This window comes from Grampus griseus (assembly GCF_964374135.1).
Source record: "Grampus griseus genome assembly, chromosome: 4".
Classification (NCBI taxonomy): Eukaryota; Metazoa; Chordata; class Mammalia; order Artiodactyla; family Delphinidae; genus Grampus; species Grampus griseus.
This window is the reverse complement of record NC_138997.1, coordinates 40,511,374-40,583,462: the sequence shown is the minus strand read 5'-3', so window position 1 is coordinate 40,583,462 and position 72,089 is coordinate 40,511,374. Positions and strand designations below refer to the sequence as shown.

Genomic DNA, 72,089 nt, shown 5'->3' with positions numbered 1-72,089 from the left:
ACAGCGAGCGGGGGCTACTCTTCGTTGTGGTGCACGGACTTCTCATTGCAGTGGCTTCTCCTGTTGTGGAGCACAAGCTCTAGGCACGCAGGCTCCAGTAGTTGTGGTGCATGAGCTCAGTAGTTGTGGCTCACGGGCTCTAGAGCACAGGCTCAGTAGTTGTGGCGCATGGGCTTAGTAGCTCCGTGGCATGTGGGATCTTCCAGGACCAGGGCTTGAACCCGTGTCCTCTTCGTTGGCAGGCGAATTCTTAACCACTGCACCACCAGGGAAGCACCCCCCTCACCCTTTTGAGTTGGAATGTCTTTCCAGTTGTTGCCATTACAAATTACGTAATGATAACACTTTCCAAGTTTTGTAATTTTTTTAACAGAGTCACAGAATCAGGATCCAAGGACTTGTTATCTAATCTTCCCAGCTTCCACAGTTCTGTGGAAGAGTTCCTCTCCTCCTTCTGGCAGAGTGGCCAACAGCATCAGGAAACCACCTTTGTGCCTCAGTCTTAACTGAGGTCATTGACTTCCCTTACTCTCCAAGCTAAAATCTTCATACTCAGTAGAGGGGAGAGAGAAGGAGGGAGCCCCTTCCCAGGGGGGCCTGTACTCTTATTTAGTCATTCAACAAACTTTTAAGAGAAGCTACTGAATATTGTGCTCTGACAGTGTCTCTTTGACCACAGAATATTAGCACTCTTCTAGAAAGTATATAGGATTTCATGGCACACCTTTTGTGTGTTAACATCTGTCCTCATCCCGTCTTTCTTTCCTACCTTTTTTTATGTTTTATGTTGCATCATTTTTTACCTATTTCAAATTTCTTTAATCACACTGTATCGTGGGTGCCTTAAATTCTTCCTGGGACAAAGAAGAGAAAAGGTGAATTAAGAATACTTCTGTATACTTATGACTGCAGTTAACAGAATGCCCAACTTAGAGTGATTTGAACTCTAAAGACACACATAATCCTCTCAAGTAATAAGTCTGAAGACATACAGTTCAAGAATTGGTCCAGCAGTTCAGTGACCATACAGCTCACAGGCTCTTTCCATCCTTTTGCTCTGATATTCTCAACACATTGGATTTTCATCCTCTGGTTGGTTGTCTCACAGTATTAAGATGGCTAAAACTACTCCAAATATCATGTCCTCACACCATAGTGCACAACACCAGAAGAGGAAAAAAATGACCTCACACAAATCTAACAGGGAGAAATCTTTCCCAACTGCATCCCATCAGACTTCTCTTACATCTCATTGACCAGAACTGGGTCATACCTATACCATTAGCTGTAAACACATTAAGAAAAGGAGAATCTGGCATTCTTAGCTTCATTCAGGAGAGGTGGGCTTTTCTAGATGGGAAGAGGTGGTAGAAAATATGTATTGAGTAGACAACCAAGAGACAGCTATAGATACAGGATGTATAGATGGGGCTGGTGGTGGGTAGAGGGGTGCATACATGTTTACATATCTGCATAAAGATGAAGCCTTTTTTAAAAAACTTTGAGGCCCTAAGTTTTGCCTTCAAGGCCCACGTGTCACAACATAAGGCTCATGACACTCTCACACATTCTATCTCCCTTGCCATGCTCACTCCCCTGTCTCCTCACATGCAAGAAGCCTCCAACCAACCTCTTGCAACATACTTTCTAATATTTTCATTTCAACACTGTCAGTGATGCAATACCTATTCGTTTTTTGTTTGGAATGGTTGACATTACCCAGACATATTTACATTTCCTCTCTAGGTGATAGACTCTTCTGCTTAATAACAACGAAACTTGTCTGGAAGTCTAAGGAGTCACTATGAATAAGTTACTATACGTAATTCAGTAATTCAGGAAAAAAACTCCAATAAGAACCTTATATTCAAATAGAATTATAAAATACCTATTTATTCATATATAATACTCGACCATCTACTAAATACTCTCATATTCATTATCTTATTAATCCTTACTGTGCTGTAAGATTAATATCATTATTAGCATTTTACAGATGAAGAAACAACTACTCATTAGAATTAAGTGATCTTGGCCAGTCACAGACACTAAGTGACAGACTAGGGCTTTAAGTCACTTCAGGAGACATTATACCAATTACTTTTAGGTTCTACAAAGCAGGAAAGAATACAGTGATTTCTCATATTTTACTCTATAACTATATTTTTTAAGGATTATGAGACTTTAGGCATGTCACTTAAACTCTCTGTGTCCTTAGTATTTTGGTCTATAAAGTTAGGGCCTTAAATAGATTAAAGTTCCCATGTACCACTGTAACAACAAGAAAAGATGATCTAGTAAATCTCTGAGCCTTACCCAAGTAATATCTGAACAATTATCACTGCCACAATTCCTTTTCTTCCAAGCCTTAACCCCAACATGATTCTACTCATTCATACATTCATTCAGGAAACATTTATGAAGCAACTGCCATGAGCCAGAAAATTTCAGTAGAAAAGATAAAGCAACAGAAACAGCGTTCTTCCCTAATGCCTGGGTTTTCACTGTCAATAACTTTATACCCCTGCCTAGGATCATCAAAATTTTATGGAAAGATTAAAAGCGGTCAATTTCTGAGGTTTCTTTGTGTTCTGAGAGGCTGTGAATCTATGACTTCAGACATGAGAAATCAAATTAAGAGAGTGATTATAAGAAAAAAGAATCTCTAGGGAGAGAAATAATCAGTGAAAGGAAAAGATGAGATATAACAGCTTGGTCTTTTCCCATTAACATTTCCTCAAATAAAACATAGCATTTGGGTGGGGCCCAGATAGAACCCGCACTTCCAGAGACCCAAACATGCCCCCCCATGTCAGCCACATCTCCCCACGGGCCCACTGTTTCCTGCTCATGAGATTAATTCCAGAGCTTGATGATCAGATCACAGTTTGTATTGCAGTACCTACCTGGGACACTGGGCGTAGACCTTCCCTGTGCTTTTGAAATCCCAGATTTCCTAGTGGCAAAGATGGGTGGTGATGGATGTTTCTGACTCCAGAGGGCCACTGTGAAGATTAATGACTTATGTTTTGCAAAGTGTTTTTAAATCCCTAGATGAGAAGTGTTCATACAGCTGGCTGCTGCATGATTAGCATTTGCTTGCTTTAAATTGGTTACTGCCTCCGTATTTCAAGACCCCAAAAAAAGACCCAGATTAAAGACAATGCCCAGGAGTCCACTGATGGCTTTTAGATTGCACTTCCCCAGAGGCTGATGAGCTGACAGAGATAGAACACTCCCGTTCAGCACCACCTTTACAGAGACATGTTGCATCTTTACTTTCAGATGTGGGATCAACAGCATAAAAGTCACATTTGAACCAACATCTGATGTCTCCCTTGAGGCCATGCTGCAGACTGCCACCACACTGTTCTGTTTTTGGAACATTTCCAGGCTAATAGTAAAATGATTTCTTATGGGACAATCAGAGGCGGGGAAGACTGAGTGCAGATTTGTTTTGCTATTTAGAAAAATAATTAGTAAATAAGTTTGAGTGATAATCACAGAAAGTCCAAACTGGTTTAATATGTGTGACTCCTAATGATGTGCAAACTGATTAGAAACTATATTTACAATCTGATTATCCTTAGAAAAACTAGAGCAAAGGCCAGTTTTGGAACTGTTGTTTCATTTCAGGACTGAGTTTTTGGGGGGTCAGCAATTTGAGCAACTTAGTTTTTAAAAGATAAAAATAAATTGCATTGATCTGATAAAGAGAAAATAAAATTCCTATATTGGTTTTCCCCTGTGAAGCATTTTCCCTGGCCTTTCAAGGTTTTTTGAAGAATATTAAAAGCATCAAAATGAGCAAAAGGTATAATTTGTAATTACATGACCCATACAAGACTCTAAAAGGTTTCCATAATACCACTAGAAAAGATTTGGAAGCCAACGTTGAAGTAGTTACAAGTGCAGTGAAAATCTGTATTTGAAAAGTTCTAATGGCTTGTAGAGTTAGTTTTCACAAAAATAGACAGAGTAAACTCTTGTCCTACAGATAAATTAGATTTTAGATGAATAGCTAGTAATAATGCATGAAGCAGTCACATGAATATTATCAGACATTATCGACTGTATGTACCAAATGCAGAGGGACATTGGGAAAAACGGGGACTTCATCATGGTTTATTTTGAATTTTCAACTTTCTAATTTGGTTACAGATGAAAAAATCAAAGTTCAAAAAATTAAGTCATAGGGGCTTCCCTGGTGGCGCAGTGGTTGAGAATCTGCCTGCCAATGCAGGGGACACGGGTTCGAGTCCTGCTCCGGGAAGATTCCACATGCCGCAGAGCAACTAGGCCCGTGAGCCACACTACTGAGCCTGCGTGTCTGGAGCCTGTGCTCCGCAACAAGAGAGGCCGCGACAGTGAGAGGCCCGCGCACCGCGATGAAGAGTGGTCCACGCTCGCCGCAACTAGAGAAAGCCCTCGCGCAGAAACAAAGACCCAACACAGCCAAAAATAAATTAATTAATTAATTTTAAAAAAAAATTAAGTCATTTGCCCAAGTTCATGTAAGTTAGTGCAGTGCAGAAAAAGTATAGTTCAAACACAGCTACTCTGACATCCAAGTCCATGTACCAGATTTCCTCACAAACCCAGTTAACCTGAATTACAGAGCTACAAACACATCTTTATGCATCCTATGTATTTAAATACTTGGCTCTGTGTTATGTGCACAATCTTCAGAAACAAAAACAGAAATCATATAAAATGGTAACCATATATTACACAGTACATATTGAGAGCTCTCACCTGAGAAATCATTTTTGTGTCACTTTCCAGGTGTGATAATCTGCATGACACAACAGAGAAGATCAAGAATAGTATGACTAAACCAATCATGGGCAAAGGATGCTGGATCATCATGACTGGCTTAGATCAGTGATTCTCAAAGCATGGTCCTTGGACCGTCAGCATAAGTATCACCTCAAAACTTGTTAGGAATGCCCCACCCCAGACCTACTGAATCAGATACTGGGGGTGTAGCTCAGCGATCAGTGGTCTAAGAAGCCCCCCAGGTGAAGGTGATCATGCTAAAGTTGGAGAACACTGGCTTAGGCTTTCACAAATTCTGATTCAACCTCTGAAGCTAGAGCATGACTATACCCCTGAGGTCGCAGGAGGGAAAGTAAACACCTGAACAAATTTGGGGCTCTGACAGCAAGAAAGATGTCTGCCAAAGCCTCTGTGTAAAATGCTTCAGGAGATCAGAGGAGGGTTAGAGGCCTCAAGGGAAGTGACATGTGACTCGGTTGGCAGGATGGGAGGGTTTCATAGGGCCAAAAAGGGCATTTTAAAAAGTGGAAACAAAATGAGCAAAGGAAGTTGTTATAGTTCCCTTAGCCCAGAGCCACGTAACTGATTGGGATTCAGTTGTTGAAGATGAAGTAAAAATTCATTTCCCCAAATGCCAATCTAATACATATGAAAACCCCCAACTCCTTCTTTTTCAATTATAAATATGCCTAAAGGGGAATTGTAATTTTAAAGGACCTCAATGTGAACAAAGAAACTAATTCCCTTGAGGTTACTTTTCATATTTAGATGAACTTCGTGAGACCTTGTATTACCCACATCATAGTTCCTCTGTACGCCTAAATTATTATCACTGCTTTTTTCAAATGGCCAGTACAAATTTTAGCAACAATATCTTGGGTCATATTTTTTAAATACTGCTTTGGGGTTTTCTAATATGAACAAGAAATGTGGCAAATAAATAAGTTAAAGACAAGTAATAGACTAGGGGGATATTTCTAACAGATAGAATAGGAAAGAAGTTAATATTCATAATACATAAAAAAAGCTCCTACCAATAAAATAGAAAACACAGTAGAAAAATGAGCAAAGAAAGCAAGCATGTCATTCATTCATTCATTCAATAACTATTCACTTTTATTTTTAGTTTCAGTATCATTCGCATCCTGGCTCCACCTTTTCTAGTTGTGTGACCTTGAGCAGTTTATTTAATCTTTCTATGATTCAGTTTTCCCACCAACCATGGGCAGATGATAATAGTATCTACTTCATAGGGTCTTTGTAAGTATTAAAATATATATGTAAAGTACAAGAAAGCTCAGAAAATGCTGTATGTTTCTAGTATTATGTTATGTATTATAAGACAAGCACTCTACTAGGCACTTGTAATTCTCGAAAGAAGAAAACTAAATGGCAAAAAATTAATAAAAGATGCTTACTATCAACGATATTCACAGGTTTGTGGGGAATTAGCATTCTCATACTTTGTCAGTGTAAACTGCAGACAAATATTGTGAAGCAGGTGAATAGTATCAACTTTAAATGCAATACCCTTTGATGTCAGAATTCCACCACTAGGAATTTACCTGAGGGTACCCACAAAAGTATGAAAATGTTCACCACAACATTCTTGTAATGGAATAAAAAGTGGAAATATTCTGAATATCCGTATATGGAGACTGATTTAAAGAAATAGGATACATTCAAATAATGAAAAATCCATTAAATAGAATAAGATAGAGGGCTTCCTTGGTGGCACAGTGGTTAAGAATCCACCTGCCACTGCAGGGGACACGGGTTCGATCCCTGGTCCGGGAAGATCCCACATGCCGTGGGGCAACTAAGCCCCAGAGCTACAACTACTGAAGCCCGGCGCCTAGAGCCCATGCTCTGCAACAAGAGAAGCCACTGAAATGAGAAGCCTGCGCACTGCAATGAAGAGTAGCCCCCGCTCGCCGCAACTAGAGAAAGCCCGCACGCAGCAACAAAGACCCAAGGCGGCCATAAATAAATAACTTTATTAAAAAAAGAAAAGAATAAGATAGATGTGTATGTACTGATAGGAAGGCATCTTCAAGGTATACTAAGTTTTTCAAGTGTGTAATACGATTTTTTTTTTTTTTTTTTTTTTTTTTTTTTTTGCGGTACGCGGGCCTCTCACTGCCGTGGCCTCTCCCATTGCGGAGCACAGGCTCCGGACGTGCAGGCCCGGCGGCCATGGCTCACGGGCCCAGTCGCTCCGCAGCATGCGGGATCCTCCCGGACCGGGGCACGAACCCGCATCCCCTGCATCGGCAGGCGGACGCTCAACCACTGTGCCACCGGGGAAGCCCTGTAATACGATTTTTTAATGAACATCTTAAAAGGATTTTAAGATGAAAATTGCATATGCATGAAAATTTTGTGGAAGAGTAACCTGGTCACCTTGGGATGAAGAACTAAAGATCAGGGTGACTAATGCTAACCAAACTTACTGTGGCAATCATTTCACAATAGATACATATATCAAATCGTTTTGTTGCATACCTTGGATATGTCAATTATATCTAAATAAAACTGGGGGGAAGGTAGAGATCAGGGAAGGGAGAAAGAGTTTTAATTTCTTCTTTCTATACTGTTGGAATAGATATTATCCTTTTTCATGCGATTGTGGATTGTCTTTTTTTTCTTCATTTTTCAGTACTTTTTTAAAACCTAACTTTTTTTTTAAAAGAGCAAGTATTTATTGTCTCAGTTTCTGAGGGTTAGAAATGCAAGCATAGCTTATTGAGGTGGTTCTAGCTCAGGGTCTCTCATGAGGTTGCAGTCAAGATGTGGGCTTGGGCTAAAGGATCTGATCGCAAGGTCACTGACACATCTCTTGGCCAGGGGCCTCAATTCTTCCCTCTATGGACCTCTTCATCATTCTGCTCACAGTATGGCAGCTGGCTTCCCCAAAGCAGGTGATTTAAGAGAGAGAACAAGAGAACAAGCAGGAGGTTGCAGTCCCCCTTTTTTTTAAAAATCAGTTTCTTTTTTTTTTCTTTTTTTTTTTAAATATTTATTTATTTGGCTGCGCCGGGTTTTAGTTGTGGCACACAGGATCTTTGTGGCCGCGTGCGGGATCTTTATTTTATTTTATTTTTTTAATGTGTCAAACCAACACATTGTGTACCTTAAGCTTATACAATGTTATATTAATATGTCAATTATATCTCAATTTGAAATTTTTTTTTAATTTTTTACCTTGGCTGTGTTGGGTCTTTGTTCCTGCGCACTGGCTTCCTCTAGTTGGAGCGAGCAGGGGCTACTCTTCGCTGCAGTGCGTGGGCTTCTCATTTCAGTGTCTTCTCTTGGTGTGGAACACGGGCTCTAGGTGAGCGAGCTTCCATAGTTGCAGCACACAGGCTCAGTAGTTGTGGCTCATGGGCTTAGTTGCTCCGCGGCATGTGGGATCTTCCCGAACTAGGGATGGAATCCATGTCCCCTGCATTGGCAGGGGGATTCTTAACCACTGCACCACCAGGGAAGTCTGAGTGTGGGATCCTTAGCTGCAGCATGTGGGATTACAGTCCCTTTTATGGCATGGCCTCTGAAATCACACACTATCACTCTGCTTTATTCTAATTCATTAGAAGTAAACCAGTCCAAATTCACGGGGAGGGAGCTGAAGCTCCCCTTCTTAAAAAGAGGAGTACTAATGAATTTGTAGACATTTCAAAGTCACAACAGAATGGGGAATAATTCAGAGGCAAATTTAGGTGGAGAGTGAAACAGGAATCAGCATATTGAAGTATATATATGGAAAGAACACTGGCCTTGAACCAGGAGAACTGGGGTTTATTTCCTGACATACAGCCAGCACATAATAAATGTTTTTTTAAATGAATGCATGAATAACAACTTTTCTGAGATTGTTTTCAAGTCTTTGCTCACGGGCATAAGAGCAATCGCCACATTGCAGGGCTCTCCTGAGGGTTGAGTGGGAAAATGGGTATCAGAGCTCTTTGTAAAAGGAACACTTGTAGCCAATCATGCCTGGAGGGGACCATGGTTTGGGACAAGGGGTGGGGCCTCCAGCATACCAGAGTCCTTGCCCATGCCAGGTACCTTCTCTACCTGTCTGGGTCCTGGGGCAATACTCTGATTCCAGCTCTCCATCTCAGCTCTCTATCTCAGCCCCAGTCCAGACTCCTTGCCACTTCTTACCTCCAGTCTGTGTTAACAACCTGACACATTTTATTTTATGAAACACTACCAAGCTCCTCTATATTCCGCATCTCAATAAATAGCAACTCCCAAAAACTTAGAGCCATTCTCAACATCTCTGTCTCTCTCACTCCTCACATCCAATTCATAAGCAAATCCTTCTAACTATATCCAGAATCCAGCTGCTTCTCACCACTTCTATCACTAGTACCCCCCACCAAACAGGTCACCTAATACGCCAACACGATTTCTTTATATGATTGCAAAAACTTTTCCCAACAAGCCATTTGCCTGGATCTAACATCCAACTCTGGATACAATTTTTTTGCCCTGCCCCCAGCATCATTTTGCAACATTTTCCACCGGTTATATAATACAATATTATATAATGACTAGGCATGATGCATGCCTAGTGGCACTATATTGCAATCAAGTCATGATGGCCAGTCTGTGAGCATCATTTGTCTCCTGCAACACAAGGCACATGCCTGACCAAGGTCTACCATGACATGTGACATCTGGAACTACTAAGCTATTCATGACAAGGAGGGGAGACACTGCCAAACACTGAGAAAAATAAAGCATACATGGTCCTCTATGACATTGCTGTAACATTGAATTAACCAGTCCTTGAAATGCCAGGCTTGTCATGTCAGATAATAAAGCCCTTATTGCTTAAACCATCCTAAAATGATTTCAGAAACCCAGTAGAGGAATAGGATAGAGGATGCTACCAAAAATCTGAGATCAGGTAGACATTAGCATTAAATTTAAAGTTCCTAACTATAAAAAAAAAAAAAGAAAAAGAAAAAGCACACTATTTTAAAAAAATATTTATTGGAGTACTGTTGATTTACAATGCTGTGTTAGTTTCTGCTGTACAGCAAAGTGAATCAGTTATACATATACATATATGCACTGTTTTTTAGATTCTTTTGCCATATAGGTCATTACAGAGTATTGAGAAGAGTTCCCTGTGCTATACAATAGGTCTTTATTTGTTAACTATTTTATATATAGTAGTGTGTATATGTCAATTCCAATCTCCCAATTTATCCCTCTGCTCTCTTTCCCCTGGTAACCACAAGTTTGTTTTCTACATCTGTGACTCTATTTCTGTTTTGTAAATAAGTTCATTTGTACCATTTTTTTAGATTCCACATATAAGTGATATCATATGATATTTGTCTTTCTCTGTCTGACTTACTTCACTTAGTATGATCATCTCCAGGTCCACCCATGTTGCTGCAAATGGCATTATTTTGTTCTTTTTTATGGCTGAATAATATTCTATTGTATATATGTACCACATCTTCTTTATCCATTCCTCTGTTGATGGATATTTAGGTTGCTTCAATATCTTGGCTATTGTAAACAGTGCTGTAGTGAACACTGGGGTGCATGTATCCTTTCAGATTATGGTTTTCTCCGGATTTATGCCCAGGAGTGGAATTGCTGGATCATATGGTATTTCTATTTTAGTTTTTTAAGGAAACTCCATACTGTTCTCCAGAGTGGCTGTACCAATTTACATTCCCACCAACAGTGTAGGAAGGTTCCCTTTTCTCTACACTTTCTCCAGCATTTATTGTTTGCAGACTTTTTGATGATGTCCATTCTGACTGGTGTAGGTGATACCTCATTGTAGATTTAATTTGCATTTCTCTGATAATTAGTGATGTTGAGCATCTTTTCATGTGCTTTTTGGCCATCTGTATGTTTTATTTGGAGCAATGTCTACTTAGATCTTCTGCCCATTTTCTGATTGGGTTGTTTTGGTTTTGTTTGGTTTTTTTTTTTTTTTTTTGACATAGAGCTGCATTAACTGTTTGTATATTTTGGAGATTAATCCCTTGTTGGTCACTTCACTTGCAAATATTGTCTCCCATTCTGTGGGTTGTCTTTTCATTTTGTTTATGGTTTCCTTTGCTTCTTTCCTTTGCAGAAGCTTTTAAGTTTAATTAGGTCCCATTTGTTTATTTTTGGTTTCTTTTTCTTTACTCTAGGAGGTAAAGCACACTCTTTAGAAAAGGAAAATTTTTTCCTGATACTAATTGTATGAGAAATTTATCATGAGAAGATAAAGGACACAGAATAACATAATGGAGGCAATATGTCTATGGCAAGATTGCTAATGCCCCCCAAAACTCCATGTGCTCCTCACCATTTCCCAGCTCCCAGGAAGCCTACTGGTATCATGTCACTAATTCTTAACAACAGAATGTGAGTTAAAGTGATGTGTCACTTATTTTTATATAAATTTATTTATTTTATTTCTTTTTGGCTGCATTGGGTCTTCATTGCTGTGCGCGGGATTTCTCTAGTTGCGGCAAGTGGGGGCTACTCTTCATTACAGTGCGCGGGCTTCTCGTTGCGGTGGCTTGTCTTGTTGCAGAGCACAGGCTCTAGGCACACAGGCTTCAGCAGTTGTAGTACGCAGGCTCAGTAGTTGTGGCACACAGGCTTAGTTGCTCCATGGCATGTGGGATCTTCCCGGACCAGGGCTCGAACCCGTGTCCCCTGCATTGGCAGGCAGATTCTTAACCACTGCGCCACCAGGGAAGCCCCCTGATGTGTCACTTCTAATCCAAGAAGGGTGTACCTCATCCATACCCTCTCTCTCTCTTGTCCATGCAGCTGGAAACAAAGTACTATAAGATAGCAGAATTGCAAGATAAAAGGAACTTGAATCCCTGAGTCACCACTTGGAGGAGAGTCAAGCAGGGGAGCCACACAATCTACATCAGACTATGACAAAAAAGAGAAATAAACCTTTGTTGTGTTAAGCCACTGAGATTTTCAGTTTTTTCTGTTCCACTGAGATTTTCAGCTAGTTAGCCTAGCCTGACTGCTACATCTCCAATCAGTGATTTTACACTCTACTTCATTAAGATTTTGGAATCAAGAATGTCATTTAAAATAGGTAGGGAGGGCTTCCCTGGTGGCGCAGTGGTTAAGAATCCGCCTGCCAATGCAGGGGATGCGGGTTCAAGCCCTGGTCCGGGAAGATCCCACATGCCGTGGAGCAACCAAGCCTGTGCCCCACAACTACTGAGCCCACATGCCACAACTACTGAAACCTGCGCACCTAGAGCCCATGCTCCACAAGAGAAGACACCGCAGTGAGAAGCCTATGCACCACATTGAAGAGGAGCCCCCACTCTCCGCAATTAGAGAAAGCCCGTATGCAGCAATGAAGACCCAATGCAGCCAAAAATAAATAAATAAATAAATTTTATTTAAAAAAATAAAATAAAATAGATAGGGAATTCCCTGGTGGTCCAGTGGTTAGGACTCTGTGCTTTCACTGCAGGGGGCACAGGTTCAGTCCCTGGTCTGGGAACTAAGATCCCGCAAGCCATGCGGCCCAGCCAAAAAATAAACTAATTAATTAAATAGATAGATGGTTGAGGTTTAATTCTTCCAAGTTGATCACATTCTTCCCTTTACCTAACTATCCTCAGCCCATCTCCCAAACACACACAGAAATACACACTACTATTTGGTATCTTTTCTTGAGTCCACTAGGCCTCCTATCTCTCTAATAGAGGCTCCTCTCTCAGGGAAGTCTTGTTCACATCCATTCTATTTTATCCATTTTCTGCAGCATTTAGGAAACTGAAAACAGAGAAGGAAGATGAGGATAAGTTTAAAACACGAATTTACAAACTACCACTGGCATTTTTCACAGAACTAGAACAAAAACTTTCACAATTTGTATGGAAACACAAAAGACCCCGAATAGCCAAAGCAATCTTGAGAACGAAAGAAGGAACTGGAGGAATCAGGCTCCCTGACTTCAGACTATACTACAAAGCTACAGTAATCAAGACAGTATGGTACTGGCACAAAAACAGAAAGATAGATCAATGGAACAGGATAGAAAGCCCAGAGATAAACCCATGCACATATGGACACCTTATCTTTGATAAAGGTGGCAGTAATGTACAATGGAGAAAGGACAACCTCTTCAATAAGTGGTGCTGGGAAAACTGGACAGGTACATGTAAAAGTATGAGATTAGATCACTCCCTAACACCATACACAAAAATAAGCTCAAAATGGATTAAAGACCTAAATGTAAGGCCAGAAACTATCAAACTCTTAGAGGAAAACATAGGCAGAACACTCTATGACATAAATCAAAGCAAGATCCTTTCTGACCCACCTCCTAGAGTAATGGAAATAAAAACAAAAATAAACAAATGGGACCTAATGAAACTTCAAAGCTTTTGCACAGCAAAGGAAACCGTAAACAAGACCAAAAGACAACCCTCAGAATGGGAGAAAATATTTGCAAATGAAGCAACCGACAAAGGATTAATCTCCAAAATTTACAAGCAGCTCATGCAGCTCAATAACAAGAAAACAAACAACCCAATCCAAAAATGGGCAGAAGACCTAAATAGACATTTCTCCAAAGAAGATATACAGACTGCCAACAAACACATGAAAGAATGCTCAACATCACTAATCATTAGAGAAATGCAAATCAAAACTACAATGAGATATCATCTCACACCAGTCAGAATGGCCATCATCAAAAAATCTAGAAACAATAAATGCTGGAGAGGGTGTGGAGAAAAGGGAACACTCTTGCACTGCTGGTGGGAATGTGAATTAGTTCAGCCACTATGGAGAACAGTATGGAGGTTCCTTAAAAAACTACAAATAGAACTACCATATGACCCAGCAATCCCACTACTGGGCATATACCCTGCGAAAACCAAAATTCAAAAAGAGTCATGTACCAAAATGTTCATTGCAGCTCTATTTACAATAGCCCGGAGATGGAAACAACCTAAGTGCCCGTCATCGGATGAATGGATAAAGAAGATGTGGCACATATATACAATGGAATATTACTCAGCCATAAAAAGAAACGAAATTGAGCTATTTGTAATGAGATGGATAGACCTAGAGTCTGTCATACAGAGTGAAGTAAGTCAGAAAGAAAAAGACAAATACCGTATGCTAACACATATATATGGAATTTAAGAAAAAAATGTCATGAAGAACCTAGGGGTAAAGCAGGAATAAAGATGCAGACCTCCTGCAGAACGGACTTGAGGTTATGGGGAGGGGGAAGGGTGAGCTGTGACAGGGCGAGAGAGAGTCATGGGCATATACACACTAACAAACGCAGTAAGGTAGATAGCTAGTGGGAAGCAGCCGCATGGCACAGGGATATTGGCTCGGTGCTTTGTGACAGCCTGGAGGGGTGGGATGGGGAGGGTGGGAGGGAGGGAGACGCAACAGGGAAGACATATGGGAACATATGTTTATGTATGACTGATTCACTTTGTTATAAAGCAGAAACTAACACACCATTGTAAAGCAATTATACCCCAATAAAGATGTTTAAAAAAAAAAAAAAAAAAAAAAACACGAATTTAAATGATGATAAGAAAGAGAACATCACCAGAAGGTTTTATCCATATAGGGAGAGTCTTTTCCCTCAGCATTAAAAAAATCATATCATATCAAACATACCACTTCAAATGCTCTAAGAATTCAATAATCTATTGCCATATAAAAAGTACGCCAAACCAAAAATACTTGAGATCTTCAAACAAACACTTTCTTGACTAAAAACTCCTAGACACATTCATTATTTCAACTGTATAGAAATAAATTTTGAAAGAGTAAAACACTGAGGGAAAAAAAGGGTAGATGTGCAATGAAACGCTGCTGGATTTCATCATTTCAGGTGCCCATCTGTACACTTTTCCTACCTCTGTCTTCCTGGGTATAATGCATGCACTGAGCTGAACTTGAGCTGCTCCAGCCCTCGACCTGGAGATGCTTAACACTGAGTCATCCTTCCTGGTAGACTGCCTAGGGAGGGAGTCACTGGGACCTCCAATTCTAACCTGAACCTCCTTTACTGCCACTCAGACTCAGGATGCTATCTCCCAAAATGACCGTTAACTTCCTTTGTGGAACCTGAATCTCTTTCCCCCTTAAGGTCCTATTATTAATTTCTGCTTGTGGGTTTATAGAAATTATTCTTTGGTCCCTATTGCAACTTATTGTTCCTAAAATTATTATTAGTCCTGTACCCACCTCCCCCCAAAAAAACCCTACTCCCTAAGGTTGGGACCTACAACCAAGGACGGTTAATAATACTGAGTATTTGCTAGTCGGTTTTCCTACAGAATCTTTAAATCCCCACAACTACACTTGAAGGTAGGTACTATTATTAGCCCCACTCTGAAGAGGTTCAGTCACTTGCCCAGAGTTTCCAGGCTAGGAAGTGGCAAAGTCTCTGCTGTCTGACACTATTTAAGAAATTCAATGTACCGTGGTATAATGGATTTCAGTAAATTAAGGAACTATCCACAGACTAGCCAGGGAGAGTGATTATTGGGCTGAAGGTCACGTGACGTTCCTATACTGTCTAGGGACTCCCAGGCCTAGGTGGATGGGACAGCACCTGCTCAAGAGAGACCTGAGTGTATGCATGTGTTTGTGATGGTGACAGGTGGGGAAGGGAATCAGCCCAGTCAGGAAGGTATTACCCAAGTCTGTCCATAAATGGGCAGCTCAGAAACAAAAGCTGAGCTCAGGTTAATTTTTCCATCAGTAAATCAAAAAACACAAATGTAAATTTTTTAACTTTTGGTGTTAGCCAAAAATTTAGGCAAGCTAATCCAAACACTGAGGGCCTGCACATACATAGGGAACCCTAGTTATGTGATGTGGGCACTGCTAGGTCTGAGTTGAGGGAAGAGGGTCAAAGGGCTCCTTAAAAATGTCTCACCAGTTGCTGACCATCTTCTCAGTGCTGAACCGATCCAGCCTCTTTTCCCCACTCCACACTCTCCCTCAGGAGTCAGAGTTAAATCAATCCAATCTTTGGAATGTTCCTTATTGTTTTAAATCTACACTGTGTTATATTCAAAGTAAGGGGAAAAGACAAGATTCCAGTTCTTTGTATAGATAAAAAAAAAAAAAAAGTGAAACTGAACTATTTGGCCCAAGATAAACATACTCACACTCACACTCATTTATTTAAGCCATATGTGAACTTATAAGTGAAATTTAACATGAGGTTTCAAACCATGCATTGAATAAGAGCACCCTCATCAGGCCACACCTAATGTACTGATTTATATTAATGGTGCTAAACTGCCGCTCAGCTTCCAAGATGGGAAAGTTGTGCAAGAATAAGCAAAGTTTGCAGAAGCATATGCTAGCCATCCTATAATTGCCCCCCAAAGTCATCTTACCCAAATTATCATTTAACAAAGGCAATTTCTGGGCAATGTTTAATGTGTAGGTGGGGAAAAGAACACTAAAGTCAAAATGTTTTAGTTCAAGCTCTACAATTAACTACATGACCTTGAGAAAGTCAATGAACCTCTCTTAGCCCCCATCTCTAAGATGGGTATAATCCTTACTAAGTCTGTGCCACTAGGCTCAAATAAGATACATCTCATAGTACTTGTTAAATATAAAGCAATTATAAATGTCAAGTATTATCAGTATTATCTCTACTGAAATGATATAGCATGAGGCATCACTTCATTTTGGGAAGATCAAGAAGGTAATACTTGACTTAAATAACAAAAGACATGTGTTATTTCTGTGTGATAGTTATCCACTTTTTTAAAAAATGAATGTCATCTTTAATTACGAAGAAAAAAAGAAAAAAAAGAAAGAAAAACCAAAGCACTATCTTTGCACAGGATCTTTACTACACAGAAAGATGTGCACTTCAGACTCACATCTTAGATGATCTACTTTTTAGCTCCTTTTAGAGGTTTTTTGTTTTTGTTTTTGTTTTTTGCGGTACGCGGGCCTCTCAGTGTTGTGGCCTCTCCCGTTGCGGAGCACAGGCTCCGGACGCGCAGGCTCAGCGGCCATGGCTCACGGGCCCAGCGGCTCCGCGGCATGCGGGATCTTCCCGGACTGGGGCACGAACCCGTGTCCCCTGCATCAGCAGGCAGACTCTCTACCACTGCGCCAGCAGGGAAGCCCGTTTTAGAGGTTTTGAATCATTTAAAATAGAGGTCAACATCAACAAAGATTCATTAAGAACCAGAGGTAGGGCACTATGCTAGGAATTCAGAGCCCAGAGAAAGGCACCAAATTTGTATTTCAATCTCAGATGCTAGGAGGCAGCTCAAGAGGTCATCTAACGAACCCAGTAAGTTTCTCCTATAGCTCCCGCGTCAGAGAAAGATCTCAGGATAAAAATCTGGCAAGTATAGTTACCTCTAAAAGTGTGGTTCTAGGTAGGACCATCACATCTGTAGTGTTTTGAAAGTTTTAAATAATAAATACATTTTGCTTTGTCATGGAAGGAATCAAACAAAAATGATTTGTAGAAGTTAGTAAACTTTTTTAAAGATTGAAGCCAAAAAACATGGTCCTTAGTTTCAAAGGACATTCTAGAGATAATGATGCCCAGCCTAAAGCAGGACGCCAGACTCCTTTGCTTGCATCTCACCTAAGAGTTTTGAAGGCTATTTATCTTGAATAGTGTTTTAAGTGAAACATCTAAATTTTTTTCATCATAAATAGAAATACTTTCAAAAGATATAGTTCTTGGTATGCTGTAAATATTGTATACAATTGAATCTAAATATCATAGCAATTTGACACCCATTATCACACATTAATAAACAAGCTCCTCTTTGAAACAGAAACTGCTCAAGGCATTTTAAGCAGAAAGGAATTTAATACAGAGAATTAGGTTCATACAGAATCACCATAACGGGGACTTGCCTGGTGGTCCAGTGGTTAAGACTCCGCGCTCCCAATGCAGGGGGCCCAGGTTGGATCCCTGGTCAGGGAACTAGATCCCACAAGCCGCAACTAAGAGCCCGCATGCCGCAACTAAGAAAAAGATCCCGCATGCCACAACTAAGACCCGGCACAGCCAAAGAAATAAATAAATAAAACTGTAAAAAAACAAAAAACCCACCATAACGAGCTCTTAAATAAGCTTCCAAAAGTCCAGCCTAGGCAAATCTACAGAGATAGAAAGTAAATATGTAGTTTCCTAGGAATGGGGTGGGGGGCAGGGAATAGGGAGTGACAACTAATAGGGTAAGTAATTTTATTGGAACACAGCCCTGTCCACTCCTGTACTGTGTATGGTTGCTCTTCCACTACAAGGGGGAGTTGAATACTTGTGACAGAGACCGTATGACTATTTACTATCTGGCCCTTTAAGAAAAAGTCTGCCAATCCCTGCTTTTATTCAAAGATGCAATGTTGAACGGTCAGAAATAAACATGTAACTTTTCACCTTCTCTTCCTTGAAATGAAGCTTATAAATAAGCACCCAGGGCACTGAATGAGACACTGGTGAAAGCAACTCCTCACCAGGCTGTTTATCACTAATAAGAATTGTAAAAATACAGAGTGGTCCACCTTGCAGATTGAAATTTCCCAGCACACATTTTACAAACTTTATTCTAAATCTAAGATAAACAATAGTTTTGTTTTTAATGGTAATATTTATAGTACACCAGAAATTACAGCCTTTGCAACTATTTAAGTTTATGATGAAAAATTTTAGATGTCACCTTAAAAATGTATGTGGAGTACATGGCAGTTTTTGTTTGTTTACTTGTTTTCAAAATTCCTAGGGAGGGCATAGTACAAGCAAAAATGTTTAAAGATCACTGGCCTAAAGATGAAAAGTCATCTTTGATTTTAGCAAGAGCCCTAGATGGATGTATAACATCCCCCTCCCTAATTAGAATTATCAGAATTACCTTAAAAGTTAGCTATCTTGGGACTTCCCTGGCAGTCCAGTAGTTAAGACTCTGAGCTTCCAATGCAGGGGATGCAGTTTCGATCCCTGGTCAGGGAACTAAGATCCCACATGCCACGTGGTGCGACTAAAAAAAACGTTAGCTATCTTTTTTTAAAATTATTAAGACACATAGTGTCTCTGTTCATTCAGTATATCACATTATAGAGGTTTCCAGAAGAAAAGATCTATATATAAGTTAGTCTGAGTATGGATACATAAGTGAAGGGAAACTAACATTGATAGAGCATCCACTGTTTGCCAGATTCTCTACATAAATTATCTTATTAATTCCACTTTGAGCTATGTATTATTATGTTAATCCCATTTTTCAGCTAAAAAGCAAAACTGATACCAAATGAGTTTAGGTAATATACTTTAGACCCATACAGCTAGTACGCAGCAGAGCTAGGATACAAACCCAAGACTGTTTGACATGAAAGCCCATGTACTTTCTACTCCCTGCACCACTTGGTTCAGCTTTCTTACCCCTCGGGTCTGTATTTGCATGTGTCTGAGTCTATGACATGCAAATATTCTGGAACCTACAGTGATAATACTAGTTCCTAACAGTCCCTGGCACTCAGTTCCCCTGAAATCATCAACTGACAGTAGTCAAATTATGTAACAACCAATGGGGCATCAGTACCAGCCACTCTAAACCGATGCCCCCATAAAGATGGGTACAGGGCTACCTGGGTTTACCAGCTGAATCTCAACCCTGACTGCACCTAAAACCAAACCATTTTTCAGATAAAGAAGCTAAAGACTAAGAGATGAATGTCCTGCCAAATGTCGTACCATCAGTTACCGGCTGGACCAGAATAGAACACCAGTCTCCAGAATCTCTTGTATTTTAGTGATTGATTGACAAGTGTGTGAATGACTGACATAACTCTATTTTCTTTCTTTTACAATCTAAAAGAACTCAGGATGCCTTCATGTATACAATCTCCAGTGCCAGAGCATGGGCATTACAGGATAGTTTCAAATAAGCAACTAAAGGTTCAGGATAAATCTGTGAATATCTGTTAAATGATTCCAGTCCTGATACCTGCCCTACTTCTCGTCCTTTTGTACCTCATCATCCACTGCTTGCATTTTACCAATGGAGAATGGTGCAACTCACAGTGCATGCAAAAAACCTAAGGATTTTGTTAAATTGCAGTCTAATTCAGCAGATCTGGGGTGAGGGCCAAGATTCTGCATTTTTAACAAGTTCCCAAGCGATGCCAGTGTTGCCAAGTGTTGCTTAAAGCATGGAAACCATGCTTTAAGGAAGAAGGACTTAGACCATATTGTATGAGGAGTGTTACTTTACACAAGGATTTTCTAAATTAAAAAAATAATAATAAAGATTAAATGATGTTTAGGATTACCCAAATCGACAGTCTCTAAAATCTATATTTCTGAGCACTGAACTCTAACCAGTAAGCAAGATGCTTCATCTGATGTGTTGGGAAATGGAATTATCATACCTCCTTAGCAAAAAAAAAAAAACAAAACAAAACAAGGAAACTATTATATGAACATACCTACCCTGGATTACATTATCTTTTATACTTTAATAAAAGTAATGATGCTGCCTAGAAGAATACCTACTAAAAGTGTATGCTCCATTTTTCTCATGGCTAGAAATTCATGAGATTCTATTTCTCTTTTACTTGGCTAATTACTCTTCGCGCTGCTTTCTAAAATCAACTCTACCACCAAGTGGACAGTACAAAAATCGGTTTATATGATACAATATTCAGCCTTTTTCCAAATCCATCCTCCAACTTCACAGGTTAGTGAAGGGTTATTAATTCTGGGCTAATAAATAGAATCCCAGTAGAACTCACTACTTTAAGATGGACAATCTCAAAATAAGCCATATTAATGAATCATTTTCCAGTCCCATTTAAACGATGACATCTGAACAGAATCGACACTGCTGATCAGAGAATGTGTAACAACAGGTTAAATATTTTCCTCCATGGACACCAATGATTAGAATACATGATTAAAGGAGTTTTCTAACATTTGAACTCATACTAAGTAGTAATTCACAACCACAGATCTTGAACAATGAAAGCAACATGGTTTTCACTGCTTTTATCTTGCATTTTTATAATTCTATGCCTACTTCAAAAGCAGGGACATGGAAACAAGCAACATTACAGAGAAGCATAATACAGTGAAGAGCACCAGGGCCCTTCCACTGTGGGGAGTGTGTTGTGCCCCTCTCCTTCATTCTGGCTCAGGCATGTAATTTATTTTGGCCAACAGGATATTAGTAGATGTAACACAAGCAGAGCCTTGGAAAGAGCTTGATTGAGTTTATTTGTTCTTGCTCCTCTGCTATCACCATGAGAACATGCCTTCTGTATTTATTTGTTTATAGAATTTGTATTTAGAATTTTTATTTCTATAAATTTCCCTCTAAAGACTGTTTCAGCTCCATCTTATATTTTGGCATGTTGTGTTTTCATTTTCATTCATGTCAAAGTATGAGGGACTATCTCTGGTGATTTCTTCTTTGACCCATTGGTTATTTTAGGAGTATGTTATTTAATTTTCACATATTTTGTGTTTTGCAAAATTTCTTCTGTAATTGGTTTCTAATTTTATTGAATTGTGATTAGAGAATATATTTTGTAATTATTTCAATACTTTTAAATTTATTGAGGCTTATTTTGCTCACACTACCTACACCGTTTGTTGTTGCTACCACTTGTTACAGTTGTTGCTATTTGTTTAGTGACTTTCCTGAACTAATTCTGTAAAGTCTACATTCTTTGCCATGTTAGTGTCTCTACTTGGTTAACTCATTAGTGAGCTAATGATTAGACAGAAATTTCCTTAAACCCCTGGAACCAATCAGTCTCCCAGATTTTGCTATGAGTGTCTCTGTGTCAATACTGGAGCATGCCTTTAAAACTCAGTTTATGACTCCACCTTAGCCTTCACTTCCTGCTTGCATAGAACCGTGTGGTCAATTAGGAACGAGAGCTTAGGGCCTTCTCAGGTCTTTTCTAAGCATGCTCACAGCTCTTCCATGTACATGGTCTTCTAAATTACCAAGAATATTTCAGAGCTTTTCAAAGCCCCTATGAACAGTGCATTCACCATAATGCTAGTCTACCATTTCCCCCAACTGCTATCCATCTTAGGCACCTGCAAAGTTAAATTCTTTGCCTTTCATTGTTCTTGACAATGCCCCCTGTGGGAGGAGAAGATTTTTAGCATTGAGTGAGCCCTGAGCTAGCCTCATAAGTGAAGTCTCCCAGGGAACCATCAGACAAACCAGATAATAACAATTCTATAAGAATGAGGCTTTGAATAAGTCCCATATACATTTTGCCCTCTCTGGTGGCTGCCAAGCTGCCCAGAAATGTGGGCTGTTAATTTTTAAGGCTATTACATAGCTGGAAAGTGGGTGAGGGGTGGACTATGGCAAGTTAAAATGCCACAGAGCTCACTGTTCATACCAAGATTCAGCCATTTTTCTTGAATAAACAATTCCTGGGTTACTACAAGCCTTTGGTTAATTTCTAGAGTTCTAAAAAAAGGTGATTCTGAATATTTTTGACAGTTTTTTCATTGCTCTTAAGGAGGGGAAAATCTTTGGAGGTCCTTTTTTCTGCCATTTTTGCTGACATTCTCCCATAACCTTTCTTAAGCCAAAAGTGATCCAAACCACAGCTAAATACAAAAGCACTAGTAGCCAGACCCCAGCATCATGGGAATGAAGAGTTAGGAGCTGTGAAGTAATGAAGACATAACAAAGAGTCTAAGTCTTCTGTGAAATTGTCCCATGAGGCCCATGCAGAATACCCACTAATTTCCAACACCTCTTCATCGCCCTTTAATTAAACCTGCTCTTCCTTACACCAGCACTAAGATAAATGAGAGTAAGCTAATTCAATCTTATTAATTCCCTGTTTTGTTTAATCACTAGAGATTGTTTTCTACTCTTTCTATTTCAAATACACCTTGACTCAGTTACAATATTTCTGCAGAGGAATGTGCTCTACATCCAAACAGTCACTTTATAAACTTTTTTAAACCCAACAGATTTGTTAACAAAAAATTAGCTATCTGCAATTAATGGCTGAAACCAATATTGTAAAAAATAAGTGGTGTAGGCTGGTAGATAACTGGAGCCCTCTGAAGGAAGTAACACTTAAGCTGGATTTTGAAGGATGGAAGAGGAATTAGGAGAATGTGGGGAAAGATTCTATGTCCAAGAGCTTCCAGCCCAGAATCAGCATAATATGATGTCAGATCAGTGAGCAGACTATAGTGGTAAATAATGTGGGAAGGAGAAGAAGGTTAAACTTAGGGAGATACTGGGGTTTAAGAAGCCAACAGAAAACCTTAAACAACAGGCAGAGAATTTTGGACTCCACCTGTAGGACAACAGTTCACAACCATTTTCTCTCTTCCAATGCACTTGAGAGATGCAATCGCTCCCAGTGCCAGCAATGGCACACAATTCAAGAGATCCTCAAATATGGGAATGAGGTAGCGAGGATGATATCAGAATATCTGAGGAGGAAGGGTAGTAAGGGACATGAGAAATTTCAAAAAACCCACTTGAAATTCTGATATTCCTTCCTTCAGCACTCCACTCATCCCTGCACACCTCCCTCAATAGGAATGGGAAGCCACAAGAGTCTTGAAGAAAACACTGTCTTCTTTAAAGAGCTTCATGGCTACTTGTTAAAGTATTTCATGGAGTAACTGCCTAATTTCCTAAACACTAGACAAGTCTATTTCTGCACTTTCCAAGGGTAATTCATAGAATTCTCATCCCATAGATATTGTTTGTTAAAAAGGTTCAGTCCACATAAGTTTGGGAAATCTCACATCACATCCCTTTCTGTCAGAGATTCACAAACCATATTAATTAGCCTACCAAAGGATCTAAGGACTCCCACAGTAGAGGAACCGGTTCAGTTTTTTTAACCCAGAGTTTCCACACACTTATTTGATCACAGATTTTATTCCCACATAACACCTATTAATATCCTAGCATTCCACAGAAAAAGTTGAGAAACGCTGGCCTATGTTAGTTTGTATGTGGTTGGAGCATGTCACGGGTGGCTCTGTACCCGCCACAGACCTTCTTATGCGAGACAATAAAGCATTTTGTCCCCACTCCCCATAACCTTTCCTGTCTGCTCTCATTTGCCTCTTCAGTTCCTCATGCAGAGAAGAACCCAACTCCAGCCCTCATTTCTACCCTGTAAGTACCCCCAAATGGCTTTATTCAGTGGGGATGGTGAAGTGAGGCTTCTGGGTTCGTCAGTGTTTTTCTGGAACCCTCACCAATGTCCATCTCCCAAATCTGAGCTAAGTAACCGACCTGACTAAAAGAGAAACCAGCCTGGAGAACCTGACGGCACTTGCGGGTCTGCCTGTGTAATTAAGTAGAAGAAAGGGAAGTGTTGTGAAAACCTGCTGAGCAAGGGCCAAAGAAAAGAGGAGAACAGACCTGGCTGGACCTGAATGAGTTACAATAGCAGATGAGAATGAAAACGAGGAACGGCCTTCTTCCTAGCTCTCATTTCCTTCTTCTGCAAATGCCCTGACTGGCCTTTTTTTAATTCTTCCCCAGCACAGCTGTAGTCAGCTTTCTCCTTCAAAGCTGTGCTCTGTGCGCCCTCTGCTGGCCCTGACCAGCAGTTAGATTTAAAACCAACTGCCCCATAAAAGTTACATTTGGGTGGCCTACAGACATCTTTGCCATCTGCATATCCTCTCTTAAACTTAGCTACACTTCCTAGCAAAGATGAGAGTTCAACTTCTTTTGTATCAGCAACAACAAAAAGCTGGGGGGGATGATAAAAAGGGAACTATAAAATAAATTATTATACTTCATACTATGAAATGCAGCCCACCTATATTGTGTCCACAATTGCGAGGCACTAAAGATTTAAAAATTAATAATACTTGGCCTCTACTCTCAGGAAACTTACAAGTTAGAGAGGGGAGACCAACATACAGCACATTTCTCAAAAGGAAGAATTTTAGAAAATTTCTGTAACATGTGCCTTGAATGATGATTCCAATATGTTCACTGAATCTATAAAGAATCAATTCGGGAGAGAAGGAACCAAGATGGCGGAGTAGAAGGATGTGCTCTCACTCCCTCTTGCGAGAACACCAGAATCACAACTAGCTGCTGGACAATCATCGACAGGAAGACACTGGAACTCACCAAAAAAGATACCCCACACCCAAAGACCAAGGAGAAGCCACAATGAGACGGTAGGAGAGGCGCAATCACAGTAAAATCAAATCCCATAACTGCTGGGTGGGTGACTCACAGACTGGAGAACACTTACACCACAGAAGTCCACCCACTGGAGTGAAGGTTCTGAGCCCCACGTCAGGCTTCCCAACCTGGGGGTCCGGCAATGGGAGGAGGAATTCCTAGAGAATCAGACCTTAAAGCCTAGTTGGAATTGATTGCAGGACTTCGACAGGACTGGGGGAAACAGAGACTCCACTCTTGGAGGGCACACACAAAGTAGTGTGTGCATTGGGACCCAGGGGAAGGAGCAGCTACCCCAGGGGAGACTGAACCAGACCTACCTGCTAGTGTTGGAAGGTCTCCTGCAGAGGAGGGGGGTGGCTGTGGCTCACCATGGGGGCAAGGACACTGGCAGCAGAAGATCTGGGAAGTACACCTTGGCATGAGTCCTCCCAGAGTCTGTCATTAGCCCCACCAAAGAGCCCAGGTAGGCTCCAGTGTTGGGTTGCCTCAGGCCAAACAACCAACAGGGAGGGAACCCAGCCCCACCCATCAACAGTCAAGTGGATTAAAGTTTAACTGAGCTCTGCCCACCAGAGCAACAGTCAGCTCTACCCACCACCAGTCCCTCCCATCAAGCCTCTTAGATAGCCTCATCCACCAGAAGGAAGAGAGCAGAAGCAAGAAGAACTATAATCCTGCACCCTGTGGAACAAAAACCACTTTCACAGAAAGATAGACAAAATGAAAAGGCAGAGGGCTATGTACCAGATGAAGGAACAAGAAAAAAACCCAGAAAAACAACTAAATGAAGTGGACATAGGCAACCTTCCAGAAAAATAATTCAGAATAATGATAGTGAAGATGATCCAGGACCTCGGAAAAAGAATGGAGGCAAAGATCAAGAAGATGCAAGAAATGTTTAACAAAGACCTAGAAGAATTAAAGAAAAAACACCTAGAAGAATTAAAGAACAAACAAAGATGAACAATACAATAACTGAAATGAAAAATACACTAGAAGGAATCAATACCAGAATAACTGCGGCAGAAGAATGGATATGTGACCTGGAAGACAGAATGGTGGAATTCACGAATGTGGAGCAGACTAAAGAAAAAAGAATGAAAAGAAATGAAGACAGCCTAAGAGACTTCTGGGACAACATTAAACGCAACAACATTCGCATTATAGGGGTCTCAGAAGGAGAAGAGAGAGAGAAAGGACCCAAGAAAATATTTGAAGAGATTATAGTCGAAAACTTCCCTAACATGGGAAAGGAAATAGCCACCCAAGTCCAGGAAGCACAGAGAGTCCCATACAGGATAAACCCAAGGAGAAAAATGCCAAGACACATAGTAATCAAATTGGCAAAAATTAAAGACAGAAAAATTATTGAAAGCAGCAAGGGAAAAACAACAAACAACATACAAGGGAACTCCCATAAGGTTAAAAGCTGATTTCTCAGCAGAAACTCTACAAGCCACAAGGGAGTGGCATGATATACTTAAAGTGATGAAAGGGAAGAACCTACAACCAAGATTACTCTACCTGGCAAGGATCTCATTCAGATTCGATGGAGAAATCAAAAGCTTTACAGACAAGCAAAACCTAAGAGAGTTCAGCACCACCAAACCAGCTCTACAACAAATGCTAAAGGAACTTCTCTAAGTGGGAAACACAAGAGAAGAAAAGGACCTACAAAGAGTTAGGTTGATCTGTTTAGGATTACACAGTTTGTGTTAGAACCAGAAGTGTAGTTTACTGATTTAAATTTAAATGCTTTTTCCATTCAGTCCTTCTGTTTTGCCCAAAGTGGCACATTCTTCACTATGTCAATATAGCTTATCTTCCCATTTAAAAACCAGCATATATATCTATATATAAATATAGATATATGGATATAGATATCATTCCTTGTCCAAATACATATTAAAAACCTTTTCATCTTAAAAGAATGAAACACCTACAAAATTGTGGTTTCATTACAGATGCATGAAATGCAGGATATTAAAATTCTTTTAATGTAGGCTAATTTTTAACCACCCTCATTTTTTCTCTTCTTTCTCTATAATTGTTTATTTCCCTTACTATGTATACTTAAGCATTGCTTTTGAATAACACTAAGAGATTATGGGAAACTAAGATAGGCTGTAACTTTCCATTTTATCAGTTTGAGCCCTTCCAATCCCAAAGGTCATTTTAAGCCTATTTACTGTTTAATAGAAAATTACTTAGCTTTCTCAATGCAAAGTGATTGTTGGGTTTAATTATAATATATAAGCAATTTAGGCCATTTCATCTTGGAAATATATCTTAAGAACAAAAAGCCACAATATATTCATGGAGTAAGAGTCTAGAGTTACAGCCGTGTTGTTGCAGTCTGCAATCACTATGTTTAGAATAACCTCTGTGTGCGAAAAAAAAATCTTTAAGTCACAGGTCCTGAGGTGGGGGGGCGTATAGTGGTGGTAGGATGAAATGGAAATAGTCCATATGATTTCTGCTCTCATAGAACTCTCTAAGTGATTTCACAGTTGGTCTAGTGCTCTTTAGTATCTTTCCTTAATAAGTAAATGCCTATAAATAAAATGGATAATTGTATTAAAAAAATAAAAAAGATATTCAATGGAGAAAAGACAGTCTCTTCAGTAAGTGGTGCTGGGGAAACTGGACAGCTACATGTAAAAGAATGAAATTAGAACACTCCCTAACACCATATACAAAAATAAACTCAAAATGGATTCGAGACCTAAATTTAAGACCAGACACTATAAAACTCTTGGAGGAAAACATAGGAAGAACCCTCTTTGACATAAATCACAGCAAGATCTTTTTTGATCCATCTCCTAGAGTAATGGAAATAAAAACAGAAATAACAAAATGGGACCTAATGAAACTTCAAAGCTTTTGCACAGCAAAGGCAACCATAAACAAGACGAAAAGACAACTCTCAGAATGGGAGAAAATATTTGCAAATGAATGAACGGACAAAGGATTAATCTCCAAAATATATAAACAGCTCATGCAGCTCAATATTAAAGAAACAAAAAACCCAATCCAAAAATGGGCAGAAGACCTAAATAGACATTTCTCCAAAGAAGATATACAGATGGCCAAGAGGCACATGAAAAGCTGCTCAACATCACTAATTATTAGAGAAATGCAAATTAAAACTACAATGAGGTATCACCTCACACCAGTTAGAATGGGCATCATCAGAAAATCTACAACCAACAAATGCTGGAGAGGGTGTGGAGAAAAGGGAACCCTCTTGCACTGTTGGTGGAAATGTAAATTGATACAGCCTCTATGGAGAACAGTATGGAGGTTCCTTAAAAAACTAAAAATAGATTTACCATATGATCCAGAAATCCCACTACTGGGCATATACTCAGAGAAAACCATAATTCAAAAAGACACATGCACCCCAATGTTCATTGCAGTACTATTTACAATAGCCAGGTCATGGAAGCAACCTAAATGCCCATTGACAGACGAATGGATAAAGAAGATGTGGTACATATATACAATGGAATATTACTCAGCCATAAAAAGGAACGAAATTGAGTCATTTGTTGAGACATGGACAGATCTAGAGACTATCATACAGAGTAAAGTAAGTCAGAAAGAGAAAAACAAACACCGTATATTAACGCATGTATGTGGAACCTAGAAAAATGGTACAGATGAGCTGGTTTGCAGAGCAGAAGTTGAGACACAGATGCAGAGAACAGACGTATGGACACCAAGGGGGGAAAACTGTGGTGGGGTGGGGATGGTGGTGTGCTGAATTGGGCGATTGGGATTGACATGTATACACTGATGTGTATAAAATTGATGACTAATAAGAACCTGCAGCATAGAAAAACAAACAAAAACAACAACTAATACTAAACTTTCTTTGGGTTATTTGTATGGAAATATGTTAATATAAATGTTTCAGACATTACATGAAATTTCTAAAAATCTTATATGTTCTGGTATAATGTTATAAGTCATAATTCTAGTTATTACTTTAGAATGTATATCTCAGAAATAACTAAATTTCCTTGTCAATTGCATTATTATGAACTTTCATCAAATCTTTAACCGTGGTCATTTTAAAGTCTTTTGTCATTTACAGACAGTTCTGGGTGTACTCTGATGCTTCTGCAAATATGTTCCTATAAAAGGGTTTCATCTTCAAGGAACTGATGGAAAAGACTCAACAAGTACAGGTTTCTGGTAACTGACTATACTGCTGAACTGAATGAATAAGCATTTTCAGAACTCTAATGGAAAACTGATAAACTCATAAAAGTGCTAACAAACGATCAGGATGAAAAAAAATTAATTACATGGGACTGAGTGAACTGATGAGGATGATCATAATTTTTGTGACTTTCTGTTTGAAGAACAAAAAAAAAATCCCCCCCAAAAAATTTAAAAATAAATAACTAAATAGGTAGGTAAATAAATAAGAATCCGTTCAATATACCAGACCATGCCTTCTTAAATGTGCCTCTTATTGGATAGATTTGGTTACATGACAATATGGACTCATAATGATCATAACAACCATCCATCGTGGAACATCTGCTGGCGGCCAGTCACAAAATGCTTTATATGTTAGCTCATTTTGTGAATTAGGTTCAGAGATGAGCCTAAGGAAGAAACTGAGGTTCGGAGATGCCAAGATTACACAACCAGAACGTGGCAAAGTCAGCATTCAAGTCCAGGTCTGCTTGACTCCAAGGTCCCTTCAATCTCTCCCCACTGTCTCGATCATGATCCAGTTTTCACAAATATCACTGCTACCTGAGGTTCCCCTCCACTTGGTCACTGAGTATAATGGAAAAGCCTAATATGACGGTCAACAATAGTATCCTACGTCATGTTCATATTGAGCAAAGCATTACGGAGGGCCCTCGCCTTAAGGAGTTTACAATATAATGGAGCAGGAGCTACATGCAAATAAATTAAATGCAGCCAACAGATTTTCCACACGCCAGAAACAGCTAGTTTGAAAACATAATGGAAAACAAATTCCACTAACAAGAGCACCCAAAGTACCCCAGAATAAACATTTAAAAATTTGTCAAGCCTTTATGAAGAAACTTACAGAGCTTTTATAGGAAGATATAACATAGAACAAATAGAAAGTCAACCGATGTTCCTGGCTGAAAAGACTCAATATTGCAAATATATTAATTCTCTCCAATTTGTTAAATTTAAAAAATAAATTTGCTTTATTGAATCCGTTATTGAATCACTGTGATATCAGCACAGAAATAGACCTATACATCAACTCTAAAATCTAATTAACAATGTACATGTGGGAATTTAGTCTGTGGTAAAAGTGGCATTTCAACCTAATGAGGAGGGACTTCCCTGGTGGTCCAGTGGTAAAGACTCCAAGTTCCCAAAGCAGGGGGCCCAAGTTAGATCCCTCATCAGGGAACTAGATCCTGCATGCATGCCACAACTAAAGATCCCGCGTGCTGCAGCTAAGACCCGGTGCCTCCAAATAAATTTAAAAAAGACAAAACAAAACAAAGAAAAACTAGTGGGGAAAGTAGTCAGTAAGTGGTACAAAACAACTGGCTGTACATTTGGGAAAACACAAATTCCTACCTTTCAAGAGACAAAAAAACGAATTCCAGGTGGATTAAAGATTTAAACAATAAGCAAAAGAAACAGAAAAAAAAAATAAGGCAATATTTTTATATGGAGATAGAAAAGGAAGCCTTGCACAACATGCCACTAAGGTCCAAGATCATAATAAAAAAATACTGACATGTTTGACGAGGTAAGAAACAAAAATGTCTGGAAAAGAATAGACACCAAAAAGAAAATGGTAAACTTCAGATGAAAATATTTGAGATATATATAATAGTCAAAGAACAATGTATTATTAATTTTAAAAACAAAACAGGGCTTCCCTGGTGGCTCAGTGGTTAAGAATCCACCTGCTAATGCAGGGGACATGGGTTCAAGCCCTGGTCCGAGAAGATCCCACATGCCGCAGAGCAACTAAGCCCGTGCACCACAACTACTAAGCCTGCGCTCTAGAGCCTGCGAGCCACAACCACTGAGCCCATGAGCCACAACTACTGAAGCCCATGCGCCTAGAGCCCGTGCTCTGCAACAAGAGAAGCCACCGCAATGAGAAGCCCATGCACTGCAGAGAAGAGTAGCCCCGGGGCTTCCCTGGTGGCGCAGTGGTTGAGAGTCCACCTGCCGATGCAGGGGACACGGGTTCGTGCCCTGGTCCAGGAAGATCCCACATGCCGCGGAGCGGCTGGGCCCGTGAGCCATGGCCGCTGAGCCTGCGCGTCTGGAGCCTGTGCTCCTCAACGGGAGAGGCCACAACAGTGAGAGGCCTGCGTACCGCAAAATAAATAAATAAATAAATTAAATTAAATTAAAAAAAAAAAAAAAAGAGTAGCCCCTACTCACCGCAACTAGAGAAAGCCCACGAGCAGCAACAAAGACCCAATGCAGCCAAAAATAAATAAATTAAATAAATAAATAAATAAATAAACCGAAACAAAACAGGGACTTCCCTGGCAGTCCAGTGGTTAAAGACTCCTTGCTTCCACTGCAGGGGGCACAGGTTTGATCCCTGGCCGGGAACTAAGATCCTGCATACAGCACCTCACGGCCAAAAACAAAAAAAACAGAGTTCAGAAAATATGTTATTCATTGATGTTAAATATAAAAGGCATAACAAAGAAAAGAAATATAAATTAGATTACTGCAATGGTTATTTTCATGGGATGGTAAGGAGACTTTTACTGCTGTATTGTTTGAATTTCAACAGTGACCACTGTTCACTACAAGTGAACACTACAAGAAAAAAAACTATAAAAATATTTCCATTTTTGAAAAACAACAATAAGTAAAAGAATAGTCCTTTACAAGAGAATTTAATACTTTACAAGAAGCATCTTGAATTAGTGAGTGCTTGAAAGTCCCCAGCTTGTGGAATATTCGGAAACTCTCTAGTGACCTAAGAAATTGGATGATTCAAAATTAGTGACTTTTCCTTCTGAGATGCTAGTCTCTAAAAAGCAAAGACGGTAGATTTGCTGGTCCATGAAAGTAGTCATGAGGTCTAAAAGCTTGTTTTAAAATAAATGGACAAAAGTGAAATGTCCCCCTTCTCCTTCCCAGGGGTCCATCTTCTCTTTCTGCTCCACCCTCAAGATTTTGCCAAACTATCAAGGGAACGACAGAAATACCTGTGCTGTTTTATATTACCTGCTGTGGGTTTTAATCTCAATTATTCCTTTTGCATAAAAATAGAAAACAGGGCTTCCCTGGTGGCGCAGTGGTTGAGAGTCCGCCTGCCGATGCAGGGGACACAGGTTCGTGCCCCGGTCCGGGAGGATCCCACATGCCGCGGAGCGGCTGGGCCCGTGAGCCATAGCTGCTGAGCTTGTGCGTCCGGAGCCTCAACAGGAGAGGCCACAGCAGTGAGAGGCCCGCATACCGCAAAAAAAAAAAACAAAGAAAATGGAGGAGGAGGTGGAGGAAGTACAGAGGATGAAGAGCAGGGAGAGAAGGAAAAGATTCTCAGCTCTAAATCTTTCAAAATACATTTTGGAAACTCCCTAAAGAGAGAGTCCATGGAAAGAAAAGGTTTGCGACAGCAGAAGCCAACAGTAATGCCACAAATTGCGAAGAATGCCTGAAGGGTGGGCAGCTCCCCACCTGGGCCTGCTGGAGTCTCCCCATGCTGGAGGAGGGCAGAGGGTCCACAGGAAGCAATCCAGCCACCGAGCCCCGGAGATGAGGGGTGATGGAGTGTGGGATGAGAAGACTCTCAGCCAACTGGGGATCCAAGGGCTTGCTTCCCAGGTGAGGTAAAGTCTGAGAGCTGCTCCCCCATGACAACAACCTGACAGCATGACAGGAGGGGTGGCAGCATGCTGTGTTGGCCAGAGTCCTGAGACAGACTCTTGAACCTCCCAAAGCCTCAGAATGCCATGAGGGAGCAGCAGAAAGTTTCCTTTGCCCCTAAGAGGGCCACAAAAGTGGTTGAGAGAGAGCCAGAGTGCATGAGGGAGCCTGCAGGTTCCAAGTAGAGCATGTGAACTGATGACCACAGACAGAAAACAAACATTAGCAGCAGATGCCACCTTAGAGAGACGAAGATCATGACTCAGGAGATCTCCCCTCCACCAAGTTCCTCACAGACATAGATGCCCCCCCTCCGCCGTGTAGAAAGAAGGGAAGGGGGAAATTCTGAGTTCACTGAGGACACCTCGCACTGACTAGATTAAGCTCAGATATCGGGTAACATGAGGCTCACGAGAAAGGTCGAGTTGTGTTATAAATTATGTTTTACATTGCTGTAGGCCGGAATTTGTGGGCAGTGCAAAGTTGACCCACCACACTAGCTTCACAGGATTGTTTTAATATGACAAGGTGAGCCCAAGAGGGGGACAGTCCCATATACACCTCTCCAATTATCCGATGCTTGTTGTTGTTACTACAGCTCATGACTTCATTGCCCTGTGGCTTTCAGCTCCACTATTTACTAAACAGAAGGAGCAACGCAATGTGGCCAAGTTTACTAAGCTTATTTTTACAGCAAGCAAGAATATACCAGTGCATTACCTCAGAATTAACATATTTCATTTTCCCACATATAAGTAATGTGACCAATGCTTGTAATTCAGTCAACCCACCTGTAACACGAGATATTATCTCTAAGTTGATAAGACACATTGGTTCAAGATTTCCTTTGTATAAAATGATTCAACAAGGCATTTTTCTCAAGCCCTACAGTCCAGACCAGTTTTGCTGCTTGCTTGTCAAATACAATTTGATTGTACTGGGTTAAAATAAACTCAGTCAACTACCTGTCTTCACCTCCTGCCAGGCACCCCATAAGGACATTGACTGTTTTTCCTTTAAAGTTACACCATTGGAAGCAAGAAAGTAATTGTCATTAATGTATTTATCATACTAAAGATTGCAACTACATATCTATGGTATGCTAAGTATTTTGCATAATTACTTAATTTAAACTTGAGAACTATCCCTATTTTATAAATTAGCAAACCGAGTCTCAGAGAGTTAAGTTACAATAAAGGCACAGAGTAAATGGCAATGCCTATATTTTGGATCCAAGTGTGTCTGACTTCTTCCAACTCTACCACAATGTCTTGCTAATGAAAATATCTAAGCTTATGCACAGGGAGATCAGCTCAGTGCTTTGTGTCCACCTAGAGGGGTGAGATGGGGAGGGTGGGATGGAGACGCAAGAGGGAGGAGATATGGGGATGTACGTATACGTATAGCTGATTCACTTTGTTATACAGCAGAAACTAACACAATTGTAAAGCAATTATACTCCAATAAAGATGTTAAAAAAAAAGCAAAGAAAATATCTAAGCTTATCTGAAGCACTTTTAAAAATTCTTGTCAAGAAACTCGAGGTCTAGGATAACAAGTCATTCTACCACTCCTACCCTTCTCATCTCCTACCCACTCCACCACACACCCTTCCTCTACCACACACTCACATCCATTCCCTGAACCCGCCTGCCTTCTTCCAAGCCTTCGCAGAGCTGTTCCCTCCGCTTAGACTGTCCTACCTTTCGTCCCCATTTAAGAGAATTCCAACCCACCCTCTCCATCGGACAGTGACTTTGAAAGCTTTGCTCCCTCTCCCAGGGAGAATTAGCAGCCTCCGCTCCAACTTGTGCGATTAGTTTATCTTTCAATCATAGTGCACACCTGTCACTTGAGATTGGCACTTGTCTACATGTGCCTCTGTGACCACTACTAGAACATGAACTCCTAAAAGTCAGGGTCTGGAACCTATCTTTTTGCATACCTGTTAGTCCAAGCACTTAGGGAGCGCACAGTGGGAGTTCAGCCAGTACTTGTTGGATTCATGAATGAATCTCATTTTAAATCAAGGTCTATTATTTTACATGTCCTAGATTGAGAATGAATCCTACGTAAGTAAACACTGTGAAGTAACTGGCTCCTAAATGATTTTAAGGATGACTACGAAGAAAGACTTCACTTAACCAAAGCCAGTTTTTCCAGAGACTTTGCCCGATCTCGTCACAGTTTCAGCCCAGGTAAGGGAGGGCCCCGCCTCCCTCCCTGCCAATCAATCGCTCCTCGCGCCTGCGCAGACACCGCCCCTCCCGGAGCCCCGCCCCTCCCGGAGCCACGCCCCAGTCAGTGTCCCGAGACTGTCGCGGGCGGTTAGGTCCGGCGGGAACCTGTACTTCTCTAGTTCGCCCACTATGACGATCGCCTACAGCTGCATTGCAAATGGCCGAGCGGTCCTAGCGGAGCTGACCCTAACCGGCGGCTCTTATCAGGTACCCCTGGGTCGTCACCTCAGCCTTCGTAGGCTCCACTTTTCGAGGGTGGCGCCCACTGGACCCGCCCCTCAGGACGGAGCGCCGAGGGGCTGCCCGGAGCGGGCTGTTGAGGCTTGAGGCCCGCCCCTGCGTACGGCCTAGCCTGCGAGATGGTGAATCCCCGGCGTGAGCCACTAGCGCTCCCGGCCGGCCGAGCCGCAAGTGCGCCGCCCAGGGGTTAGGGTTGGTGCTGCACGTGACATACTTGAGATTTGCAGTCACGTTTAATTCCGGAGACCTTTAAAGATTTTATCTCCCCCGCGGAGAAATGGCCTGGAGTTCAACACACATTTATTGAACGTGTTTTAGTTGCAAAATCCCGGGGTAAAGGTGTAGGGGATGCAACAAGGAAGAGAAGACGGCGCCTGGAGCTGTCCCTTGATGAGCACATTGTCCTTTTATACCCAAGGGCTTCATTCGTTCTCCTCCAATGTAAAAAGTATTTCAATGGCGGGAGATGGAGATTGCTCCTGTAGCACTCAGGATGGGTGACTGCTTGCCAACCACAGAGAAGGTACTTGGCTTAAAAGTATTACAAGAGTGAGCATTAGCCTGCCCCAGGAAAAGGGAATGGGGACTCCATGCAGAGGGAACAGAATGGCGTGTTTGGGGGAACCGCAAGAACCTCAGTGTGGCTAGAGCACAGGATCGCAGTATATAGGAGCTAAAGCTGAGGTCAGAAAAGTGGACAGAGAATAGTTGATGCAAGGTCCTATATTCAGTTTGTTCTCTTATCCAAGGGAAACCAGGGAGCGGTTAAAGATTTATAAATGGAGGAATAGCAAGATCTGATCCATTTACTAGAAATTTTGGTCTGGTTACAATACAGAAGGGGGATTGGAGGGAAGAGAACCAGTTTGGATGGTGGTGTTATAGTTTATCTAGGAGATCTAAAGTCCTGAGCTAAGGCAATGACAGTGAAGAAGGAGAGGAGTGGGCAGATCCTAAAGAGACTTTGCAAACTAATCCTCAGGAGTTAATGACTGGCTGGATATGTAGGATAGGGAACAGGGCCATGCCTAGGATGATTCTTTTTGTTTTTTTTAATCTTTTTTCCCCAGCTTTATTGAGATACAATTGGCATATAACATTTTGTAAGTTTAAGGTGTACAATGTGAAGATTTGTCAAATTTTTTTCTTAGGTGGCATTAAACAAGATGGAAACTACAGATGGAGGCAGGATTCTGGGGGAAGAAGTCAGAGGAACTGCAAGGGCGGAAAGTACAATTTGGGACAGGTTGAATTTTGTTGCCGGTTGGAAATAGCCAATCTGTTTGTGTGTTTATTCCTCCATCTTATTCCCAAAAGATTTAAGTCATTAAAAGCTCCAATAGGTAGCAGTCAGAGGGTCAGGGCTAACAGTTAAAGATGGTAGAAGTGGGTAAGAGTGCCCAAGTGAGAAGAAAGGAGTACCAAAAGGCAGAACACTGTTAAGAATAGAATAGAGAGCCTGGTCACCAAATGAGAGCAGTGGTATTCTGAAAGCTGAGAGAAGAAAATTACAAGAATGTCTCATGACCCAGAGAAGTTGAACAAGATCCAAGAGGTGTTCATTGGACTGACAATTAGGAAATGTTAAGTGATCCTACTGATAGTGGTGGAGGTAGAGGCAGAAGAAGCCAGATGGCTTTAGGCCAAGTGAACGGAGACCAGGAAGTAGAGAGAGTGAAGTTAGACTGTTCTTTCAAGAATTTAGAAGGGGAATGAGAGAGGGTGAAAGCTAGAAGAAGTATGGTCCAGGAAAGGGCCTCATTTTTTAATACGGGGAAAACCTTCACCTGAATATAGGCTAATGGAGAGGAGAAGAGGTTGAAGATATAAGGGGCAGTGATTATTGGTTAGAGCAAGACCTGAAGGAGCACAAAGGGATGGATCCAGTGTGGCAGTAGAGATGTGAGCCTTGGTTTAGAGGAATGCTGTCTTGGGGAAAGGAGGAGGTATGGATATAGACATGGAATTTAGTCTCCTTCTGAGGCTCTCCTCTGTGCCAGTCCCTTGAATGCCATGTTCTTCAGTGTTCTAACTTTAGTCCTCTTTTAACTTGACACATTTGTTCACACAAATGGACACCTTTATTTTGATCACTGCCAAATCTGCTTTCAAGGTAATCTCTTTCCACGAGTAGATTGCCTAATAGAAGAAGTTCAAGCATATCATGTCCAGCACTAAATTAATTCTTTCCTAGCTGATTCCTCCTCATGTATTTCTAATCTTGCCGCATAGCTCTACTAAGCCATTCAAGCTGGAAACTGGGAGTCATCTTTCATTTTTCCCTCTTCTGCACTCTCAAATGTGTTCTTTGCCACCAAGTTTTATCAGTTCCATCTCCTGAGTACATCTTGAATCCATCTCCTTGTTTCTGAACCACATCTTCATCAAGGCCCTTGTTACTTCTCACCAGGGTTATTGAAGATACCTCCTAACTCATCTCCCAGACCTTAGCCTTGTCCCTCTCAAAACCAGCCTCCACACTGCTGCTCAGAGGATTGTTCCTAAAAGCAAATATGATCCTGTCACTCCCCTGCTTAAAATCATTGGATGGCACCTGATTACTTTCATTGTAAAGTTCATAGTCCTTAGCCTGGCATTCACAGCCCTCCCTGGTAGGGCTTTTCCATGATTACCTCCTTCTCTTCCCCAGCTGTCCCTGTGCTCCAGCCATCCTGAACTTCATGCTGCTCTCCAGTCTCACCAAGATCTCCCTTCCAATCTCCTGTTCCCTCTCCCCAGAACCCACTTGTCTCCATTTTTTAGCAGTGTCACCTCTTCTGTGCTCTGAGATGTTTCTCAATTCCTCCTTGAAGCCTTCTCTATGCCCAGGCTAATTTACATCCCTTTACCAACTACTTGCCAGGTTGAACTGGAATCTTCTTTTACTTATCTGTCTCTGCCATCGGACTCCTTCAGGACAGGGACTGTCTTCAACTCTGTCCTTACAGTGGACAATGCCTGGACATAGTATGTTCTCAATAACTACTTCATTAATTATGAAGGGAGAGAGTCAGAAAGTTGAAGGAGTTTATAAGCCCATTGGCCTCTCTTTATGAAGCATGCAAGGAAGTAAGAAAGTGGAAGGTGGTGGAGCAGTATGCAGTTGGGGGACAGGATTAAAAGTCTGGAATGACTGCTGTGTGGAAGGCTGACCAGGGAGAAGGAGCTTTAAGGCACAGTTCTATCATATCTTCCTTCAGTGCTAAATATTAATGTCACAGATATTCTATACTCATTAGAAAATATTAGTATCTACCAAAGCTTAATCATGAAATCAAATGGAACTGGACAGGACCGCAGAGATCATCTTACCCAATCCTTTCATTCTTCACACAAGGAAACAGACCCAGACAACTCATTTTCTTAGGTTGTGCAGCACTTCAACTCCAGAAATGGCACTACAGTCCAGTGTGTCAATTATTTTACTGCCTCACGTTGCCATTTGCTTTGTTTCACATGTTTCTGTGATTTCATAGTTTATATACTCTAAAAGGGACACTTTGGGAAGGGTAGGGGAATATGTTCCAGTGATGAGAATAGAGTAACTGAAAGATTATGTTTTCTCTTAATTCCCTTAATGTTTCTTAGGAAATCGTTTCCTAGAGAATATTGCCTGGATTTTTCTGGTAATACCAAGAATTTCAAGTTTTACTCTCTACCATTAATAACAAGCTTTTCTCTCCCCAAAAGTTTTTATTTCAAGTGTCATTTTTTGAAAATGAAAAGTTAATCAGGAGTGTGGCTATTCAAGTCTTCTTAGGTAACTTTCAGGTTCCTTTCACACTTCTAAAGTCAATTAGTGGGATTCCATATAATTAACTGTATTTAAGGTATTATGGATAATCATAATACCTTGCAAATTTTCTCCCAAAGAATGAGCCTTATAAGAAACAAGTAGGGACTTCCCTGGTGGTACAGTGGTTAAGACTTCTCCTGCCAATGCAGGGGACACGGGTTCAATCCCTGGTCCGGGAAGATCCCACATGCCGCGGAGCAACTAAGCCCATGCGCCACAACTGCTGAGCCTGTGCTCTAGAGCCTGCAAACCACAACTACTGAGCCCATGTGCCTGGAGCCTACACGCCGCAACTGCTGAAGCCCGTGCACTGTAGGGCCCGCGTGCTGCAACTACTAAGCCTACGTGCTGTAATTACTGAAGGCTGCATGCCTAGAGCCCATGCTCTGCAACAAGAGAAGCCACCGCAACAAGAAGCCAACGCACCACAACGAAGAGTTACCTCCCACTCGCCGCAACTAGAGAAAGCCCGCGCACCGCAACGAAGACCCAACGCAGCCAAACAAACAAAAAAAAAGAAATAAGTAGAAGGGATCTTAGCAATTATTTGTTTAATAGAAAGATGTCAGTGAATAATAATGAGTAAAAATTTTATCTTAATCTAAAAAAAAGAAGACTGCGTAGGTTATTCAAAGACTAAAAGCTGAATACTTTTAATCCATTAACATTTTATGTATAGCTTCGTAGAAGTCACTGAAAAGATATTTGATTAGTCAAATATCTTCCCAGTCATATTAATAATGTGCTGTGAAAAGGACTAATTAGTGCAACTTATATTTGCACACTTATATGTATATACACAAAGTATATGTATATGTGATTTTAATATTTTCCTTCATATTCATATGAACATTTCATGATAACTTGCCTCTTACCATGCATTATGAATAACCACCCATTAGTTCTCCTAGTAAACAGTTGTTCCTTAATAAACTAAACAGAACATTGGTAAATTAAGCAGATGAGTAATAAAAGACACTACAATCTTCTACAAAATAAATGCTGACAATTTATTTTTAGGAAGCAGCGGCAACAGTGCTTAAACTAGTGCTTCTTAGAGCTGAACCAAAGACCATAATTCAAATGGGAAGGTAAGGTATATTCTAATAAAAGTCTATTTTTTAATCATTACCAGCTGATAATTACAGTGATAATGACATGGGGAAAAATATTTCTTATACAGACTCTTGACTGAACTCTCAGAAAGGAGAACTTCTATATGTAAAAGTATAAAATCATGAATGAGAATGATGAACATTAAATTCAAGATAGTGGTTACCTCTGCAAAAGAGAAGGGAGGAGAAATTGAGGAAGGGTGTACAGGGGACATTAATTGTATCTGTAACATTTTGACTGAATGGTAGGTCTACAAGTGTTCCTGTTATCTTATTCTCCATACCTTTTTAGTTATTCCCAAAATATTTCATTAATAAAAAAGGAAACTTCCACTTGAAAATATCTTTAATAACATCACTCTACTTTACTTGGGACATCACATGGTATGGATTAAACTATGTAATGTCCCAAGTAAATATTTTGCTGGTAAAACAGGTGGGGAATAAGAGAGATCTATTATTTTTAGACTCATCATTGTCGTTTTAAGACGAGGTGTGTTTTAACCTTTATATTGTAAAATAATACAAAAGCCACATCAAGCAAATGTATAGTTTTATGAAGTTTCTCAAAGGACCTCCCCCAACCAACTGCAACTACCATCTAAGCCAAAAAATAGAACACTGCCAGGTATCCCCAAAACTCCCTACCATGTATCCTGCCCCATTCACAGTTTCCTCCCTCCCCCCCAAATCAACCACCATTCCAAATTCTGTAGCAGTCACTTATCCTGTTTCTTCATTGCCTCAGTACCTAAATAAGCATCCTCAGGCACAAGAGCCCAATTCTGCCCATTTTTTAATTTGGTGTCTTTTAAGTCTCTTTAATCCACATATTCCCCCTCCACCCCTTTTCTTTCCTTACAATTTATTGTTGAAGGACCTATAGAGTTTCGCTCAGTCTGGTTTTGCTGATTGCATATTCAAAATGCAGTTCACCATGGTCCAAGTGGCTGGATCCAGTGGCCTAATCCCTTTGGCAAGACTGCAGGTGTTTTTTCATCAGACGGTATAAAATACCTGCTTATATCTCCTTTTGGCATGCTAGTAGCCATTGATATGCATTGCCTACACCCTAGAGCCATTAATTTATTGGGGGTTGCATAATGGTGATATTCTAGTTTTGTTTTCATTTGTTAGCTGGAATGTTATCAAAAAGAGATTCTTTCCTCCTCTACTCTTGGCTTACCTATATTGAACATTCTAGTTTGAATCTTTTGAGGACCTCTTCCCTGAACTCCAGACTTGTATATCCAGCTGCTCATTCCACATATCTGTTGGATGTCTGATGGGCATCTCAAACTTCTGTCCAAAGCCACGCCTCCTGCAGTCTTCCACATACCACCTTTCCAGTTCCTCAGGCCTAAAACCTTCGGGATCCTTGACTTTGGTCTCTTTTACTTCCAAACCCAGCCCATCAGCAAATCCTGTTGTCTTTACCTTCCAAACATATTCAGAATCTGACAACCTCTGCCACCATCTCTTGCTTGGGTGACTTGATATAAAGTTAAGTTCTTTTTTTTATTATTTTGTTTTTTATTTTTAAGGATTGCACTCTTTAAAGTTTGATTTAATAACATTTTATAATTATGTAAAACATTTATATGGCTCCAAAGTCAAATCTACAAAATGAGTTTCCTTCACAAAGTCTAATTTTCATTGCTTTCTTCACACTACTCTCTCTCCCTCTATGTAGGTAACCATTTCGAATAAGTTCTTAGTTTATCATTTTCCCTTTTTTTTTTTCTATAAGAGACACATACATATATTTGTACTTCCCTTATGTTAGGAAATGAGACTGATACATAAATTGCAGTACATCATACACACTTTTCTCCATCTTGCATTTGTCAGTTAACAATATATCCTAGTCATCAGGTATTCAAGATTTTTAATATTTAAGGATGGTTTCTGAGTGTTACCAATAACACACTAAGCATAAATTTAAAATCACATCCAGTATCAATTTAGAACACATATATAACTTTTGGAGAGATGACAGAATTAGCAACTCTTTTCCTGTGAAGACTCCTCCCTATTTAAAAATAAAAATATTTTCCTAGTGGATATTATGCATGTCAATTAATATCATCATTAAAAATATTTGTAGCATATTGTATTCATGATATGATATCAAGGATTTATATTGAAGGGGCACATATCTTAAGTTTTCTGCCCCTGGGATTATCTTTTCTACCTATTTTTGAGATGCCTCATTCTCATATCTATCCAGTTTAGCATTTGAACAGGCCTGTTGCCTGTTAACCATTTGGATATAGAGTGCTCAAAAATGACTAGATTAAAGCCTAGGCACCAAGCAACTATTTTGGTTGCCATATTCCTAAATTTTCTGGATTGTTGGGTAGTAAAGATGGAAGGACTTTCCAAGAGTCTTCTAGCCTCCTAATAAGTGAGTCTGAGAAGGCACAAAAGGTCTAGAAGTTGGAGTGGTCAGGAAAAGCTACACTGGATTACTATAGGGGAGTTTAATTCCCCCTCCCGGACTCATCCTGTGCTCTAGAATATTTGGTCTTGGGAATTTACAACTTTCAAATTCTAATCTATCATAATAGAAAGCCAAGAAGTGCCAAAATTAAATATGTCTACCTAAAAATATAAGGATAGTAAAAATCAGTGAACATAGCATTTTCTCTTTGATCAGAATCTAGATTCAGTCTTGGAATGAGAATGACTTCCATCAAAGGCATGTGAAATATATATGATTAGATTATTAGAATTTTCTCTATTGTAATTTATTTTTATTGATGCAATTTTAAATGCATATTCACATTTTAGAGAGTTTTTATTTAACATAGTTTAATTTTTCAAAGGTATGAAAGATTTCTAATTATTCTGATTATAAAAAGTTATCTACATAGTTTTTATACTATTAATGAGAGCTTGAAAACGAAATTAAATTCTCTGTATCAGTACTTAATTTAATATTATCATGTAACTGAATGTATTCTTTTCAAAGCTTTGTCTACCATACTCTCTTTATTGACGGAATCACTTACCTATGTGCCTCAGACAATGCCTTAGATACTGTAACACCATCTGCATTTCTTAAAAATGTAAGTAATTTCTTTTACTGCTTTGACTTTTTCAGTTATTGAAATTATGAGGTCTGTTTTATAGTTTATTGGTAATAATGTCCCTAACCAAAAGCAGATCTGTCTATATAGCAGAGCCATTAGTGACCTTCAGAGATTTCTTACCTTCATCCCTCATCTGTCTTCTGCTTCTACAATTCCCCTAACTCTTAAGCAAGATCTACAAAGATGATTAACCCAGATCATCTTTGGAATCTCTCATATTTATTTTGTTCTTTAAAAATAAGAAAAATTAAGCTTTACTAATATTTAATATACCTTCTCAATAGCATATGTATTTAATTTTCAAATAATTATAGATAAGACACTTCTGGCAGAAAATATGAATCAATTATGAGTTAAATGAAAAAAAATTTTTTTAATCAAGATATACTACTTTTAGAGAACGTTTTACCTAAAAGTTGCCAACAAATATGAAATATGATAGAGTACTTATGTGTATGTACTTATACAGATACATGAGATTTTATAAATTTCTTAAAGCCTAGTTAACCTTCTCAATAGATATCATCTACTGCTGACTATCACCCAGTGTCTAACTTCCAACTAGAATAAGACTGTGAAAGGCAGTCTCAGAGACAGACTAGGGCTAAACCATTATTCTGGTAATTTTATGATCCAAATAGTATGTTTTTTTCTTATTTTAAAAAGTTAATAATACTAATCTTCAATTTTATTCACAAATATATAATTTAGGAAAAATATTTTAACAAAAAATATTAATGGAAAAATCGGTCAGCTGTACTATAGTTATTAATAGTTATTCTCCAGTCACATTATGCATATATTTCATTTGTTTAGTGTACCAACTTGTTTTAACACAACTCAAACTGTAACCATATATAGAATCAAGGATTATAAGGCCTAATATTGTAATTCACTCTACATTTATGCCTAGACAATTGTTAGCATCTACATGATAAACACTGTTAGCCATTTAACTGACTATACTCTAATTTTTTTTTCCCTCTCTGCCATTATGGAAAAACATCCAACTTTTCCAACTTTCCAAAACCAGACTGCATGATTTTTACCACTGCTTTTCGGGTGATACAACATTAAGTACAAACAATTGTCAGAATTCCTTCTTAAAGATTTGAAATATCATATAACAACCCTATAGGGTTTGGAAGATAGTCTCATGACATTTAGTTGGGATTGTTTTGTTATCATTGAATGGATTTTGAGGGTAAGAGCAGGAGGGGAAAATGAAAAGCACTTACTTAGAGAATATCAGTGACTCCTATCCTTCCTTGTCTGCCAGAGGTGAACATCTGCAAGTCCCCTCAAGTCTTCAGAAATACCAATACCAAAGAATCAAGGTAGCACCTGCAATCTCACGATACGAGATATGAGATATGAGCACACTTTTCATTAATACTGCATCTTTAAAATAGAAAAGATACCCTGCCACCAAAATTCTAGAACTGTTCTGGTTTCTTTTATTGAAAGTTTCTGCCAGACTTTGCTTCAAATAAACACTTACTATGTAATTCTCCAGTTGAAATTATCTATATAATTTAAATATTTCCATTAATTTCCCCAGGTTAGTGAGACTTTTCTGAGAAATCCTTTGATGTCACAAGAACATTTTTCTCCGTCAAATGCAGTTGCTACAGATTTTCAACAAGTATTAGGAAAGTATATGGTATGTAACCTCCAAGTGTGGTCCTAAACATTGTCAGTATTACATCTGACAAATCAGTTAGGAATTATGAGTTAAGAGCTGTTAAGGTGAATGAGAACTAAGAACTTCTATCTCTATATAATGATAAGGAATGATATCCATGAAATATTGATAAATATTGAATAAAGCAAGACAGAGAAAATATATATGGTATACTGTTATTTACTTACCATCCTTGTATGCAACCATTTAAGAAAGAGGGAATAAATACAAATATGTTTGCTTATAGCAAAAAAAGGGGGGGATGGGGGGACAAAGGAAGGATAAACCAAAAACATTTCAGTGGTTGCCTGTGTATGGATGGGGACAGGAATAGAAACTAGACCTCTCTGAATGAAACTTGTCTTGCAAATTCAACTTGGAACCATGTAAATATTTTACACAATTTTAAAAATTATAATAATCATAATCATTGTGTAAATATTTTACACAAATATTAAATTAAATATTTTTAAAGTAGTCCCTCAGCAGAAATTAACATTGTAAATCAACTATACTTCAATAAATTTTTTTTAAAAGAGTAGTCCCTTTTAAGTGAAATAAGACAGTCACAAGAGGACAAATACTGTGTGATTCCACTTATATGAGGTACATAGAGTGGTCAGATTATTTATAGAGACAGAAAGTAGCAAGGTGGTTGCCAGAGCCTGGGAGGAAGGGAGGAGGAGAAGTTATTGTTTAATGGGTACAGAGTTTCAGTTTGGGAAAATAAAAAGGTTCTGGAGATAGATGGTGGTGATATACTTAATGTGAACATACTTAATGCCACTGAACTGTACAGCTAAAAATGGTTAAAATGGTACATTTTATGATATGTATGTTTTACCATAATAAAGTTTTTTTTCTTTTATTGAAGTACAGTTGCTGTACAATATAAGTTACAGGTGTACAATATAGTGATTCACAATTTTTAAAGGTTATACTCCACTTATAGTTATTATAAAATATTGGCTATATTCTGTATGTTTTACAATATATCCTTGTAGCTTTTTTTTTTTTTTTTTTTTTTGCTGTACGCGGGCCTCTCACTGCTGTGGCCTCTCCCGTTGCGGAGCACAGGCTCCGGACACGCAGGCTCAGCGGCCATGGCTCACGGGCGTAGCCGCTCCGCGGCATGTGGGATCTTCCCGGACCGGGGCACGAACCTGCGTCCCCTGCATCGGCAGGCGGACTCTCAACCACTGCGCCACCAGGGAAGCCCCCTTGTAGCTTATTTTTTTCCTAATAGTTTGTACCTCTTAATCCCCTACACCTACCTCACCCCCCTCCCCTTTCCTGACCCCACTGGTAACCACTAGTTTGTTCTCTATATCTGTCAGTCTGCTTCTTTTTTGTTATATGCCTTAGTTTGTTGTATTTATTAAATTCCACATGTAAGTGATATCATACAGGATTTGTCTTTCTCTGTCTGACTTATTTCACTTAGCATAATGCCCTCCAAGTCCATCCATGCTGCTGCAAATGGCAATATTTCATTGTTTTTTACAGCTTAGTAGTATTCCATTGTATATATGTATACCACATCTTCTTTTTGTTTTGTTTTTTCGTTTTTACCACATCTTCTTAATCCATTCATCTGTTGATGGACACTTAGGTGGCTTCCGTATCTTGGCTATTGTAAATAATGCTGCTATGAACATTGGGGTGCATGTATCTTTTCAAATTAGTGTTTTGGGTTTTTTTCGGATATATACCAGGGAGTAGAATTGCTGGGTCATATGGTAGTTCTATTTTTATTTTTTTGAGGAAGCTCCGTACTGTTTTCCACAGTGGTTGTACCAATTTACATTCCCATCGTCAGTGTATAAGGGACAAACCAAATATTTGATGATACTAAGGAATATTTTTGGATGTGATCATGATGTTGTGGTTTTGTTTTTTAAGAAAAACAAGGCCATATCTTTTAGAGATACAGATTGAAGCATTTACAGATTAAAATAATAGACTGTCTAGGATTTGCTTTAAAATAATACATTTGGGGAAGGAGTAATCAGTAGTAGTACAGATGAAATAAGATTGGCCATGTGTTGATAACTGCTGAAAGTAGGTGATGGGTACACTAAACAATTCACTCTGCTTCTGTATATGTTTGAACTTTTCCATAATAAAATATTTTAAGTATACCTGCATTAGTTTTCTATTTATGGTAACAAATTTGTATGGTGGGCTTCCCTGGTGGCGCAGTGGTTGAGAATCTGCCTGCCAATGCAGGGGACACGGGTTCGAGCCCTGGTCTGGGAAGAGCCCACATGCCACGGAGCAACTAGGCCCGTGAGCCACAACTACTGAGCCTGCGCGTCTGGAGCCTGTGCTCCACAACAAGAGAGGCCGCGATAGTGAGAGGCCCGCACACCGCGATGAAGAGTGGCCCACGCTTGCTGCAACTAGAGAAAGCCCTCGCACAGAAACGAAGACCCAACACAGCCAAAAATAAATAAATAAATAATTTGTATGGTAACAAATTACCACAAATCAGCAGCCTAAAACAACACACATTTTATTATCTCACAGTTTTTATGAGTCAGGAAGCAAGGCATGGTTTAACTGGGTTTTCTGCTCAGGGTCTCACAAGGCTTCAGTGAGTGTGTCAGCCAGACTATGTTCTCATCTGGAAGCTCTGGGGAAGAATCTGCTTCCAGCCTCATTCAGATTGTTGCAGAATTTATTTCCTAAGAGCTGTGCGAGGGATGCAGCTTTTTGCTGGCTGTTGGCTGGAGGACACCCTCGGTCCTAAAGACTGATAGCAGTTCTTTGCCACAAGGGCGTCCTCAGCACAGCTGCTTGCTTCTTCAAGGCCAGCAGAGGAATCTCTCACTCCAGTCTGCTAAATATTATATAATATGATGTAATCACAGGAGTGACCTCATCACCTTTGCTTCCATTCGTTAGGGACAGATCACACTGAAGGGGAGGGAATTTTATAAAGATGTGACTCAGTGGGGGTCCCCACAGGGTGAGTCCACCACAATGCCTGAAGAAGCAACTAAGGATAGATATATTAAATTTGTATATTCTCTTATGGAGAATTCTGCAATATTCAACACAGCTAAAATATATAATTAACATAGCTCCTGAAAACCCTGCGAAAATATGCACATTTTAAGCAGTTAACACATCTGACATCAAAGAAATTTGTTTAACATGTATAAACTAACCTGGTGAGCTTCATATCTGTAGAAAATTTTATAAAAGGTGTTGACTTTTCTATACTATGATTAGAAAAATGCACACAGCAAAAAAAAAAGTAGTTTTGAGAGAGTTTTAAATATATTTATATATATAAATGTACCAAATGCCATTGAATGGACTATGAATACATTATCTTAACAAAACTTAGATGAGTCTCTTAATCTTAAAAGATTAAGCATTTTTTAAAAGGAGAGAAAAAGAGAAAAGGAATAAAAAGAAAAATCAAAGATTCACCATTTATCTTAACTTGATTATGTCTTTTTTTAATTAATTTTTATTGGAGTGTAGTTGCTTTACAGTGTGTGTTAGTTTCTGCTGTACAGCAAAGTGAATCAGTTATACATATACATATATCCACTTTTATTTGGATTTCCTTCCCATTTAGGTCACCACGGAGCACTGAGTAGAGTTCCCTGTGCTATATCTTAACTTGATTATGTCTTAATAAAAAATTTTAACCCATGAGCCATAGAAGCATCCACTAAACATTTCTTAACACAAGCCACCAAAATCTTATTTCCAAATAAGGTCACATTCACAAGTATCCAGAATTAGGACTTAAAAGAATCTTTTTGGGGAGACACATTTCAACTAGGAATTCCCTCTTTTCTACATTCCAACTAGTGAGCTCCTCACAGAACGTTAATTGTAAGTTGCATGGTCCAGTGACCAAGATCAGAGTTCTGTTTAAGGTGGATTTGATCACTTGCCAAAGAGCAGGGGATTTTAATATCATTTTTAGATTTAAAAATAATGCTCATTAATAAAGTGAGATAATACAAAAGTATAAAAAGTGAAATATAAATATCTCCTACAATCTCAATCAAACCCCCCTGAGGTGAACACTCTTAACAGTTTGGTGTGTAAGCTTCCAGAATTTATATATATATTTATTTATTTATATTTATTTATTTATTTATTTATTTATTTATTTATATTTATATATATTCACAAAACTGTGATCATTAGTACAATAGGTAAAGGCTTAATCTCTAGAGCTTCTTAGTCTGAATCCTTGTTTTGCCTCTAGCTGTGTAACATTGGGCAATATATTAACTTTCTCAGTCTGAGTTTTCTTATTTAGAAAATAAAAGATGAAAAGAGTAGTACTTTATATAATGGTTTGGGAATTAAATGAACTATACGTGTGAAGTGCTTAAAACAGTGCCTGCCACATACTAAGTGCTTGATAAGTTATTATTTAATACTCTTCTGCAGCTGCAGCTTACTTTTTAAATATAACACTATATCTTAGAGATCATTTTTTATTGAAGTATAGTTGATTTACAATGCCATGTTAGTTTCAGGTGTACAGCACAGTGATTCAGTTATATATATATATATATTCTCTTTCAGATTCTTTTCCCTTACAGGTTATTACAAAGTATTGAGTACTCTGAGTATCATTAAATATAGTTGACTGTAGTTCCCTGTGCTATACAGTAGGTCTTTGTTGATTATCTATTTTACAAGTAGTAGTGTATACATGTTAATCCCAAACTCTTAATTTATCCCTCCCCACACTGTCCCCCTTGGTAACCATAAGTTTGTTTTCTATGTCTGTGAGTCTCTTTCTGTTTTGCAAATGAGTTAATTTGTGTCTTTTTTTTTTTTTAGATTGCACATATAAGCAATATCATATGATATTTGTCTTTGTCTGGCTTACTTCACTTAGTATGATAATCTCTAGATCTATCCATATTGCTGTAAATGGCATTATTTCATTCTTTTTTATGGCTGAGTAATATTCCATTATATATATATATATATATATATACCACACCTTCTTTATCCATTCCTCTGTCGATGGACATTTAGGTTGCTCCTGTGTCTTGGCTGTTGTAAATAGTGCTGCAGTAAACATTGGGGTGCATGTATCTTTTCAAATTACAGTTTTCTCCAGATGTAGAGGTCATTTTTAATATGGATAGAGTTGAAGACAAAAATAGCAACAAAGAACAAGAGCAATGAATAGAAAATGGTAACAAATATGGTAGATATTAATCCAGCTATATCAATAATCACTTTAAAAGTTAATGGCCTAGGACTTCCCTGGTGGTGCACTGGCTAAGAATCTGCCTGCCAATGCAGGGGGCATGGGTTCAAGCCCTGGTCCAGGAGGATCCCACATGCCGTGGAGCAACTAAGGCCATGTGCCACAACTACTGAGCCTGTGCTCTAGAGCCCACGAGCCACAACTACTGAGCCCACGCGCTGCAGCTACTGAAGTCCGCGCACCTAGAGCCTGTGCTCCGCAATAAAGAGAAGCCACCACAATGAGAAGCCCGCGCACCACAACGAAGAGTAGCCCCTGCTCACCGCAACTAGAGGAAGCCCGCACGCAGCAACGAAGACCCAACTCAGCCAAAAATAAATAAATAAATAAATTATAATAAAATTAAAAAGTTAATGGTCTAAATACACCAATTAAAAGAGATTGTCAAACGGGATCAAGAAGCTGTCATGAGAATGAGAAGACAAGCCGCAGACTGGGAGAAGATACTTGCAAAAGGCAAATCTGATAAGGACTATAACCCAAAATATACAAAGTACTCTTAAAACTCAACGATAAGAAAACAGACAACCCAATTTTTTAAATGGGCCAAATATTTGAATAGATACCTCACCAAAGAAGATATACAGATGGCAAATAAGCATATGAAAAGGCTCAACATCGTATGTCATTAGGGAATTGCAAATTATAGCAACAATGAAATACCCCTAACACACCTATTAGAATGGCCAAAATTCAAAACACTGACAACACCAAATGCTGACAAGGATGTGGAGCAATAGCAACTCTGATTCACTGCTGATGGGAATGCAAAATGGTATAGTCACTTTGGAAGACAATTTGGCAGTTACTTACAAAACTAACATACTCTTACCATATGATCCAGCAATAGTGCTCCTCGGTATTTACCCAAAGGAGTTGAAAATTATATCCACACAAAAACCTGTATGTGGATATTATAGCAGCTTTATCCATACTTGCAAAGACATGGCAGCAATCAAGATGTCTTTCCATAGGTGGATGGATAAACTACAGTACATCCAAACAATGGACTATTATTCAGCACTAAAAAGAAATGAGCTATTAAACCATGAACAGACATGGAGGAAACTTAAATGCATATTGCTAAGTGAAAGAAGCCAATCTGAAAACACTGCATACTGTATGACTCTAACTATATGGTATTCTGGAAAAGACAAAACTACGGAGACAGTAAAAAGACCAGTTTTTGCGAGGGCTCAGGGAAAAAGAAGTATGAATAGGTGGAGCACAGAGGATTTTAAGGGCAGTGAAACTGTTCTGTATGATACTGTAATGACAAAAACATGTCATTAGACGTTTGGCAAAATCCACTGAATGTACAATATTAACAGTGAACCCTAATGGAAACTATGGACTTTGTATGATAATGATGCATCAACATAGGGTCATCCATTGTGACAAATGGACCACTCAAGCACAGGATGGTGATAGTGAGGGCGGCCGTGCGTGTATGGGGGGTAAGGAGCATGCAGGAACTCTGTAATTTCCACTCAATTTTACCATGAACCTAAAACTGCTCTTTTAAAAAGTCTATTCAAATAAATACACAATTTAAATTCTTTAAAAATCCACTGCTGATTGAATACATTGATATATACCCTCTCCTGCCACCCCCCATTTTTTCTGCATGATTCAGGTAGGACAGTTTGAGGCTTAGTTGATTCCTTATGCTGAAATACAAGTGAGATGAGCCTTTGACACCTTTGTTCTAATTTGTACAACATATTACAATAGATTTCATTTATAGAAAATAAAATGTATATTATATTTCACTTCTGTATAGATGAAATACAATAAAAATCAAGAGGACAGCTCGATATCCGCACTGAAGAGTCAAGTAACTGATGTAAAATATGTTATGACCCAAAATATCGATAAAATTTTGGAAAGAGAAGAAAGATTGAATATCTTCACTGACAGAACAGATGATCTGCAAACAACTGTGAGTGTTACATGGCTGTCTTAATACCCAAACAGTGCTCTAAGTCATAGGATCATTGCCCTTGAGACAAACTGCCAAAAGCAAAAACATACTGGGACACTTGGTGAGATAATCCTATGTCACCAAATGATGGCTTTATCAAAAATTATTGAAGTGCAACTAAAATATTAAAAGAATAATTATAAAACAATCCAAATTTTAAAGCCCATTAAAGTAGAAAGTGGTTATTTGTGTAACAGAATGGTTTCTTACATTAAGAAACACACAGGTTAGTCAACAAATAAATTGCAAGGGAAAAAAAGGAGAGGGAAACTTACCAATAAAGGGACTTATAAGGTATATCAATTGCAATGTGTGATCCTTATTTGGATTTTGATTCAAACAAACTATAAAAGTGAAAATTTACAACTTCATGAGACAAATAGATATTTGAACTCTAGCTGGATATTAGATGAGGTTAAGGAATATAACTAATTTTTAGGTGTGATAATGGCATTGTGGTTATGTTTTTAAAAGAGTCATTACTTATTAGCGATACATACTAAAATGTTGACGGATGAAATTTTGTAACATCTGAGATTTGCTTCAAAATAGTTTGAGTGGGGGAGTAGAATGGTGTATAAATTAAACAAAATTGGCTATAACTTGACAATGGTTAAATCTGGTTGCTGAGTATACAGGGGTTCATTATACCATCCTGTCAACTTTTGTATGTGTCTGAAATTCTCTATTAGAAAATAGTTTTAAAACAATCACCAAGTGTTCACTAGTTCCTTTTGAGCATTTTTTTTGGCCACATCTCGCGACTTGTGGGATCTTAGTTCCCCAACCAGGGATCAAACCTGTGCCTCCTGCAGTGGAAGCTCGGAGTCCTAACCACTGGACTGCCAGGGAATTACCCCGCTTTGAGCATTTTATATTTTATTTTTACAGATCTTTTCTACAAACACAGCCACCATATAAAGCAAAGTATACACACTACTTTTTACTCATCAAGTTCTATTGATTCAACCTTCTAAATCTTTTTTGTTCTAAGCCTCATTTTTTTCACCTTTCAAAACAATTTACCAAGGTATTATTCACATATATTCATCCAGTTTAAGTGTGGAGTTTGACAAATTGTGGTAATTGTGTACAATTGTGTGACCACAATCAAGTTGCGGACTAGCTCTTCCATCCTAAAATCTGCCCTCCTTTGTAGTTTACTCTTCCCCAACCCTGACCCCAACCAACCACTAATCTGCTTTCTGTCACTATAGTGTTGTCTTTTCTACAACGTCATATGAATAGAATCATACAATACAGTCTTTTGTGTTTGACTTCTTTTACTTAATATGTTTTTTATATTCATGTTGTTGTGTGTTAATATGTTATTCCTTATCATTGCTAAATAGTATTCCACAGATAGCTAAATCTCTTTTAAACACACCTTCTGCCCATCCCAATGCCACTCACTGTCTCACTCCAAGATCAATTATCTCGTCTGACTATGGTAATTCCCAGATTTAATTGTTCTCCCTATTTTTGATTCTACTCTGCTCCAGTCATCCTCCATACCGACACTAGAGTAGTCTTTTAAAATGCAAGTATGAGCGTTATCTATAGCCTTTTTGAAACCCTCTAGTGGTGCCCCTTTGTCCAAGCAGGGTAGAGTCCAACCTCCCTAACTTAATGAGCTTTCTTCTGATTATACTGCCAGTCATATCACCCAGAGGTCATGTCTTGTAGTTTATAAATCTCAAAAAATATCAGACTATTTGTAGTTCTCCAAAATACCTGTTGCATTATTTCACACCTTTATGCATACTGTTCCCTCTTTTTCCTTCCCCTGGAAAACTTCTACTCATCCATCAAAACCCAACTCAAGAATCATCTCCTCATCCATTGCCCAGACTGAGTTTATGCCTGTCTCATCTATGCCATCCCTGCACCTTGTATTTATTGATCAATTAAACAAATATCTTTTGAAGATCTACTGTCTACCAGGCTCTATAATAGGCACTAAGAATAATAAGGATGAATATGATAGCCACAACCCCAGCAAACAAGCACTCAATGTTAGTTAAATCAAACACTACTTACTTAAACAAAGCAATCCTCTACATTGTTTTTATAGCAGGAAAAAGATGTCACATCAGTTTGTATAATCTACAAAGAAGAATTAATAAAGTAAATCATTGTCTAGCATTGCAGTTGTTGTCTTTATGAGAGTTATAACACAAGAGTTCAGATAAAACTGTCCAAGCCATTTAGATTCATTCATTGTTCATTAATAAACATTCTTTGGGGGCCTGTTATATACAGAATATTATGCTTGTCATCTTCAGGGATAAAAGAATGGAATAAGATACTTGCCACAGTTTAATCTACTGCAGGAGACATATTTGTATAAACCTAACTGCAATATAAAGTATGTGTTAAGTGTCATAATAGACGGATAAAGCATAACAGCCAAACAGTGGATAACTGATAGTATCTACATTTTTACAACGCATTTTGAAATTAGTCAGAAAATTCCTTACCTCATTCAACATTTATTTCAAGTATGTGAAAAAGGTTTTTTTTTAATATTCATTTATTTATTAGCTGCCTTGGGTCTTAGTTGCGCACACAGGATCTTTTGTTGTGGCGTGCAGGCTCTTTGCTGCGGTGCACGGGCGCACGGGCTCCAGAGCAAGCAGGCTCAGTAACTGTGGCGCGGGCTTAGTTGCCCTGGGGCATGTGGGATCTTAGTTCCCAGACCAGGGATTGAACCAGCGTCCTGTACATTGCAAGACGGATTCTTAACCACTGGACCACCAGGGAAGTCCCTATGAAAAAGTTTTGAGAATAATATATCTAATACCCTTGTAATCATCAGCCAGCTTTATCTGGACTTAATATTTTGCCACATTTGGTTTGGGCCTTTGTTTCTTAAAGAAATAAAATTATACATAAAATTTAAGTCCCCTGTGTACCTTTCCCAAGCCCATTCCACTCCCTCACCAGAAGAACCGCTATCGTGAATTTGATTTGAATCATTTGTATGCATGTTTTGATTCCTCTGCTATATATGTGTAGCTATATATGTATCTGTAGTATTGGTTTGCATTTTTAAACTTTGTATTTATGACATTATAATGAACCTATCCTTCTGCAACCTGAGTTTTTAGTTCAACATCATGTTTTTGAAATGTATTCATTTTGATACACTTAGCTCTAATTTATCAATTTAGCTACTGACAGCATATCATTACTATTTTAAGAAATACAGAAATACTTATCCTTTCCCCTTTTAATAAATATTAACGTAGATTCCAACTTCTTTATTATGAACAACACTGCACTGAACACCCTTGTACATGTCTTTTAGTACACATTTACAAAATGTTTCTAAGACAATGGTCTATAGAGTTTTTTGATCATGCATACTTATTCATAAAATATTCTTGAGAATGCATTTAAATATATATAAATTATATATATTCTTCGATAGTAATGTTATATATTAAAACATACTAATAGAAATTAAAAGAATGAGACAAAGATGAAATAAAATATTAAATAATTTTTCTTAAGAAAATTAAAACTGTCTAAGAAAAATTTTAATAATGTATTTTAATGATAGTGTGATTAAAAGTCAGATTTGATTACAAGTGACTATTTTTTAAGTCTCTAAATATGGCAGGTAGTGTTCAAACTAGAAGCAGAGATATATCCTCTTTGTCATTTTCTTGTTGTTTATCTTTGCCTTGTTAGTATAATTAACCCACATGTCTACTTTAGCTTAGTTAAAACTAAATAATATTACCCATGTATTACCCATAATTCACTTACCCATATAAATTGTAGGTATTGCAATACACTACAAGAGAGTGGACAAAGGGGTCCGCAGTGGCCAACTCTGCATCACTGTGGAATTTCCCCTCTACCCTCAAAACATCTTAACTTTCATGATTTACCATTTTACATCATACCTAGGGAAAATGTCAGTGCCTATCCATATGTTAAATTTTAAATATTTTCATTTCCTTCTTGTTTTTTAGATTAAAATGAACAAATAGATATGGTTCTAATATTATTTTCCTGCTCTCCAGTGGGTCATCTTTTACAACCCCCTGGGATGCTAGATCCCATTTTTGACCCACTGTTCTATAATATATACATAGAAATGGAATTGCTGGATCTTAAAATATGTGCACCTTTGAATTAGCCAAATGTTTCAAAATTGCTTTCCAAAGTGTCGTGCCAGTTTATACTCCCATCGGCGCTGTATGAGAGGCCCCGTCGCTCCACACTGTCTTTCCAAAACCTGAGATTATTAGATTATAACTTTTAACAATCTGGTAGGGGAAAGAAAGTAACTATTGTCTTGATTTGCATTTCCCTAATTTGGGATGACAGAGAGCAATTTTTGTTTATTAACCATTAGCGTTTCTTCTGTGAGTGGCCTGTTGATATCCTTTGCCCATTTTGCTAATGGGGTGCTTATCTTTTTTAATAATTTAGTATATATATATAAAATACTAATTTTATAACTATTAGAATAATGAATGAGTATATAATTCTTCATCCTAATACTTAGTTGTAGAAAGTGTAAATATGTTCTCCCAGTATGTGGATTGATTTTAACTTTGTGTATAGTGTCTTTTTTAGGACAGAAGTCTTTTCTCTTTACTATTTTTTTTATTGAAGTGTAGTTGATTTACACTGTTCTGTTAATTTCTGCTATACAGCAAAGTGATTCAGTTATACATATATAACTATATATACATTCTTTTTTTATATTCTTTTCCATTATGGTTTATCATAGGATATTGAATATAGTTCTCTGTGCTGTACAGTAGGACCTTGTTGTTTATCCATTCTATATATAAGAGCTTACATCTGCTAACCCCATCCTCCAATCCATCCCTTCCCAACCCCCTCCCCCTTGGCAACCACTGGTCTTTTCTCTATGCCCGTGAGTCTGTTTCATAGACTGGTTCATTTGTGTCATATTTTAGATTCCATATATAATGATATCATATGGTATTTGTCTTCCTCTTTCTGACTTACTTAGTATGATAATCTCTAGCTGCATCCATGTTGCTGCAGATGGCATTATTTCATTTCTTATGGCTGAGTAGTATTCCATTGTATATATGTACCACTTCTTCTTTATCCATTTATCAGGACAGATGTCTTTAACTTTCATGTAGGCAAATGTATCAGTCCTGTCCTTTATGCTTTCTGTGTCTTAAGAATGCCTTCCTTTCGCCAGGTTATAAAGATACTCTTATATTGTCTCCTAAAAGTTTTTATTTCTGCTTCTTAAACATGAACCTTTAAAACATCTGGAGTTTTATTTTTGCATAAAATATGAGGTAGGAATCAAATTCTATTATTTTCTGTATAAATAACCAGTTGCCCAAATGACCATTTATTAAATAGCTCAGACTTTCCCATTTGGTTTGTAATGCCAGCCTTGCCACATATAATGTTTTCATATGTAAACAATTTTCGTTCTTTTGATTCGTATGTATTATATTCTTCTGATCTACTTCTATTTCCTTGGGCCGGTACTACACCATTTTAGTTACTGTGGTTTTACGAGAAGTCTTAATATCTTACAGGGCAAGTTCGTCTACTTTCTCTTTTTTGGAAATTATGTTGGCAAGGCTTGCTTCTTTCTCTTTTGGGGAATTTTAGATTCTACATCTCAAGTTACACACACACACACACACAAATTGTTGGGATATTAGTTGGAATTACATTAATATGGGGAGAACTGACACCTTTAAAATACTGTTTTCCCTTCTCTGAACATGCTATGTTTCTTCATTTTTCTAAGTCTCTTTCAAAATCTTTCAGTAGAGTTTTATAATTTTTCCCCTAAGGGTCTTGTACAACTTTTCTGAGATTTATTTCTTGATATCTTACTGTTTTTGTTGCTATTGTATGTGGTATTTTTTAAACTACATTTTCAAAAAATTTTTGGTTAATAGGAACGCAGTCAATTTTTGCATACTGATTTTGTATCCCAAGTCTTGCTGAACTCTGTTATGGTAATATTGTTTGTTTGTGGACTTATTTGCATTTTCTACATAGAAATGCCATCATATATGAAAAATGACTGGATTTTTTTTATCCTTTCCAATATGTATTTTCTTTGCTTCCTTGTTCATGCCTCCCTCTCAAGTTAAAGGCAACTACCTTGAGGCCATTAGGCTTGGTTGGATAGGAAGCTTATACCCTTAATCTGATCTCTAATGCAGGGCACAATCTTTTTGTAATTGAGGTAAAATTCACATAACAAAAAATTAACATTTTAAAGTATACAATTCAGTGGCAATTGGTACATTCACGATGTTGTGTACCCACCACCTCCATCTAGTTCCAAAACATTTTATCACCCCAAAAATAAACTTCATGCCCATTAAGCAATTACTCCCCAGCCCCTAACAACCAATAACCTACTTTCTGTCTCTATGGATTTACCAATTCTGAGTATTTCATATAAATGAAATTATACAATCTGTTATCTTTTGTGTCTGGCTTCTTTCACTTAGCATGATGTTTTCGAGGGTCATCCATGTTGTAGCATGTATCAGTACTTAATTCCTTTTTGGCTGAATAATATTCCATTGTATAGATTTACAACTTGTTTATCCATTCATCAAATGATGGACATCTGTGTTGTTTCTGCCTTTTGGCTACTGTGAATAATGCTGCTATGAACATTTGTGTACAAGTTTTTGTTTGAATAGTTGTTTTCAATTCTTTTATGTATGTACATAGGAATGGAATTGCTGGATTATATGGTAATTCTATTTTAACTTTTTGAGGAATTTCCAAACTATTTTCCACTGTGGTTGAACCATTTTACCTTCCCACCAGTAATGTAAGAGGGTTCCAATTTCTCCACATCCTCTTCAACACTTGTTATTTTTCCTTTTTTTTTTTTTTTATTAAAGCCATCCTACCGGTGTGAAGTGGTATCTTACTTTGACTTGCATTTCAAGTCATTTGTCCATTTTTAATAGGTTTGGGGGGGGTTGTAATTGAGGAAGGGTAGAATCTTAATGGGCATCTGTCATTAAAAGGCCTTTTTAATCTAATGTCTTATTATTTGGGCCCCCAAACCATCAGCTCATCCAATGTTCCACATTTCTGCAGTCTCTCTATTCCTTTTCATTTCTTCTTGCAAACCAGCCAGTTGCTGCCTTGCTAAATGTAGCCAGTAACAAGAACTCACACTACCTTTCTATTTTCCAACCTTTTCTTCTAAAAGGACAGACTCAGTAGTATTTTGCCTGCTTTCCAAATTATCACAGGCAATAGTTTTAGCAAATATTTTACCCTGAAGAGCATTGGTCTTTATCTTTCCAGACTCTAATATCAGTTTCTTCTGTGCCTACCACCTGATGGCTAAGCCAGTGCTACATGTTTTAGAGTTCTGTATTGATAATAACAACATCTCATCCTACTACAATTTCACTATTAGAGAAACATTAGCTATACCAACATACCTCAAGTTTTCAGTGTTTTAACTCAACAGAGGTTAATTTCTCGGTTGTATAACAGTATAAGGCAGGCTTTCAGTGAGCAGACTTCCACAGGGTAATCCAGAAACCCAAGTTTTTTCCATTTTGTGACTCTGTCATTGCCTATGGCCCCTCAGAATCTTTCAATTTCAGGTGGCAGCTGGTTAAACAGGGAGTGGAAGAAGCACATTTGCTTTGAGCCAGTTCAGCCCAAAAGTGACACCCATCATTTCTACTCACAATCTATTGGTAGGAATTAGTCTTTTAGCTTTGCATAGGTACATGGGGTAGAGAGAGGACACAGCAAGGGGTGGGGTGAAGGGCCTGAGAAATGTGATCTGTGATTGGACAGTCTCTTGCCAGCAACAACTCTACATTATGGAAGGGGAACTCAAAGTCTTCAGTGGATAGCTGGCTGTCTTTATCATATCTGGAAGTTTATCACTAAAGGAAATTCTAAAGGAACTATATAGATAGTGGTAAAGGTGTAGGTAACACTAAATGAATATTGACTGCAATATAGGTGATGAGAAGTGGTTGGATTCTGGATATATTTTGAAGGTGGAGCGAATTAGACTTGCTGACAGATTGGCCATGAGGTGAGAGAGAGTCAAGGAAGACTCCAAAGCTCTGAGCCTAGTTAACAGGAAGGATGGAAATTGAGTAGTTTCATTGCTTTCCTCACGTGAGCCCGCTGTGAGCACTAAATCCTAAGCCCTGCCTGCATGGCAGAGGCCAACATCATCACCTTCCCAAATCCAGAGGAGCTGCACCATCAGTGCAACTTCTCACTGCTTTCCTAGGTTCCTGCACTTGGCCTTACTCTTACTTTCTTCCAATATCAGTTATGCATTTAAAAGTTTGCTTCTTATATTTTATCTAGCATTTCTGAGTAGTAATAGTGGCAGGGTTATAGGGTTACATAATCCACTATATCACTGGATCTATTACTTTATTAGATTATATCATGTTTCTTTCTTATCAGAAAAGAGGCAACATCTAAATCCCAGAAAGTTATAGCAAAAAAATTGAGATTTTTTTCACTTTACTGCCTTTCCTTCCAAACAAATCCCACTTTTATGTATATATTGTATTTTCATGATTACATGGGGAAAAATGACTTCCTCTTTGAAGCCAGTTGAGTAGAAGCAGCTCAATAAAAGATTAAATTTGGGACTTCCCTGGTGATTCAGTGGTTAAGACTCCCCACTTCCACTGCAGGGGCTGCCAGTTTGATTCCTGGTCCAGAAACTAAGATCCCACATGCCATGCGCAATGCAGCCAAAAAAATAAAATAAAATAAAGGAAAAAAAAATAAAGATGAAATTTAACTGAAATATTTTACAATTGTTCTCAGATTATTTTCACACAGATATCACATAATCATTCTCACTAAACCCTCTATTTTTGCCTAACTAAATTAATTTTCTCTCTCTTGATCTTTTTGTAAAAGACCCAACTATTCTTAAACAGCAGATTTGGCTTTTTAACAAAAAGTAGGCCAATAAGCTTTCTGTCAGTCTGCCTACAGATAAATATGGGTCATGGATTTTAACTTGCAGATTAAACATATACATTTATTTTGGTATCCTCTCAAAACGCCAATAAAATGATAGGTAAAAACAACAATTAGAGATTTTAATGTATAAACCACTAGGATATTTTAGAAAAAGAACAAGAGAAAAGAAATTTCAAAATTTTGGAACCTAGGAAAATGGGTTCTGAGTACTTAATAGCCTCATTAGAGCAGTAAAAGTTCGAAAAACAAGCTTATAGCAGAAGATATTAAGATGCCAAATGATCCAGGCCATAGAACCTTGGAAAGGATCATAAATTGGACACACATCGTACTTCTAAAAGGAGACACACGGTGCTTCTAAAAGCAGTATGGGTCTAGAAAGAAGAGATTGGGTATAATGTGTTTAAAAGGAACATTTTACCTGTAGAGCCCCTTCCCGACTTTTTACAGCCACAGTTTCCTCTCCTTACCCCTGACAAAGGATAATAAATTGTATTATCTAAAGACAAAAGACCTAAGAGATTCTAAACTCATTTACCAGGTGCAGTTAAGGCCAGAGTGACCATCATATTAAAATTAGGTGGACTAAGTAAAAATCTGCATCCTGAATAGGGTGACCATTCCCCAACCTCTCTCCCAGTCAGCTTCACCCAGGCAGGAGATTAGAGAAGTCCTCCCTAAGAAAACTCACGAGGCCAAGGAAAAAAGACCTACAGATACTGACCTACAGATATTGAGGCATTCCCCCAATGAAATAGTCAGGTTCATACCAGATTATCCTATAGTGAAGCCCACCAAATGATAGCCCTCACTCACTCATATGGAGTTTCCAATCATCATTTTAGATCATGAGATATTTGAGAAAAATCTCTATAATAAAAAAAAATCAAAGTAAACAGAAAAAAGGAACTCAGACAAAACAGATAATGCAGAAGCAAAAGAAAGCTTCATTTAAAAAAAAAGTCTCTCCGGGGGGAAGGATAAATTAGAAGTTTGGGGTTAACATGAACACACTACTATGTATAAAATAGATAACCAATAAGGACCTACTGTATAGCACAGGGAACTATACTCAATATTTTGTAATAACCTATAAGGGAAAAGAATATGAAAAGGAATATATATGTGTGTGTGTGTGTGTGTGTGTGTATGTGTATATATATATATATATATATACACACACACATATACATATATATATACACACACATATACATATGTATGTATATCTGAATCACTGTGCTGTACACCTGAAACTAACACAATATTGTAAATTATACTTCACTTAAAAAAAGCAAACAGGGCTTCCCTGGTGATGCAGTGGTTAAGAATCTGCCTGCCAATGCAGGGGACACAAGTTCGAGCCTCATTAGAGCAGTAAAAGCTGCTGGTCCGGGAAGATCCCACATGCCGCGGAGCAACTAAACCCATGCGCCACAACTACTGAGCCTGAGCTCTAGAGCCTGCAAGCCACAACTACTGAGCCCGTGTGCCTAGAGCCCGTGCTCCGCAACAAGAGAAGCCACCGCAACAAAGAGTAGCTCCCACCCACCACAACTAGAGACCCAATGCAGCCAAAAATAAATAAATAAATTTATTTAAAAAAAAAAAAACTCTCTAATGTCTTCGGAGAAATAATAGAAGACAATATTGTACAACCCTGAAACAAGAATGGAAAGCTATGTAAAAGCTTATTCATAGAACATAAAGATCTTTTGGAAGTTAAAACAACAGTAAAATTTAATTAAATAGAATGATTGTAATATAAAGTTGAGATATTCTCTCAGAGAGCAGAGCAAAAAGAGAGAGAAAAGACAGAGAATCAGTGTAAGAGATCCAACATATGAATAACAGGATTTTCAGAAAAAGAAAATGAAGGAATCAGAGGGGAGAAAATCAGATTAATACAAGAAAAAATCCTAGAACTAAATAACATGAATTTACAGATTCAATGAACAACAAAAGAGGATCATAGCAGGGCATGTAATCTCGAAAGTATAGAACGTTAAAAAGGAAGAGAAGATTCTGAAGGTTTTTAGAGAGAGAAAAAACAAAGACTTGGCAATTAGAATAACAGATTTTGCAAAAGCAATATACGGGTGCTAAACAAAAATGAAGGAATGCTTTTAAAATTCTGAAGGAAAATGATTTCCACATTAGACTTCTATACCCAAATTACCAAGGGTAGAATCAAGACATTTCTAGGCATGTAAATTCTCAGAAACATATCTCCCACTCACCCTTCCTAAGAAGTTTTCAGCAGAAATTTTTCACCAACAGAAGGAAATAAATCAAGAAAGGGAACGAAATGAGACTGAAAAAACAAAAGGCCCAGCACAAGAGAAGGGCATTCCCAGGATACTGGTGCAAAAAGATCTGAAGATTAAAGCTATAGGTATAGCAAACCTAGACCCCAACCAAACCACACTGGAGTAGATCAAAAGGCTCTGTGAGGAACTTCAAGATAAAGCAGAAGGATCCAACAGAGGAGCCATCAAAGGAAGGATATTTTCCAGCTCCTCTGGAAAGTTTGGGAATGAATTACTGGTTGGTAGATTAAAAACTAATAAATGAAAACATTTTAACTATCTACCTATTATTAGCTCTAGAGAAACCAAAAAGCTATACACTAAAGTCAATGTAGTCAAATATGCTCCATGTCTCAGGGAATAGTTACAAAGCTTTAATTAAACACAAATAGGAAAGGTATGTGTTTGGGGAAGGGGGGTTTGGAGGTATGGTAGGAGTTATATCCCCTTTTCTATAGTTGGAAACAGGAAAAATCAAGAAAAAAAAAATATATATGGGGCTTCCCTGGTGGCGCAGTGGTTGGGAGTCCGCCTGCCGATGCAGGGGACGCGGGTTCGTGCCCCGGATCGGGAAGATCCCAAATGCCGCGGAGCGGCTGGGTCCGTGGGCCATGGCCGCTGGGCCTGCGCGTCCGGAGCCTGTGCTCCGCGGCGGGAGAGGCCACAACAGTGAGAGGCCTGCGTGCCGCAAGGAAAAAATTAAAAATATATATACATAGTTTCTAGCAATACAGAGGAAAACAAACAGCAGGAAAAAATAAACAGCTAAATGAGGTGCATTCAACAAGTATTTACTGAGCACCCACTACATGTCAGACACTGTTTTAGGTCAGGGTTTCTCAGCCGTGGCACACTCTGGACTATCCTATGCATTGTAGGATATTCAACAGCATTCCTGGCTTCTATCCATTAGATGCCCAGTAGCACCCCTACAGTCATGACAGTCAAAAATGTCTCCTGATATCGCCAAACGTCCTCTGGAGGGCAAAATTATCCCCAGGAGAGAACCACTGTTCCAGGAAATAGAGATACAACAATTAACAAAACACACGAAAAAGAGCTGAAAGTGATTACCTCTGAAAAATAGGATCAGGGTGAAGAGGAGCAGGGCAGGAAAATGCAGTTTTTACTCATAAGCCTTATAGAATTCTGACTTTTCAAACTATATATACACGCTACATTAATAAAAGAGAATAAATAGTCTAAGAGAAAGATATAAAGTCCATTTATACCTTAATTCACTGTTTCTACACGAGGCAGTATAGTCATGCAATTCTAGATTTGAATTCCAGCTCCACCACTTACTCTGAGGCAAGCAACTTAAACCATTCTGAGCCTCATTTTCTTCAACACTATAAAACAGGAATATTCACCTAGGGTTATTATAAGTATTGCATACTATTATGCAAAAATACATATAATGCATGTCCTATAGTACCTGCATTTTAAGCATTCAATAAATTATAACATCTTGGAAAGTATATATAGTCAGTAGCTTCCATACACCAGATCCTTGAGAATAACCACCAGCATCTTGGATATATAAACCTGGGGCTCCCATAACTTGTCATACACTAGTCATGAGACCATCTGAGTGGCATACCAGGACTCATGCCATTTATAGCATGCACTGTAATCATGTACATACCTTGATTTTGTGCTTGGAAAATCACCATATATACTGAGAGTAAAAAAGCAGATCTGTTGCACGAAGAAAGATAACTGAAATATGTTAGAATTTTACTCATCCAGGTGGCAGATAGCAGAAATCCATGTAAGCATCAAGCAATTTATTTGTATCACGCTATAGGAAAAGCAGTTACATATATTTTAAAAATAAAAAGGAGTAGACCAAATGAAAACAATAAAGCTTACTTCAGGGGATGGGGGGAAGGATTTTACAATTTCGTGTGACCGTGTTTCATTTCTCTCCACTGCTCCTTGGATTCTTTCAATAATCTTAATAAAATTTAATAAAAGTGAGCTATTTTGTTTAGGTTAATTAAGATATGAAACTTTTTATATCGTACTTAACGAAGTCTATCTCATTATTCATCAAAATATTAATTATAATAATGGCATAATTTATTCTTATATCCAGTCTCGATATACTATATTCACTACCTCAGTTAATCCTCACAATCTGGGCTACTATGTGGCAGATACTACTATCCTCATTTAATAGATTTAGTCATTCATTTTTTCAACAAATACTATTATAATTGAACACCTGCTCTATGTTGTTCGCTGTTGGGAATATAGCAGTGAATGAAACAGACAAAAAATCCCTGCCTTCATAGAACTTACGTTCTCAACAAACAACAAGTAAGTAAAATGTACATATTGTTAGATAAGAGATAAGTACTTTGGAGAAAAATAATGCATTGAAGAAGAAGAGGGCTTCTGGAATGGAGATGGGGTAGCAATTTTAAATAGGGTTGTAGGGGATAGTGGAATTTAAGTAAAATCATGATATTAAGATGAGGAAACCAGTTCAGAGAGTTAGTAACTTATTCAAGGTCACAAAATTAATAAAGCCAATAGAAGTATAGCTGAACACAATAAAGAATCTTGGTGCATCATTTTATAACAGCTGCTCAGACTTATTGAGACTTTTTGTGATTGGTCAAACCCAAATTAAATCTGTTCTTCTAAATCGTTCTAATAAGTATTGTAGTGTGCACATTAATCCAGAAATGGAAAGAAAACATTAAATTTGTGTTTATTTTCATTTCAGGCCAAAGAATCCCAAAAAACAAGAAAGATTCTTGGGAGGATATGGTGGAAACACTTCAAAAAGATTATAGTCATCACCATGGCCATTCTCCTTTCAATCATCATCATTCTTTTAAGTACAAATGTAATACCAACTTGACCCTTCTCCCCATCCCCAGCAGGTACCAATAAATTGTTATATGTAATTAGAGTTCTACAACCAACAACTACAAAAGCCTTCTCTAGTGGTAGGAGGAATGGAGGAAAAGGGGGTTGGAAGTATTTCCTTGTCCCTTTAGTGTTCCTTGACTCGTCTTTGTACCTCTCCCATTTCTGTAATCCCATTTGTTTTTTTTTTTTTTTTACCACTGCTCCACTACTCTTCTCTTTGTTAATATTACAAGCACATACCCTGAAATCAGACTGCCAAGCTTCAACTCTCCACTCTGCCACATACCATATAGATGACTTTGGACAAGTTGGTTAACCTTTGACCCTGTCTCCTCATCTTTAAAATGGAGCTAATAATAATAATATCGCATAGAGTTGTTGTCTACCACATAGAAAATGCTATTTAAGTGTTAACTATTACTTAATAGGAAAGATGACTGCATTTATGGCATTGATTAAATCCCCATTATCTTACTCCTTACTCAGAAATGACCTTAAAATTCCCTTAGAAGAATTCTTACATGAGTACAGTCCAGATACACATTCACCTCTTCTACATATTCTTTCATGTGAAATGAAAATTCAAACCATTGTGTTTTATACTAGGCATTTCTTTGGGTAAAGATTAAAAAATTAGGAAACTATCATTTCTCTAATAAATCACAGGTCATGTCTTCTATTTTACCACCCTAACAGCTTTATTCTCTTTTTAACTGATACACTTCATCCAATAACCTTGAATCACTAAGATTTCTAAAACCCAAAACATTCAACTTCACTTCGCAGTTGGTTACAAGGTTTTATGAATTCTATTTCCTAACTGGGATGTTGAGGTCTAAAGTACGTTTTAAAAATCATAAAAATCATAGTGATCCATGGGGAAGAATAAAAAGATTAGAACAGGGGTTCCTGACTACTAGAGAACTCATTTTAATTCTGATAATGATCAAATATCAGCATTTTAAGTAGGTCCCAATTCCTCCAGCACAATATCACCTTTCTATTCACAAAATATTTTTTAAAGCATTTTAAATGTTAGAAACTTTTGGAGTTTCTGTAATTTATACCCAGGAAAAGAAATATAGTCTGACATATGTACTAAGTGCTTTGGGGGAGAGGTGTCTCATTAAATTTTACAATGACATGAAGAGGTAAAAACTACTGTTAGTATAATGTAAAGCACATAAAACTGGCTGGCACATAAGTGCTATGTTAATGTTAGTTCACATTATTATCTTTATTTTGCATATGAGAAAAGAGCAAAGTTAAATGGCATGTTCAAGATCACACAGCTAGAAAGCTGAGATTTTACTGATTCAAGTACTGACTGAGGTATATAGCCACGAAACCCACGTTTAACTCAGAGTATATTATCTGACCCCTTAAATTAATTGTGGGCCAGACAACACACATCAGTACTATTTTGCTTTGGACCAGGTTAGTAGGTTGTTTTGGTGGGGGGGGGGGGGGTAAGAGATAGGAATCTGAAGGAATACTGTGAGGATATTGTCATGCATTTTGCTGCCATTACTTTTGTAGCCCTATAAAATTTCTGTAATTTATAATTATGTACAAAACAATGTATTTGTATCCTGATTGCCAGTGAATACTAGCATATTTATTGCTAGAAGACATCAAATTTAACACCTAATCTAGCCACCACACCACCCCCAATTTTACATTTTAGGATGCCAAGACCCAGAAGCCTAAAAAATAAAAAAAATGCCTTTGCAACCTCCCTCCACTTGCAGCGCGTTTAAAGCACAAGCTATCACCCTGGTTCCAGGCAGCACGTCCCATGTAATACCTGTTTTCCTAGGCAGTCTTAAACAGAGTTTAAGAGTTTTCCAGATGACTTCTATTTTTATGAACTGTTGAAAGCTGCTAGGAAGAAGTAAGCAAAGTACTCATTTAGTAAAGTGTTTCCCTATTTGTGCAACACCTAGCAGAATGTACCTGAGTAGAAAGAAACAGATATTAAGACAATCTTAGATTTTTCATTTATGCATTCAAATATTGTTGAGTTGCTCCTCTGCACCAAAACAGTCCTAAATCATTAGGATTTATTCTAAGTTACCACATTGATAGAGATAACAGACATTTGAGAAATTAACGGCTGTATGTAGAAGTATAAGAAATGGTTCCGATCCTACGGGAAGCTTACATTCCAGTTGAGGAGGTAAGACCAACAAAGATCATAAACACGTTAAAATAACATCTACTAAGTGATGCATTGTGTGGCAGGGAAAAAATACAAGAAAGATAATGATCAACACTGGCTCCAGTCACTGAGGAAGATTTGCACTTATAAGTGGGATGGGAATTGGACCTTATTAGAAATCAAATTTATCTCAATTGGTAAAGGCAATCCAGTTAATGTTGTTACTGAGCACTGATATGCCAGTAGCTGTTGAAGTACTTTATTTTTATTTAATTCTCACAACAACCCTGAGATGGGTACTATTATTATTTCCATTTTACAGATAAGAAAACTGAAGCACAAGTTAGGTCACTTGCCAGAGTCCACTGGGCTAACATAGTAAGAGGAAAAAAGATGAACAAATGAAGACACTGCTTGCTGTGTGGGTGGAGAAAGTGGACTAGACCTTGGGAGTTCAGTCGTGCATTCATTCATTCACTCAGATGGACTGCAGCAGAGCTCAGCCTTCGGTTCTCTTCATTTTCCGCACTCTCCAGGGTGCTTTTATTCACTCCCATGGCATTGCCTTCTCCAGCAATAACCTTCCTTCTGAATTCCAAACCATTTTCTCTACTGGAGACATCCACTTGGATAACGTGCAAACACCTCAAATATTAAATCCTAAAACTCGTATATATTCTTCCTTTCCCCACAAAACTGCTTACTGGACCTTATCTCCTGTGTCTATAAAGGGGATCACAGCTATGTGATCTAGGTCTGTGATCTAGACCTTAGTCTACTGTGACTCCTGTCTTCTGCTTATCTCCTTTTGTATTTGGACTGCCTAGCACATACAGAGAGACATTAACATTTGATACTTTTTCATATGCATGATTTCCATAGCTCTTAAACATGATCACAGCAATAAATACGGAGCTTTGGTTTTCAACGCTCAGCATCAGAATCACCTGGGGATCCTAATAAGACAGTGTAGGCTGTCTGGGCTCCAAACCTGAAGGTTCTGCTTAAGGTTGGAATGGCGCCTCAAAGTTTAAACCCCATTCAGTGTATGAAGCTGAGAATGACTAACATCAAAGCACTTTTCACATACCTATCATTTAATGTTCATCCCTAAAGAACATCTAATTTTACAGTTGGAAAAACTGACGCTTGTTGGAGAAGTTCAATTTTATTTGCCCAACATCACAGGACAAATGACGGAGTGGGACCTCTGAACCATTCACTTGAAATATCTATTCCATTCAACATACTAAACAAGAATTTTTAAAATATCTACAAAATAGAATGTCCCACACATTCTAATAAATCTGCAAGAATTATTTTAACTTGTTTTGAAAATTCGTTATCTCATTACAGTCTTCGCAGAAGCTAGAACAAAATTCATTATTTAGTTCCGGCCTGATTTTTAGACGAATCACAAGCTGCTTACAGGAAAACAGGTCATTTGAGGGGAAGCCCCTGCTCAGCACCACACCATGACCCACCATGATGGAACCCTCTCTCTTGGCAGGCCAGCACTGAGTGACCCACATTCCTTAAAGAGTTCTCAAAGGAACGTAGGAAATGTAATAATGAAATGATACTGTTAGGTTTTTTCTGTATTTACGTTGAATATGAGTACCTTGGTTAACATTATTGCTATTGTACACATCTAATTCGATTTGCCATTTTTTGAAAAATTTGTCTGCATAGAGTAAATGCATTCCCAGCCCTTTTAGTGGTTTCACAATTTGACAGCAAGCCCAGTAGAGGCTAAAGACTGAACATCCCCATATAAAATATTCCTAGTCTTGGTATCCTTTCTCATGAATATTCTGGAGAAAATTGGAAATTGCTTTTTTCTTCCATCAAAATCTCAACCTGTAATACTGTTTAACCAATTATGCATCACTAACTTTAAAAAGAATGCCGTCATTTAACATTGTCATTTTAAACATGACAGTAGTTGCCTTACCTTCCCAAATAAGAAAACAAGACCTACATTATTTCAGGAAATTCTTCCAAGAGAGGAAACCTTAAAAAAAAAAAAAAAAAAAAGACAGTGCAAAAAATGCATGACTGCTGTTAAGAGTTTAATTTTAAGACAAAAGCACTACATTATAATTTAAACATAATCTTTCAGAAAAGAAAGTTTAGTGCAAATCAAAACCCCATTAAAGCCCACTATAAACTTCACATGAAGATTCTAGAAGTATGCTTCTAGAACTGGAAACACTTGGTTCCAACAAAATCTGCTTAGGGAGAATATGTCTTGAAAATGTCAAATGGTACAGAGAACATTATGTTGGTTTAGAATCAAGTCAACCAGGTTCTAAAAAAAGACATGCTGATAGGTCTTAATACATATAATTAGTTGTAGCATGCTTTATCAATTATTGTAGAAGCAATTTACAACAAATTTCTGAGTATTTTGAAATTTTCTTTATTGCCTTAGCCAATCTCTTTAACTACACTGCAATAATTATATAGCCATCTTCCAATTTCTTTTAAAAGGGTTCCACTTCATCAGTCTGAGATTGGCAAATGTTCTCTAAAAATGTGATAAAGCCCTGTGTAACCCAAGGCCATCCATACAACAAAGGGGCAATTATATAATTCCTTTTCTCAAGTATTTATTCAAAGCATAGCTTTCCATGACATGTTAAATGTCACATTTAGGTACTGGCATAATACAACTGTTAAGTGTCTTCCAATATTTTCAAGAAAAATTTCAAAAAGGCAGGAAAGTAACCTTGCTTTCAAATTCTAAAATACAAACAGAATATAGCCTACACAAATAAAATGTGTATCAACTAACCTTGAAATAAACTCTCTCTCCCAACACCGAGCAACTTAGGTAAGTTTCTCAAAATAGAATCCGATAACCCTAATATCAATGTTTAATAAATGAGGACCTATCTGTACTTTCTCTGAAGACTTTAAAGAATTCCTCCCATGACAACTAAAATAACTGATTTGGACTGCTGAAACAAGGAACACCTTGCTCTTACTTAGGATTTCATTCCTACAAAGTATCTCACCCTTTTTAAGTAGTAAAATAATTTTGTCAAGTCCTTTTTCCATGCCCTTTAAGCACCTTTCTGTCCCCCCAAATTATCCACCTCTACAGAGCTTACTGGAGAAAATAAACATTTAGCAGAGCATTCTGCTCTGTCTTCCTAAATTACATATTCCCTTGGATCCTGCAGTCTTACCCAAAGCTACTATACTATAGTCACTTATAAAGGGAAGCTGTTGGAATTATCTCCTGCATGAGAATCTAAAAGATGCTTATGGACAACAGGGCAATATATAACTAGCCCAACTCAAGACAACAGAAAAAGTCAGTTTCAAACAGAGTTGCTGATTACCAATTAATAATAATGGAATGAATGAAGTCAGTGACAAACCAAAGGGGGCAATATGCAGGCGACAGGGGAATGTACTGCCTCTAAAGAGTTTAATCCCAACCACCTACCCTCACCACCTCCTTTCCCCAGCATGGCACACTACTG

The 72,089-nt window shown here is 38.4% G+C and overlaps 2 protein-coding genes across 5 annotated transcripts in view; one reads left to right on the top strand and one right to left on the bottom strand.

Annotated features, from left to right (window-relative positions):
- Positions 1 to 35,182: 35,182 nt before the first annotated feature.
- Positions 35,183 to 66,423, top strand: LOC309821670 (uncharacterized protein; the record flags this gene model as incomplete). Its single annotated transcript, XM_082653156.1, has 6 exons — positions 35,183 to 35,287; positions 40,137 to 40,207; positions 43,206 to 43,302; positions 44,888 to 44,989; positions 52,057 to 52,215; positions 66,286 to 66,423. The coding sequence occupies exons 1-6, from the start codon at positions 35,210 to 35,212 to the stop codon at positions 66,421 to 66,423; spliced, it is 645 nt and encodes a 214-aa protein (XP_082509282.1). The 5' UTR covers positions 35,183 to 35,209.
- Positions 66,424 to 70,654: 4,231 nt separating this feature from the next.
- HNRNPD (heterogeneous nuclear ribonucleoprotein D) overlaps positions 70,655 to 72,089 on the bottom strand; it is a 23,395-nt gene continuing 21,960 nt past the window's right edge. For all 4 annotated transcript variants that reach the window (XM_082653215.1, XM_082653216.1, XM_082653218.1 and 1 more), the window contains one exon: positions 70,655 to 72,089. This exon is cut by the window's right edge and continues 5,302 nt beyond it. The gene's annotated coding sequence lies outside the window, so the exon portion shown is untranslated.